Genomic DNA, 72,089 nt, shown 5'->3' on the forward strand with positions numbered 1-72,089 from the left:
CAACATTGATTTCGTTGTAAAAAATAGTAATTTGTATATGACATACGTGTCATGAATAAAATATGAACTATTGAATATATTTTGACATTATTATTTAAATAATACGAATGATTAAAAATAATATACTTTTAAAACATTTTACACATATTTTATAAATACAATAACTTAAATCTATAACTTCTAAATAAATATTACTTAATAGTATGCATGTAAACGAATCGAACGCACACGAACGGAGATATGTTCATGTTCGTTCATTTAATAAATAAACAACATAAACAAACACGAACATAAACAAATAAAATTTTTGTTGTTCATGTTCGTTCATTAAGGAATATAATTTGTTCATGTTCGTTCATGTTCATTCATTAAATGATAAACGAACACAAACGAACGAACATAAACGAATATAATAAATGAACATAAACGAACACAATAAACGAACAACACAAACACAAAAAACAAACTTATTCAAACACAATAAATGAATGTAAAAAAAAGTAAACAACAAGAATAACAACTTAAAATTCATTAATATAACCTGCAACTTTAGAGTTAATTTGTTCAAATACGAAAAAAACATACATAAATCATAAATAAGATATATGAACATAATAAAGTCTTAAAGCTAATTTGTTCAACAAAACAATCTTCTTGAAATCCAAACAACTTCAATAATCTTCGTAACATATTCAACTAGCCCTCTGTTCGAACATAAATGAACGAACATAAACGAACATATAATCGAACGTTCACGAACGTAAATGAACGAACGAGCCCTTTGTTCGTGTTCGTTCATTTAATTAAATGAACACAAAATCTTGTTCATGTTCGTTCATTTAATAAATAAACGAACATAAACGAACTTACCGCTGCACGGTTCATGAACAGTTTTCTAAACGTTCAGTTCATTTACAGGTCTACTTAATAGATTATTTTTTCAAATTATTTTTAAAATAATTATCAATAAGTACTTTTTAAATGAGTGAGTTGGACATAGGGAAATAAAAGGCTTAATGTCCAAATAAGTGTCTAAACTATATTTTTTTTATCAAATAAGTGTTTACATTTTTCTTTGTCCATTTGGGTGCCTAATGTTACAAACGTTAGCATTTTAGGTGCCCGGGTCGTCAACAACGTAAGTTTTTCCCGTTAAGTGTCACGTGTCACAACTGTAATTTCATTAAAAAAATAATTATATATTTTTAAAAAGAAAATACATAAATTTTGAAATAACCTCTAAACTTTGAAAACCTTCATTTCAACCCCTAAACCCACGTTGTCTGCCACCCTTTTCTGTTGAAGAAGCTCCACCCGACCTCCCCTCCCCCGACGACCAAAACCCCTATGAAATCGTGACCGATTGATGACTGATTGACGATAAATCGACGTTTTAAATCCCACGAACCTAGGATGAAAATCTTGATCCCACGCGATTTCAATGGTGAATAGGCAACAACTACAATGGCATATAACAAGGATGATGGCAATGACTACGTCAACGGCTATGGTCATGACCGGAGAGGGCATGGACGGCGGATTAAGGTTAGGATTTTGGATTTTGGATTATTTTATAATATAAGAAAAGTTATTGGGGTTTTTTTTTATAAATATAATAATATTTTTATTAAAATAAATTTCAAAATTACCAGGTTGTGGTACGTGTCACTTAACGGAGAAAACTAACATCGTTAACAACCCATGCACCTAAAGTGCTAACATTTGTAACGTAGGTAAGGCGGATGGGCAAAAACAATGTTGGCACTTATTTAGAAAAAAAAGATTGGGCACTTATTTGGACATTAAGCCAAAATAAAATAAAATAACTCAAATTTGATTGAATTTAAATGAAATTTAGATTATTTTTGAAAAAGGTAATTGGTTGAAATTCTAACATTTTATGTATTTTTATTATTATTTAGTGGTTAGTTTGTATTATTTAGTGATTAGTCTATTATAATTGTCGATGCGTTCTTTTTTCAAGGTGTAGATTAAAATCGGGTTTTCAAAAAAAAGGTAGGTGTCTTGAATAATTTGGGACTCGAATTGAAAAATAATAATATTGATTAATGGAGTCGTCATCAATATTTAATTACAGTGTGATTGAGCAACCAAAAATAAATTTGTTATTTTAATAAAATATAATTTTAATTAAAATAATATTTTTAAGGTTTGTTTTACAAAAAATTCGAGTTCGAAAATCGATTACGTTTGGGGAAGGATTAACACCCCCACAACGTCCTAAATCGATACCTAGTTAAGTAATTAGTTTTCTTTGCAATAAAACTTATGCATTTGAATATTATTTAATTAGAGATCCCTTTTTAACACATACAAATTAATACATATTTCTAATGCATACAATGAAATAAATATAATAAATTAATTATGTTACCAACCTTTAGAGAAAATAAGGATGTTCAATTATTTAAAGACATCGAGACCGGACTTTAGATACACTCTAACAACATTTTCTCGGTGAATTTAATTAAACAAACATGATATTTTTTTCTCATTCCCAAAAGTTTAAGTGAAATCAATTTTAGGATGTCGCTTAATAGGATATACTTTTATTTTAAAGCTATTGGAAGTGACTTTCTTATACATCAAGATAATCACTTGCAATGAACCCAAAATAAAAATGTATTACCTTTCATCCAATTATTTGATTCGAATCGAAGAATGCAAGAATATCATGCATATTAATTAAAATTACAACTTAAATTTATATGTACAAACAATCATGTATATAAACAAAAACGAAAATAATAACACCCAAGGATGCAAACAAAAAGTATAGGGACTAAATTATAAAAAAAATAATAACACCTGGTTAAATCATTTTAAAATAGTTGCAACTTAATATATTACATATAATTCAACATTTCAACTAGAGTTAAACCTATTTTATTAAGTTTATTTTTAAAATTTTCGATCATGCTATTTTTTAGCCTTATATTAATATGTCTTTCCTTATACATTCCCATAAGTTGTGCTCAATGTATCATCTTCAAAATTGAAGAACACTCGATGCTTCAAGCTCTTCTAGGGATGGCAATTTAAATCGAATTCGACAGGTTTCGACTCGATCCGATCCGATAGGGTCGATTTTTCTTTAAAAAATTACGGGTTCGAGTCGGGCCAGGTTCGGGTAGAGGGTGAAAAAATCCAACCCAAGGATAATAATGTAATTTCATTAAAAAAAGTAATTACTATTTTAATTAAATCCTTATTTTATATCGGTTCGGGTCAGGTTGGAGTCCGGTGGAAGATATATATTTTCGAGTCGGTCAAATCGGGTGAAAGATATAAAATATTCAGGTCAGATCGGGTTATGGTGGAATATACATATTTTTGGGTCGGGTCGAGTGTTCACAAAACCGACCCTAACCCTATCGGTTACCATCCCTAATTAGGCTTGTAAACGAATCAAACGAACACGAACGGGAATATTCATGTTCGTTCGTTTAACTTTAACTGAACAAATGAACGAACATGAACATAAACGAACAAAAAATTTCTTGTTCGTGTTCGTTCGTTAAGGAATGTAGTTTGTTCATGTTTGTTCATTTAAATGATAAACGAACACAAATGAACGAACATAAACGAAATGATGTAAACAAACATAAACAAACACAATAAACGAACGTAAATGAACATAAACGAACGAATGTAAACGAACACAATAAATGAACATAAAAGAACGTAAATGAATATAAATGAAAATATTTTTTTTTCTTTTCTAACAATTTTAGGATTATATTTTATTTAATTGTTTTGGGCTTTTTTTTTATTTAAAATTAATTGAATTTTAAAATATTTATGGGCATCATATTAAAATTTATTGGATTTTAACATTTTAAATGGGTCTAGAGAGATTGGGTTAAACATAAATGAATGCTTAAACGAACGAACATAAATGAACGAACATATTACTGAATGTTCACGAACGTAAATGAACAAACGAGCCCTCTGTTCGTGTTTGTTCATTTAATTAAACGAACACAAAATATTGTTCGTGTTCGTTTGTTTAATAAATAAACGAACATAAACGAATTTCCCACCGAACGGTTCGCTAAACGTTCAGTTCGTTTGATGCCTATCCCTAATCTCTTCCGATTTGTAGATTATGTGTCCTAACATTGATTTATCGAACATCAATTTCACCCCACTCAGTCTATAAGAACATACACGTTTGACATGAATTACCAAAACTTCATGGTCAATATAAAATTTTTTGAATCCGATTAAACGCTGTAAGTACAAAATCTGAAACCCTTTCCGATGGATAATTCCTACAGCACAAACCCTAATTTTTCCGACATGATTTTGGGACATCTATGGCTAAGCTTGGGAATCTTATGGGAACCCAGGGACACATTAGAATGAAGTCTGGAGTAGTTTATTAAATGTCGATGCGATTTAAGAGCTTATATTATCTTTATAAAACAAATATTCTCAATTTACGGATAATATTTAGATCCAAATGTTAAAATCATTATTTACTAGAGATTTTGAGTTGATGCAGGTAGATATATTGGTATTTATTATTACTTTTTATTAATCGTATAAGACAATATATGTTTAAAGATAACTCTCAATTATTTGACATTAAATTTCCACACCTCTAGCATTTATAGTACTCGAATCCGGTAACAATAATTCTTTTGCTATCGAAGTTGCTTGATTAGTAGGATATTTATTATTTGAATACACGCTAAGTATGCATGTGATATAAAATTTTTAAATTTAAACTTTCAATTACAATATATATATATATATATATCAAAGGATTCGAAATTTAGTTATCAAAATTTTAGCAGATTTAAATTTGTCTAAATTTATATTATCAAAAAAATTGTAGAAAATTTAAATGATATTAAAATTTTAAATTAATTTTTTACGAATTTAAGGGTCCGTTTGGTTCTAGAAATATTTTATGTTTTTGTTTTTTTGTTTTTCTTTCTAGAAAATAATTTTCATTTTCAGTTTTTTTTAAAATTAGAAAACATGTTTGGTTAATATAAATGAAAACCTAAATTTAAAAATAAAAATTGTGAAAATATATTTGGTATCTAATTTTTTAAAATAGAAATGAAAAAATAGTTATTAAATAATTAAATCAAAATATAATATAATTATTTAAAATTTTCATTACATAAATTTTACATGGAGTTATGCAAAAACAATAAAATTGATAAGAAATTTCATAACACAAAAAATCTATTTAATTTTTTGACCAATTGAATTAAACTGTCAAGACGATTACACGACAGTTCACAAAGTTTACATGATAATCTACAATGTTGATGTGACAATGTATTATGTTGTTGTGACAGTACACGATGAATAATGATGTGGTAAATGGGTTTAATTGATTTTTTACTAACTTTGAGGGTCTAATTAATATTTTAGAAAGTTTGAGGACTTAGTTAATTTTTTTAAAGTTTAGGTGTTATTTAAATTGAAAATATAAAATATAAATAATTATTAGGATATTTAATATATTAAATATAAAAATTAAAAAATTTAAATTATTAAAAAATTAATTTAAGGACCATATTGGCTGTAAAAAAAGTTTAGGGATAATATTGATTTTTTTTAAAGTTTGAGGGTTTTAGATACCATTAAATGACAAAATTATTGTTAGAAGAATTTGAAAACGAGTAAGTTAAGTTTAAAATATAGATTTCATATTTTTCTATTTTTCAAAAAAAATTAAAATAATTATAACGAAAATAGTGGAAACATCTTTTTTATGTTTTCATATTTTCACTTGTTTTTGTTTTTATTTTATAGAAAATCATTTTCTAATTTTATAATCAAACATATTTTCCTCAATATTTTTTATTTTCGAAAAAAATAAAAATAAAAATAGACTATATTTGTTTTTACAAACGGACCATAAGTGTTTTCCTAATTGATGGAGGGACATATTCTTAACGGATTGTTGGGCCGATGAATGAAGATCTTAGTAAATGGGCTAAGGATTATAGATCATTTTCTATTGGTCAAACACGTTGTTTAGTACATGTACTATACACAAGTTTTGAATTTAGTATTTGTATTATAATTTGGTGAATTTTAGTCTTTGTATTTTTCAAAATTTGAAGGCTTAATTACACCATTACCCATTAAATTATGTATTTTGCACCGATTTACTCTCTAAGTATCTTTTGGGATGTTTTGTCCTATAAAATTTAAATCGTTACTTCATTTGTACCAAACTATAAACTCTATTAAAAATAGATAAATTCATTTTTAGTCACTCAAATATTCTCACAATTTCGTGTTGGTCACCCAATTATTGATGGTGCATTTAAGAGATACAATGTTTCAAAGTCTTTTTGATTATCATACGACGAATCTCTCATTCTCGGAACTTGTTTATTATTTATATGATTGTTAAAATTTTATTTAGAATGTGATCCTCGATAGTGATTCGTTGTTCTTTAGTGTGTCTCTTGTAGGTTCATTTGGATTAAATTTTAAAAGACTAAGTTTGGTTTGAGTTTAGATTAAAAATAATAAGCCGAAAGGTATATTTTGTTGAAATAATCACTTAATTAATCGATTGTTAAGAGTTAATTTATATTAATCATTCTCAAACTATGATTTTAATTTTAAGTTAATCCCCAAACCATCAACTATTCTAATTCAGTCCTTAAACTATCAATGTTATACCAATTGTCCTTCGGTTACTAAAGCCCTTAACCTAACTGTTAAATGCCATGCCACCTATTATGTGTATCATGTTATAATCGGAAATGGCATAAATTTAGTAATCATTTATAATCTTTATAAGAATTGAGTCACTCATATTGTATTTTACCCTTTAAAAATACAAATAACAATTTCTGGCTTTTCCCCCAAGAAAAATAAAATAAAGATTTTATTATAATAATTAAATAAATTTATGGGTAGGAGCTCACCAGTGGTTGCAGATTTCAGCCTGTTGAAGCAACATTCTGATATTTTTGTTATTTGTTTTCCCTTTCAAATAAAAACCCTCAAACCTTAGGTTAAGATTTTTTTTTTGCATTAAAAGAAATAAAAAACAATGGAGAGAACAGCAATTCTCCGCTCTCTCTCGTGTTCATCTCTGGCTTGCAACAGATTCCTTTTCTCAGCTCCCAAACACTCTCGCTCGTTTCTATCCAAATCTTCCTCCGCCGCCAGGTATCACCGCGGTGTCCTCTCCAATCGCTCCACTCTCCGCGGCAAGAGCTGGAGGTCACTTCATGTGGCTGCTGCTTCTCATTCTTCATCTCTTCGCTTTGGTTTTAACAAAAAACATTTCAGTTCTTTATCTGCACGCGCCGTTGCGTCTCCTCCTAAAGGTAGTACTTATTCTCCTTTTATTCTTAAAACCTAAATAAATGAAATGAAGCTTGTTTTTATATGTATATTGTTCTCGTATAGATATTACTGGAGCTGGAGATGAAGTCGCGGAGAGGCTTGGATTCGAGAAAGTATCTGAGGAGTTCATTGAAGAGTGTAAATCAAAAGCTGTTCTTTTCAAGCATAAAAAAACCGGCGCGGAGGTTATGTCCATTTCAAACAATGACGAGAACAAGGTTTTCGGTATTGTTTTTCGAACTCCACCGTAAGTTCTTCATTATTTCACTTTAAAAAAATGTTAATTGAGAATATAGTAAAGCTTGAGCTTATTACTTCCGCCGACTACATTAACTGGTGTGTATGATGTTTTTAACTGGGAATTTGAATTGGTAATGGTGGAGTGCTTTGATTTGGTAGTCTGAATAGGGATGCTTGACCGTGATGTTTAGTGAACTATTATGTGATGATTTGAATCAATAAGTTGCACAAGTTCTTATGATATGTGCTATGTGGTTGATGCAGAAAGGATTCCACCGGAATTCCTCACATCTTGGAACACAGTGTATTATGTGGTTCAAGGAAGTATCCACTGAAGGAACCATTTGTTGAATTGTTAAAGGGGAGCTTGAACACTTTTCTGAATGCATTCACCTATCCTGATAGGACTTGTTATCCTGTTGCTTCCACCAATGCAAAGGTAAAAAGCCTCTGCTTTCAATGATATTGAAAAATGGCAAAATGGGGGTAAGTCTAGTCAATACACAGACACACAGTAGAATGCAAGTTATCGCGAATTATGAACTGCAGTGGGGTTGGAGGTTGTGCAAATTTAACTGAAGACCCAGTGCAATTTCCTTTTCTGCAGCTCTAGCAACCATGCAGCCATAAGAAAACTAGAGTCAAATATGAAGTACTATTTTCTTCAATAAAATATGAACTACAGAACCATAATGGGTGTTTTATTCAATAAAATATGAGGTACTCTTTTCTTCATTCCAATGTTCGTAACATACTTCTTAGTATGTAGACAAATACGAAGGGAGTTTTTAATGAAACCTCCAACTTCTATAAAAAAAAATATATGAAAAAAAGGTTTCGAGAATAATACCTTGATGTTAATAAATTTCAATTTTGATTTGGTTTGTATTTTCTGAACAGGATTTCTATAATCTTGTCGATGTGTACCTGGATGCTGTCTTCTTCCCCAAGTGCATTGAGGACTTCCAAACTTTTCAACAGGAGGGTTGGCACTATGAGCTCAATGATCCTTCAGAAGATATAACTTATAAAGGTGTGCGGGTCCGAGTATTTGTGTGTTTATGCACTCTTTAATTCCCTGCTTATGTGACGAACATTCTTTTCCCCAAGTAATGCTTTCCAGTAACCTCATTACTCTTTGTAACATTTACATTTTCCCTTTTTGATTCCTTGTAGGAGTTGTTTTCAACGAAATGAAAGGTGTCTATTCTCAGCCTGATAATTTATTAGGGCGGACAGCTCAGCAGGCATGCTTTCCTTTATTTTCTTTTGTTATGCGTTTTTTTCAATTTGTAATATAATGCTTATGTAGTAATTAGTGTCCTATATCATATTGGAAAATACTGATGGTTTGAGTGTAGAAAATATATAAATTCTCATGGCTAATTTAAGAAGCTCTTCCCTCTCTCTCACACACATGTATGCTCTTTTGTGCTGGATGGTAAAACATCATACATATATTCAAGATGCTTGCTAGGAAATTTTGTACGTCAATGATTTTTCTACTTACAATTGTTCCATACAATGTCTCTTCAGGCTCTCTTTCCGGACAATACTATGGTGTTGACAGTGGAGGTGATCCACTAGTTATTCCCAAATTGACATTTGAGGAGTTTAAGGTATGCTGTATTTGTTTCTTTGGTGGACTTGTTTTGGTTTTTGAATTCTATTGATTGTTGAGAGGCATTTTATCTCGATACAGAGTAGAATTTATTGTGCCCGAGACCTAGAGTACATCAATCTAAACTTCATGCTACCTAGGTTATGGAAAAACTCCTTTCTTTGGGAATTTATTGTTCTCTTTCGCTTGTTTCTTGCTTTTGTTTTCTTTTTCAGCTTCTGCTGATTAGAAGGCAAGACTATTTGTCTCTCATCAACTATGTTGTGCTCAGCTTATCTGTATTCCTCATTTGTACTCAGGCATATAGGGAACTAACAAATGTGTCTATGACTGTTCCTTTATGGTTGTTGTCTTGCTGTTTTTTAGTATGGTTTTCTCTCATCTTCTGAATTGCAACTACAGGAATTCCACCGCAAGTATTACCATCCAAGCAATGCCAGGATATGGTTTTATGGTGATGATGATCCAAATGAACGCTTGCGTATCCTAAGTGGTAATAAATAACGTTGCAGTTATTATTAATGGATGTATATCTGAATATCTGTTTAATAGATGACTCTTCAATCCCTTGAAACATGTCGATGATGTTGTTCAAAACGGAAGTGATGCATTAAATTGTTTTCTCTTCTCCTGTTTGTAGATATATAAATGCTTGTTGACCAGGTTGTCTCGGTCATTTGTCTCACTTGATTATTCTTCTGGTCTTACTGTTTGTAATTTTGTATTGTACCAACAATATTAAACTTTTGTATTTACTATTGCGATCTCTCTCAGAATATCTAGACATGTTCGATGCAAGTACAGCTCCCAATGAATCAAAAGTTGTACCCCAGAGGCTTTTCTCAGAACCAGTCAGGATTGTTGAGAAATATCCAGCTGGTGAAGGTGGTGATCTGAAGAAGAAGCACATGGTATGCCTCAATTGGCTGCTCTCTGATAAGCCGTTGGACTTGCAAACTGAACTTACTCTTGGTTTTTTGGATCACCTTATGCTGGGAACTCCTGCTTCTCCTTTGAGGAAAGTGTTGCTTGAAAGTGGTCTTGGAGATGCCATTATTGGTGGTGGGGTGGAAGATGAACTTCTTCAGCCTCAGTTTAGCATTGGGTTGAAGGGAGTTTCTGAAGAGGATATTCCAAAAGTAGAAGAGTTAATCACGAGTTCTCTTAGAAAGCTTGCCGAAGAAGGTTTTGACATGGAGGCTGTGGAGGCATCTATGAATACAATTGAGTTTTCACTTAGAGAGAATAACACTGGGTCTTTTCCTCGTGGCCTATCTTTAATGCTGCGCTCCATTGTAAGCTTTTCCTGTCCTAAATTTAAATTGTAAAATCTCAGCCATCCCCACCTCTCCTCTTTTTCTTTCTTTGTAAGTTTATTTTGTTGTTTTGCTTATATTTTACAGGGTAAGTGGATATATGATATGGATCCTTTTGAGCCATTGAAATATGAGAAACCTTTAATGGTCCTGAAAGCCAGAATTGCTGAGGAAGGCTCCAAGGCTGTTTTCTCTCCTTTAATAGAGAAGTTTATCTTAAACAATCCCCATTGTGTTACCATCGAGATGCAGGTAACTTCCATTCCAAGGAAATTTAATTCTCTGTTGTAATTAAATTCCATAACAATAAACTTTTGTTTTTTCTGTCAGCCTGATCCGGAGAAAGCTTCTCGTGATGAAGCAGCTGAAAAGGAAAACTTGGACAAAGTTAAAGCCAGCATGACGGAGGAAGATCTAGCTGAGTTAGCTCGTGCTACACGAGAGCTGAAACTTAAACAAGAAACTCCTGATCCTCCTGAAGCCTTGAGATGTGTTCCAAGCCTCTCCTTATATGATATTCCCAAGGAACCAATACGTATCCCAACAGAGGTTAGCAAGGGTCCATTTCTATTCCCTAATGCTTTCTTTCAGCTTTTTTTGTGTGCTAAGTTTCTATAAATCTGACTGAAGGTTGGAGATATCAATGGTGTGAAGGTTTTGCAACATGATCTTTTCACAAATGATGTCCTTTACACTGAAGTTGTTTTTGATATGAGTTCACTGAAGCAAGAACTTCTTCCTTTAGTACCACTGTTTTGGTGAGTTGGATCTTGTCTTGAAAGCTAGCTGTATTTTCTCTTGTTATACGTGTTCTTTCCTCTTTGCTTCTGCTTCAGATATAATGTTGCTTTATGAGAGTAACCTGAGGCAAGAAAGATTAATTTCTCTTCCTATGCATAAAGAGTAGCAGTGCTTTTCTTTAGCATCATACACAAGATGCTGAATCTGTGATTAGTGTGATTTTGCTTTTAGATGTTAGTTTCCTACTTCAATACCCTTTTTCTTCTAATCGTCAAACTTCTCATTCCAATTACTTGGTAACCTGTCACCTTATAAAGCACCTAAACTTCAAGCTGTCATTCTGCCTAGGTTGGTGGAATTTATTGACCTTCATAACTTCATTTCCATAACCAAAAACATCTTTGCAAACTTATTGTTGGAAAGTAACTTTTTTCTGTCAATCTGTAACATTATATTCATCGACCATTTGCTCTATATGTCTATCATTTACGATATGTAAGAACTACAGTGGTCTAGTCCAAACTCATTTTAGAACGTAATTCTTGTAAATTGCAATGTACATTTGTTTTGATGACTGTTCTTATTTTATTTGTTTCAAAGAGCTATCTACAGTATATAACACTTCTGCTCCATGCATGATTTTTGGCAGTCAATCGTTACTGGAGATGGGTACAAAAGACTTGACCTTTGTGCAACTTAATCAGTTGATAGGAAGGAAAACTGGAGGAATATCAGTTTATCCATTTACATCATCTATACAAGGCACGGAAGATCCTTGTAGCCACATAATTGTTCGAGGCAAATCAATGGCCGGGCGTGCTGATGACCTATTTAATCTGGTACATATATATATTTTCCTGATTTTCTCTTTGAATATCTTTTCTTTTAAAAGATTGATTGCTCTAAAGGATTTTCCATGTTATCCAACTGTAGATGAATCGTGTTCTTCAAGAAGTACAGTTTACAGACCAACAAAGGTTCAGGCAGTTTGTGTCCCAAAGCAAAGCAAGAATGGAGGTATACATTTTGCATTTTCAAGTGTATCTGTGAAATACAAGAACTGAACATTTAATCTAATGGCTTGTACTCGTTTTCAGAACCGATTGAGAGGTGGTGGTCACGGAATTGCTGCAGCTAGGATGGATGCAAAGTTAAATGTTGCTGGCTGGATTTCCGAGCAAATGAGTGGAGTCAGGTAGAAATTACAGATTCCGTTATGATTTTTTTCCTTGGGCTAATCTTTCATTTTTTTCGTGCCATGCCATTCTATATTAGTTTGGAAAATTATTTTCCAACAATCTACTGTAGTTGCTTATGATTTCTGATGTCATGTTAACAATGGCTCAAACTCCCAAGGATATTTTTACGAGTGAGATTACTCATTTTGTTTTCGTAGTTACCTGGAATTTCTTCAAGCTTTGGAAGAGAAAGTGGATAATGACTGGGAAGGAATTTCATCATCTCTTGAGGAGATCCGTAAATCCTTACTTTCGAGGGAAGGTTGCTTGGTAAATATGACTGCTGATGGGAAAAATCTCTCGAACACGGAAAAGTTCGTTAGCAAATTCCTTGATTTGCTTCCTAGCAAACCTCTTGTAGAAAGAGCTAGCTGGAATGCTCAACTTCCTTTGAACAATGAAGCCATTGTGATACCGACGCAGGTGGTTTAATTCTCTCTTCTTATGATCATTTGCTTTTTGCTTATTTATGCAACTAATGAATTACAAGCGTTCACCCGTTACAGGTAAATTATGTCGGGAAAGCAGCTAACTTATATGACAAGGGTTACCAGCTTAGTGGGAGTGCTTATGTTATTTCAAAACACATTAGTAACACGTGGTTGTGGGATCGTGTTCGTGTTAGCGGTGGTGCTTATGGGGGTTTTGTAACTTTGATACTCATTCAGGTACGCGCCAAGGGCCATGTTTGCAGGAAAACACTCCTATCTGCCTTTGAGATTCTCACCTTAGGATTTTTTTCTCTGTAGGTGTATTCACCTTCTTATCCTACCGGGACCCTAACTTATTGAAAACACTTGATATATATGACGGAACTGGTGACTTCCTCCGTGAATTGGAAATGGATGATGATACTCTTACCAAGGCTATTATCGGGACCATCGGTGATGTTGATGCCTACCAGCTTCCAGATGCTAAAGGCTATAGTAGGTATGGTGACGATCAGTTGTTTTTCTATCTGCTGAACATCGTTACAGCTTGTATTGACTTACACTATGTTCTGCTAGTTTGGTACGATATTTATTGGGGATTACCGAGGAAGAAAGGCAAAAGAGACGTGGAGAGATGCTATCAACGAGGTAAAAATGATTATTTCGACTATTCTCATAATGGACTGGCACTTCCTGCTTTTAAGAAGAATGATAGTAACTGCTAGTAGTACATAATGCAAAGTTGCATTCGATATCGTTTTAAATCATATTACGTCGAATTCGACTTTTTTATCTGCGGATTAAAGTAAAAGGAACCGAATTATATTGTCATTCATCTTTAAATATTTTGCTTGCAAGGGTTAATTATACTTTTGTTGCACAGTTTGAAGGATTTCAAGGAATTCGCGGATGCCATCGATGCCGTTAAAGACAATGGAGTTGCTGTTGTTGTGGCTTCACCGAATGATGTCGAAACCGCCAACAAGGAGCGGTCGAGCTTTTTTGAAGTGAAGAGAGCCCTCTAAAAATACAGGCATAAGAATTGCTTGGATCCCAAGTCAACCCCAATACCATTTCCCAAATAGAGTGAGAAAGGAAGTCGTTGCGGCATGAACTATTTGCAATATCAAGGTTCGTGGTACGACTTTTCCAATTTGTAAAATAGATGCATTATTTCGATATTTTCATTGAATTGATAATTAGAAATCAATTGAAAAAGGGAATTTTGAATTTTATAATTTTTTTATTTATGGTTTGAATTTATTAGTTATATAATATTTTAATTATCAAAATAGTTGATATATTTAATTATATCTAATAATTTGAATAATGTTATGGGTTAACTACACACATGGTCACTTATCTTTATGTTTTGTCCACTTTTGATCACTGATGAAAAACACATAAGGATATGGTCACTTTCGTTTTTATTTAATTAAGATGTAATCATCCCGAGTTGATTGTCATTAACAACAGTTAAATATTTTGATATAATCACATTTGGTCTCTGTTATTTATATATTCTCAATTTGATCATATTTTTAATAAATTAAAATAAATTATATATATTTTAAATAAAAATATTTTTAAATTATGTTAATAATAAAATATATTTAGTAAGTTAATATAAAAATATTTTAAATTAATATATATAAAATTATATTAAATATAATCTAGGTCACGGATACCTGGTTCATAATTTTTTTTTTATAGAAAATTAATTTTATAGAATTAAATCAGATCAAAATAGGATGCTTAAGCTCATTTCCATCCTTAGTCGGATGCTTAAGCTCGTAATTTACCAATGAGAAAGTCATGGAAAAGAAAAGGAAGTCTATTAGAAAAATAAAAACAAAAAAAAAATCAAATGATTTAATAAAGAAAAATAACTACTTAAAGTGAAAAAAAATTATAATCGGACTAATTTTTCATATAAGTATAAAAGTTATAAACTTTTCCACAATTTATTATTTAAAAAAAACACACACAACATGCATATTAAAACAAACTCTGTGAACATAATGACTAGGTCAACATATATAATCATAACTTAATATAAAAGTATATTTCCAAGGATAACGATATCTTATCTAATATTAAAAATATTTACTAACCTGATAAGAAAAAAAATCAGCTCGTGCCATTGACTTGATTTAGTACTTAATACATACATATTAATGTAATATGTCAAAAATAATTTTTAATCGTTTGATATTAAACATTTATATTCTTGAAATTCATAGTACTCGATTCGAAATCTCAATGAATAATAATAATTTATTTTACCACCGAACTCGTTTGGTTCGTATATATGTAATTTAATTAATTAATTAATTAACTTTGGTTGTTGATAATTGATGAAGGTGTTGTTGAATTCGGGTTAATTTCCACCAATAATAACAAATTCACCTTAAAAACTATTATCTAGGTGACTAGTGTGAAAACGATTGTACTAAAAATCACCCCAAGATAGATTCCCAGGAAAGAGGAGGGGTCACAATGGTCCCTCTTAGAATCCACTTTCCTTAGACAGAACTACCGAGACAAGTAATTTTAATAGGACAATAATTAATAACTATACCCGAAAATAGCTATTAAATATACATAAAGAGAATACCAAAATTTAACGAGGTTAGGCCAAAATTATGCCTACCTCCTCGAACACTACTAAAATAATATTTTACTAATAGAGAAATATTACAAAGAGAGAAAGAGTACAAATAGCCTTTAATAGTGAAGAAGGCTTATATTTGTGGGATGCTAAACTAAGGAGGAGGAAAGCTCTATTTATAACAAAATAATTTCCCCTCCTCCTTATACACAACCAATGTGGGATTTTGCCAAAAAACCAACAAATCTCCACCTTGGCAAATTCCACACACATCTCTAAAAAATCCAATCTTCAGTAGTGTCTGCAAATTCATCTTTCAATTTGTAACAATATTGACCAAGTCTAAACAATGTTTAAACTTGACCGCAGTTACCACTTTTGTCAACATATCAATAGGATTCTCAGTGGTCCGAATCTTCTGGATTATGACTCCATCTTCTTCTAGAATCTCTCGTACAAAGTGATATCGAACATTGATGTGCTTCGTCCTTGCATGGTAAACCTGATTCTTTGCTAAAAGAATAACATTCTGACTGTCACAATGCACTTTGATGTGCTTATGTTTCATTCCCAATTCACCAAGCAACCCATGAAGCCAAATTGCCTCCTTCACAGCCTCTGAAACTGCCATATACTCTGCCTCTGTAGTAGACAAAGCCACTGTTGACTGTAAGGTGGACTTCCAACTAACTGGTGCATTTGCAAATGTAAACACATAACCAATAGTTGATCGACGCTTGTCCAAATCACCTGCATAGTCTGAATCACAATACCCAACTACACACTGACCATCTTGTTTGTCCTGCTGAAAGACCAAACCAACATCTACGGTGTTTAGAATATACCACATAATCCATTTCACAGCTTGCCAATGCTCCTTTCCAAGATCATGCATATACCTGCTCACAACCCCAACTGCCTGTGAAATATCGGGTCTTGTACACACCATTGCATACATCAAGCTACCAACAGCACTTGCATACGGAACCTTTGACATGTATTCCCGTTCTGCATCATCCTTAGGTGACATGGTTGCACCGAGATTGAAATGAGGAGCAAGAGGTGTACTGACTGGTTTTGACTTCTCATTCATGCCAAAACGTTTTAGTACCTTCCTCAGATATTCTTTCTAAGACAAACAAAGCCTCCCCAATTTCTTATCCCTTGATATCTCCATGCTTAGAATCATCTTCGCTTCACCAAGATCCTTCATCTCAAACTCCATATTCAATTGAGTCTTTAGTTTCGTAATTTCTGTCTGACTCCTGGAAGCTATCAGCATATCATCAACATAAAGAAGAAGATATATATAGGATCCGTCTTGTAGTTTGCGTAAATACACACAATGATCATATTTGCTTCTTGTGTACTTCTGCCCTATCATAAACTTGTTAAATCGCTTGTATCACTGCCTTGGAGATTGCTTCAATCCGTACAACGATTTTTCTAATTTGCACACCATCTCTTCTTTTTTAGCAACTTTGAATCCATCTGGCTGAGTCATGTAGATTTCCTCATCCAAGTCTCCATGTAAAAATGCAGTTTTTACATCTATCTGAACTAGTTCCAAATCCAACTGTGCTACCAAAGCCAACAAAATTCTGATTGAGGAATGTTTTACAACTGGAGAAAATACTTCATTATAATCAACTCCCTCCGTTTGAGCGTAGCCTTTAGCCATAAATCTTGCTTTGTAGCGGATGTTATTCTTGTCAGGAAATCCATCTTTCTTTGCATATACCCACTTGCACCCAATTGCCTTCTTTTCCTTCGGAAGACTAGCTAGTTTCCACGTCTCATTCTTTTGAAGGGATTGCATTTCTTCATTCATGGCGATCCTCCACTTTTTATGTTCTGAACTTTGGACTGCTTCATTAAAAGTGACAGGAACGTCATCAATTGCAATTGGTGATGCAAAAGAGGCCATATCAACATAACGAACATGTTGTCTAATGGTCCTCTTTTCCTTTCTGAGTGCAATTGATTCATGTTGCTGTGGAGGTTCTTGGGTCTGAACCTCTTCTTCATCTGACTCTTCTTCTACCATAGGAGAGTCAACATCAGTTTCTTTACTGGCTAGGTCAATTCTGCTTCCTTCAAACTCCACATGTTTGGGAGTTCCATCTGTCTGCTCCAATTTTTCTGAAGTCACCTTTCTTAACATGGTAGATTCATCAAAGGTAACATCCCCGCTGAAGATTATTTTCTTTGTTTCTGGACACCAAAGACGATAGCCTTTCACACCAGAGGTGATCCCCATAAAGATCGCCTTCTTTGCTCTTGGATCCAACTTTGACTCCTTAACATGGTAGTATGCAGTGGAACCAAACACATGTAAGGAATCATAATATGTAGCAGGTTCTCCAAACCATTTCTCTAACGGTGTTCTACCACCAATAGCAGTCGATGGTAAGCGGTTGACAAGGTGACAAGCATAGACCAAAGCCTCAGCCCAAAATTCTTTGCCTAACCCAGCATTAGACAACATACACCGAACCTTCTCCACTAATGTCCGGTTCATACGCTCTGCCACCCCATTCTGTTGTGGTGTAGATCTGCCAGTGAAATGCATGACAATACCTTCTTCTTCACATACTTTCAGAAATGGATCATTTTGTACTCTCCACCATTGTCTGTACGGAGACGTTTGATTTTTCTGCCTGTTTGAGTCTCCACCATCTTTTTCCATTTAAGGAAAAATCCTAGCACCTCATCCTTTGTCTTCATTGTATACACCCAAACTCTCCGTGAAAAATCATCAACAAATGTGACATAATAGTGTGTTTCTCCCAATGAAGTTGTCTTGGAAGGCCCCCATACATCTGAATGAACATAATCCAAAATACCTTTAGTATCATGGATTGCTGTTCCAACTTTCACCCACGTCTTCTTCCATTTGATGCAATGCTCACAAAAAACTAATTTGCAAGCCGAGCACCCCTCAATAATCCTTGATCTATCAGCAATTTCAAGGATTTTTCACCAACATGCCCTAAGCACATATGCCATAACCTGGTTGCTTCTGACTCATGTTCATCAGTAGAAGCTGCCACTGCTGCTGTCCCAATAATTGTACTACCCAAAAAGTAATACACATTGTTTTTTTTTCCGGATTCCCTTCATTATCACCAGTGCACCAGAGATAATCCTCATAATCCCATCTTTTTCCCTCACTTCTAAACCTTTTGACTCTAAGGTTCCCATAGAGATGAGATTTCTCATTAAATCTGGAACATAATGGACACCTGTTAAGGTTCTGTTCGATCCATACTGATTCCTCAAGCAAATTGAACCAATCCCAAGTGTGTCAAGAGGGGAATTATTTGTTGTGTAGGCAATTCCACCTTTTAGTTCTTTAAAATCAAAGAACCATTCTCTATTGGGGGTCATATGGTGGCTACAAGCTGAATCTAATAGCCATGAATTGGAACATCTGGTTGATGGCGTAGCAGCGAATGTGAAATCTGAATCTGTATCATCATACTCGACCACATTTGATTATGAGACAGCCTTTCCCCTTTCAGGTTTGCCTTTATTCTTTAGCCTGGGACATTCTTTCTTCTAGTGCCCTTTTTCTCGACAAAAGGCACATTCATCTTTGCTCAATCTGGACTTTGACTTCGATCTCCCTCTCCTTCCTCTATTCCGACTCTTTGAACGGCCTCTAACAACAAGAGCTTCTGCTTCGACACTTGTATTTTCTTGTTTGTCTTTCTTTCTCAATTCATAACTATACAAGGCAGCAGTTACTTCACTGAGAGACGCATAAACCTTCCCATGAAGTATAGTAGTTTCAAGATACTCAAACTCATTAGGAAGTGATCCCATCAATATCAGAGCTAGATCTTCGTCTTCAAAAGTCACGTCCATATTCATCAGATCAAATCACCAGCTGATTAAAGCTAGTAATATGATCATTTATAGTGGTACCTGGTACATAGTTGAAGCAGAACAATCTCTTTTTTATGTAGAGCTTGTTCTGACCGCTTTTCTTCAAAATTTTCTCCTCCAGTGCCTTCCACAATTTACTTGTAGAAGTTTCCTTAGAAAATGCATACGTTTGCTCTCTAGAAAGACACGATCGAATAGTACCACATGCCAATCTATTGATCATTTTCCATTCTTTCTCCTCAACATCATCTGGTTTCTCTCCTTCAATAGCAATGTCTAGACCCTGCTAAAATAGGGCATCTAGAACCTCACTTTGCCATATGCCAAAATGACCGGTGCCATAAAAAATCTCCACTGCAAATATAAAATTTGTCACAACATTTCTTGCGGATGTTTTTGTGTCATCTGTCATTTCTGCTACAAATTCTATTTAATAGTTGTCAATACGGAATGTCAATTATCCCAAGGAAATTTTTTCTAATGTGGAAGATCAGCCTAAGCCGCAACCACAGAGCATACTAAAATAAACCAAGAGCGCTGATACCAATTGTCGTGGAATTCAGGTTAATTTCCACCAATAATAACATATTCACCTTGAAAACTATTATATAGGTGACTAGTATGAAAACGATTGTACTAAAAAATCACCCCAAGGTAAATTCCCAGGAAAGATGAGGGGTCACAATGGTCCCTCTTAAAATCCACTTTCCTTAGACAGAACTACCAAGACAAGTAATTTTAAGAGGACAATAATTAACAACAACTATACCCGACAATAGCTATTAAATAGACATAAAGAGAACACCAAAATTTAACGAGGTTAGGCCAAAATTATGCCTACCTCCTCGAACACTACTAAAATAATATTTCACTAATAGAGGAAATATTACAAAGAGAGAAAGAGTACAAATAGCCTTTAATAGTGAAGAAGGCTTATATTTGTGGGATGCTAAACTAAGGAGGAGGAGGGCTCTATTTATAACAAAAGAATTTCCCCTCCTCCTTATACATAACCAATATGGGATTTTTCCAACAAAACCAACAGAAGGTTGGGAAGCCAACATGGACAGACAGAAACGAGAAGTTACAATGGCTCCCATCAAGGGTCCCGGGATGGCAAGATAACCCCCTGCCTGTGCTTCTCACGTGTCCCCGTAGTTATCACTGTCGGTTATATCGTATTCTTAAGGTGGTAATGATGATGTTTTCTTTCTCGTCTTGCAGCTGCAGATTCTGCTACTGTTGATGGCTGCATGTGTGTGTGTATGGCATGGTGCTTTGTTTAAGAGCTCATGTTTGATATTTCTGATAGTGTGTATTGCTTAAATAGATTCTTCACATGATAGTTCTTGTGTGACATTTCGAATTGTTCGAGCCAAAGTATAAATACATAAAAAATTATGGCTAAGTTGTGAATATTAAGAAGTTATGGGTTAAAATGTAATTTTATAAAAGTTGAAATCCTTACGCTACAATTTACCCGATGTTCTTGTAATTTTAAAAGATAAAAAAATTTAAAAGAATGTAATAAAAGATGTTATATTCTACAAATATTAATCCTTTTCATGAAAATAATTTAGAGTGAGTCAAATACAATCATAATTAATAATATATTAATTAATTTTGTTTTTTTTATTAATTTAAAATGATTATAAATGATAATATTTATTTTAAAGAATTTCAATTATTATTTATGATATTAGTCTTATTAATCTTATATGGCTCGTACAGTTGGTATAAAATTTTCATAATTTGGGTAAATTACGTAAATGATCACAATGTTTGTGTAAATTTTCATTTTCATTACTGATATTTTAAAAGTTACAAATCAATCATTAACATTATCGTTTGTTACAAATTAATCACTCGAGGTTAATAATCGTTACTAAGTGTAATGGAATAATAAGGTGACAGGTTAAATCGATGATATGACACTGTTTGCAAAACCAGATGGACACATATGTTGGCCATTTGACTTCCTAAACTTTTGACTAAGAAAAGAAGTTTGAAAAGAAAATCTATTCTTCCTCGTTGAAGGAGGGTTGTCTTCCTCCTTCAATCTTTTGCATTGAAATACAAAAATGAAAGATATATCATAGAATGAAATGAAAACAAGGTACCTGGAAATGGAGAGCAAAGAAGGAATGAAGAAGCAAGGGAGACGATGGGCATGAAAAGCAAAAGAGTAGAGCCACAAACCGATAACTCGTCCTCAAAACGCTCATGAGTCATGAGGTGGAAACCCCTGCAATAGAAGAAAAGGAGGCACCGCCGTTTTCACGTAAGCACCATTTTTTCTAAAAACAAACTCTCTCTCCACCTCATTTTCCTCTCCGTTTTCCAATCAGTACACATGCAAGCTTCTGATCAACTCTGAAGAAAAAAAAGGAAACAAGAAGAATCTAAGCAAACCAGAAAATAAAATCTGGAGAGGGTAATGGATTAAGTTATCTTTGTTTATGGTATTTTCAAAGACCAAGAGAGTTGTAACCGAAATCCTTGATTGCAAAAGGCATGAAATCTAAGAAAAGCAGATCAGCAGAGATGGATCCCGGAATCTGGACGTTTTGTAGATGTCGATTGCAAAAAGAAATACGCCGTCTCTTTGTGGTCGGACGTTTTGTAGATGTCGATGGGTTTGCCTTGGAGGATATCTTTAGTGAAAAAGAAACATGCCATGTCGGGTCTTCCCCATGGGCCGTAAACGGTGAAGAATGTAAGTCTAGTGAGAGAGAGTCCGTAGATATGGTTATAAGTGTGAGCGATTTCCTCGCCGGCTTTCTTCGTGGCGGCATAAAGACTCACCGGTTGATCGGTGCAGTCGCATTTGGAGAATGAGTTCTCGGTGTTGAGGATTTGCCGCCTTGAAACTTCGAGCAGATTAATGAACCCCACAATGTTCGATCTCACGTACGACTGTGGGTTTTGCATGGCGTAACGAACGCTGGCCTGCGCCGCCAAGTGAAGGATATGAGTGAACGGAACAAGTCGAAGAGCTTCATCAATAGCGCCTCATCGTTCAAATCTCCTTCGACGATGAAAATCTGGTGCTTGCTTAAAAGATTATGCCTTGCTCGTTTCAAAGAAGGATCGTAATAGTCATTGAAATTATCCAAGCAGAGAAACCCATCACGGCGTTTCTTCAAAGCGATGGAGATGAGAGTCGAGATGGAAGAAAAGTCAAATGGTGCCAAATCAGTAGTTAACAGGCAATGTCAGCTTTTCGTCACCTACCGTAACAAATATCGAGTGACTAATTTATAACAAATTATAATGTTAGTAATCGATTTGTGACTTTTAAAACATTAGTGAAAACAAAAATTTACTCAAATATTAGTGACCATTTGCGTAGTTTACCCTACTTTGAATCAATTTTTAAATTTTTTATCTAATTATTTTTATTTTGCTGTATAATTGTATCTAAGAATAAAGGTATTGTTATTATAAAACATTTTCATTCCAGAATTTATAACCATTCATGTAAGTATTATACATAATTTAAACTCGAAGTAATTTTAGACAATAAGAGGGACACAAAAATCGTAAACTTGTTGATAGAATAGTGCATAGCACTATATCGAACATTAAACACACATAATAAGTACGAATCACGTGATTTTAATAATTAAAAAATAATTTTAAAATTTTAAATTCAAATACGATGTTTGAATAAGTATTTAAATTTTTATTATCAAATAATTAATAATTTTTTAAATAAATATTAAATTATATTAAGAAAAACACATAACAGACATAAAACGCAAGATATGACATTAAGTATCCTGTATATATATGACTTATCACTAATGTCAGTATAGATATTTCATTTTATTTTATAATTAGTTAAATAAACCGACATACCCTTGAATTAAATAATCAAAACTTTATGTTTATTTGCTCTTCGTTAACGTTATTATTATCTAATTTAATTTGATGCAATTTATTTTTAAAGATATTTATTTTATATACACTTAAAGTGAAATTCATAGGATTTTTATTAGTTAATTCCACGTATCCTTACGAATTCAGCCGTCCATAGCAAAAACACTCGACGCAGGATCCATATAATATTGTTGTTCCGACTAAAATATATAAATAGTAATTAAAGCGTTAAAATTTATTATCTAAATATGAGTTGTGTACAATGATTTTTTTAAATTCTATATTTATAAGCATAAGGAGTAGATATCATATAAAACTGTAACTCTAATTGATATTAAAGTCCTAATAATAAAGTAGATAAAAACTCTATCTTATAGCTAGAGATAGACATTCATATAAATAAATATTCATAACACTTCCCCTTAGATGTCTATGAAGATAACGTGCCTCGTTAAAATCTTATAAAGATAAAAACCCGTGGAAAAAAATCTTAATAAAGGAAAAAGAGTACACATATCTTTAATACGTATAACATGTTGGCTCATTAAAAATCTTACCAGGAAAAACCTAATGGGACAAAACTTTGGTTAAGGGGAAAAGAGTACAACGTGTATTTACTCCCCCTCATGATGATATCACATAAGATCTTTGGATATTACAACTCAATCTTCAAGTGTTCAAGTAACAATACATCAATGAATAGATCTTTTCAAATCAACACTTGAACGGATTCGTCAAATATTTACATTACTCTTCTTTTGAAGATCATGAGAGAGGAAACTTTAGAAAAATATGTTTCCGTTGATGTAGCAACTTTTCAATCAATCTAATTTAAGTATTCGATCTACAAGTTGAGACAAAAACTTCATTTCAAGATTCTTTATCTCAAATATTCCTTTAAATGATCAAGATATTTTTGAAACTCTTTAGGAATTCTATTTTAAACCTCTTCAGGAGTTCCAATTCAAAGTATGCAGTAATTATCATAATTTGATCTTGATGTTTGTATAAAGACATATGAGCGAGTAGGCTCTTATCGATTCAGATGTACCATACACACTTAGATCGATTCATTCCATCTAAATATTTAAGCAAATATATTTGTACAAATTTACTAGGAATTTGTAAATACTTCTAACATTTTAATCCTTCAAGGATAAATATCATTATATATGGATCCACAAACTATTAGACGCTCTGTAAATTTCATAGCTGCCAGAGTAATAAAGTATTGTATATCTTACGACTACTCATTTATACCTTACTTGTATTACACCTTTAGGTGTTTGGACTACTTGTCCATGTTATGGAAGTTGATTTAACTTCACTTGAATAGCGTCTTTCCATGTATATCAAATTATTTTCACATCTATACTTTTGGATAGATTTCAATTCAAGATCCTCATTTTATTTATTCACTTTTATAGAAATATTATTTGTAAAATTGTTGTCGACAACTTTTCTTTTTGGTTCCATCCTTTTCTCATAATGACATAACTTATCGAGATCTTTTCATTATTTTCATTTTCATTTTTTTAGGTAGCTGGAACTTTTATAGAGTTGTATTATTAGTTATGTCTTGGGTTTCTTCAGGAATATGCTTGTCTGGTATATGACCATCTTATACTATTTTTCATTTAAGAGAATTTTAACCGTTGGAACTATCATGCTTCAAGCATGGTTTACATTCTTTTGCTCTAACATGTTATCCCTATGGGATTTCGATTCAAATTTAGAGCATTTTCTGCTGGTATATGAGATTTGATTACTCTCATTAGGCCAGTAAATATTTATGGCAATTAACTTATAATGAATTTTCTTATGAACTTCTGGTTCACATCACTATGTGCGAGGATCTAAGTAAAATGATAATTCATGTATATTTTCATCTAGCTGATTATTCTCTCCTCTGACGAAAAAATAATTGAATCTCAAAGCATTCAATAAAGTAAGACTCATATTCAATATATATATATATCCCAATCTACTTTAAATATCAATTTATGTGTATTTGTGGTGGATCAATATAAACATATGATGCACAATTAAAACTTTTATAATGGCTTCTGACCATAAGCCAATTATAAGGAGGAGTATGACTTATTGGCTTGATGCATAGTAGATCTATATGTCAATTACCATATAGATACTAGAACTTTTGTTCTCAGTTTAGCTATTAAAAAGAGGCAGTAACTCAACAATTTTGCTAAACTGCTTATTCATAAACAATAGGCTTTGTAACAATAATTTTAACTAATATACGATATACTCTTTAAAATCCTGAAATATAAACTCGGTATGTTTAGCAAGGTGAATAGTCTTGATTGCATAATCTGACACTTTTCTTTTTCTAATCTCATAAACTACGGGTTGTGAATTGTTATCATATATGTGATTTATCTTATAGATACATCTACTGAAATTAAATAAAAAAATTCACCCTGTGGATAATATGCCTATATTTCAATAAGATATTCAAGACATTCAGTCTTAACTTTAACTAGTGATAGTCTAAATTCCATTTGAGAACAAATAACATAATAACTGCAGGTTCTGTAAATGTAATACCCCGAATCTCAGGTCAGTAGTTAGGGTTAAACTGAGACCTATGAGTTGAGACCATTAGATCTTCTAAACCAGTTTAGACAAGTTTTTTAGAGTATTGGGCTTACGTTAGCCCAAGAGTTAAAGGTTAGTGGTGGTTTTAAGTTGGGTTAAAAAGAGAGGGACCAAATTAGCATTTTACCCATAGATGGTTTTAAAGGATAAAACCACTTAACCATGACTCTTTTTCACGTGAACTTTAACCACAAAAAATATCTTCCTTTCTCTCTTCTTCCTCCTCCCCATGAGTAAGATAAAGGTACAAGCTTCTTGAATTCCAAGCCTAACTTGAAGAAGCCATGGTAAGAATCTTAATCTCTATCCCTTAAACTTCAATTGAAGCCCTAAATCTTAGGTTTTGGTCATGGTTTTCAAAATGAGTTTTTAAGAGATTAAAGAAGATTCAGAGATCTAAGCTTGTTCTAGTAATTTTGAGCTATTTACAGTGTTGTTAACTTTGTTTTAAGCCTTAGATAAGTTAATAATTCCTTTACTTATCTTTGATTAACTAAGGAGATGGGAGAAATTTCAAGGGCTATAGGTAAAGAGAAAGTGAATCCTAGTTGATTCGAGAGGAGTTCTAGTAGCCCAAAATGCCAGGTAACACACTCAAATCTTCCTTATACCAATTGTGGATCATTAGAAATAAGTTTTAGCTAGAAAGTTGAGTTTGAAGCATGTTAAGTAAGCTTTCATGGTAGATTCTTATTAAAGTTATTTAAGCATGTTTTAAGCCTTATTTATGATCCCTCTAAGATCAAATAAGACTTAATAATCATTAGGAAACCTTGAGGTAAAAGAATTGGGGAGTTTGAGTGGCTTTTTTGAGCCCAAGAAGGACATTTTCGAGTAGGAGTATCGATACTATATGAGGTAGTACTGACACTGTTATTCAGAAGTATGAAATTTTGCTTAGATTGAAGAGAGTATTGATACTTTCTTTATTCCACATGAGTAGAAGAAAACATGGTATAAGATGAAGGTCATCCCGAATCTACTCAAATTGATGAAGTAGAAGTAAGAATTATAGCATAAACTAATTAAGTGATATAACATCAAGTTTCGTACTTAGGTTACAATCGTATGGAACTTTACCAGGTGACACAACATGGCACTCTATTAATCAAAAATAAAAACTTAGCAAGTTATTCCAAACCTCAAAATAGTAAAACAGAGGAAGAAAATGGAAGAGGGAAGGAGGGAGCATGGTAGGAGTTTCACAGCTGTTTCACTTGAGACGAGATTTTACAGACCATCATTAGGCTCTAATTCCAATGCCTTTTTAAAGCTATCGACTGCAGCATTAATTTCATTTACTGTCATGTGTGTCTAACATCAGTTAAATACAAAAGCAATTAAAGTAAAAAAATCCCGGATAAAAGTAAAACTAGTCATTTAATAGTTTAAACAACAAGCATTCCAGATAAAACAAGAGCATGCAGTTTATTTTGTTATAAACACACAAGGTTTTTCCCTCAAATCAAATCAATTAGCAAAATAAGAAATGACAGTATTAGTTATGCTTGAAAAAGCACTGACAGTAGTCAGTAAAAAAAGCAAAGGTACAAACTAAATTAGAAACATGACCAGCAAAAAGAAATGGAAAAGAGAACAAACTAGGCAAAGTACGCGGTGCCAATGAAAATAATAAACATGGTTTTGAATGTGTACAAATACTAAGCACTGACCTGGCCTTGGCGAAAGAAAGCTTTCACATTATCTTCTCCATCACGAATTGCAAAGTCAGTATCCAACAATGCACCTTTTAGATCACCCAGTTTCAACTTGCAGGCCTAAAGCAGACAACACAGACATCAGTCATATGAAAGGAACAAACATCAATAACTGGAAAAGGAATATAAGTGATTACAGATACTGACAAAGAGGAACTCCCTATCATAACATGCTTTACTCAATGAATGAAGAACTAAAAATGAGAGAAAGATTGGAACGATCTTGCCATGCTAGATGCCTAAACCTTTGACTTATTGATGATCTAATAATTTCAAGGAAATAAAAAATCTTACAGAACTATTTGTAAATATCTGAGACTTGGTCTTCCGCAAAGATGAGCTCTTCTCTGTGTGATGAAAAATTAGAAATGAAGCAAAAAGGTCAGCAAAATAACTAGAGGATTAATGGCAATAAAATCATGATCATCAAGCAACTAAATTATGTACCTTGATCAATGGCCTCCAGGTCCCAGCAGACATCCAAATAGAGCAAAGCCTTCCAATATTTCCTAAGAGCAATCTTATAGTCTTGTTTCTGTAAGAGGTAACAACTAGGAATATCTACTAACACTGTAGCAGTAAATCAAATTCCAAAGAAAAGTACTAAAGCTATTGGTTCTCGGCAGTCTAATGTATAGTAGAAAATGTGCCATCATTATGCAGCCATAACACAGAGAGTAGAAGGCAAACTCATTCATAATAATGTAAAATGTGTAATATACAAAAAAGGGGAAATGAAGCAAATTATATGAAATACCTCGTATTGCTCATATCTAAAAGCTTTGATAGAGTCAACTGCCATCATCCACCAAGTAATGTCATTCGTTTTTTGTCAAGGTCAGCTGGCCAATCAGGATAAATATCACCATCCTTAAAAAAAATTAGATGCTCCGTCATCTGCCCCCTCAGGAATTTCTCCACAATCTTAAATTATAACATCTTGAGTGGGGTAATCACCATCCTCAGTAGCAACAGCTCGATAGATCGAACAACACCCATTCCTTTTAAAACCTTCCCAAAAACCACATGTTTCCCATCGAAATGAGATGTTCGAGTAGTTATAATGAAGAATTGAGACCCATTGGTGTTAGGCCCCATATTAGCCATGGTTAACATTATTTTTCTTTCATGTTTTAACTCAGCTTTCATCTTCAAATTTCAGGCCATAAATGGATTCTCCCCCTGTTCCGTCACATATCCCCACCTTGTATCATAAAACCTCGGATAATGCGATGAAAGCGCACACCCTGTAAATAATGCGAGATGTGAAATCGAGAAAGCGAAGAAGTAATTAGGGTTTTGGCCGTTCAAGCTGAATGTCAAAGTAAAATAAAAAAAAACGCATGCGTGCGTGAATGGCGAACGAGGAAGGGTTTAATTCGCTTGAGATCACTAGAAACACTCATTGTTTCTCCCGTTGCAACAGAGAAAGAGTTTAACATACAATTCGTAAAACCAGAAACTCAAATTGAATGGTGGAATAGAGAACGAGGAATACCTGTGGAAACCCTTGAATTTTGACTGATCCCTTCGTCTGCGTTGTAATCAAAGATAAAATTATGGGGGAAATTAAAAGACGAATTTTAGAAGCGAGAAAGCATGCGTACGTGATGAAAATTATGGAGAAATTAAAAGACGACTTTGAGAGATGACACACAATGAAAAGTGTACTCCGTGTGTTTGCTAATTTTTTTGGATTATGACTATTAAATATGACACACATTATTGTAAGTCATAAATCGTTCAGATTTTAAAAAACATGACATTTGTTTATGACACACATGTTTTGTAAGTCATAAATTAGCATGTGTCATCGTTCGTGTGTCATTAAAGGTATATTTGTTTGTAGTGACTTGCGATTTTTTTTCTATCAATTGTCATAGAAAAACAAAGATTGCCAATAAAGTTGTCTTCAGCTCTCATTAGTAAACAAGTGAAATAAAGGAAAGAGAATTTACTAATGATAAGGGTTCAAAGCAAGCACAAATGATTCATGTAAAATAACAAGGGACGATTCATAATGAGAAAATCACAGCAACATTTAAGGATAGTGAATTTGACAATCTTTATCTCCATGGCAAACAATTCAATAGAAATCTTGAAAGCAATCTAAACAAAATCAAGGCAATACATGTTCTATGAAAATAGTAATTGCCAGAGACAAATAAATAAATGTAGTTCAATCAAATACTTAAAGAATAGCAACCGCATAAAATATAAATTAAATATTGTACAATATCAACATATTTATAAATTAGACACGCCGTATTTGAAAGAAAAATAACTCATACAAAATAGCAAAATAATTTAAAGAATAAGAATAAAATTACCACAAGAGATAGATGACTTACCTCAAAATAAATAAAGATAAACCTTGAGTAAACTTGTGCTGATAACATATTATGAAATATACGAAACGAAGCAATAATAGGAACAAGAAGAACAAGAATAAATGAGAGAATTGTATTATCATCTCAATATGAGTTGTGTACAATAATTTCTCTGAACTCCATATTTATAAGCATAAGGAGTATATCAGGGATGTGAAAAGCTGACCCGAACTGTAAAACTGACTGAAATCGACTCGAGTCAAAATCGTTTGTAACCTGAGCAATGATGATATGAAATCGACTCGAGTCAAAATCGTTTGTAACCTGAGCAGTGTTGATCTGAAACCAACTAGAGTCTGAACTGGTGTTTACTTGAACCTGAGTTGGACTTGGAAATTGTGGATATGAACCCGACCTGCACCTGATCTGAGAATGACTTAATCTCGAATTGAATTGATAATATGATAATCGAACCCAACCTGCATCCGAATGAAATGAACCTGAACCAGAGATTAACCTTGTAAATAATTGGTATTATCTGACATGTTATCAACTTGACATGTTATCAACTTGACATGTTATGAACTTGGCCTGTAATTAACTTTACATTTAAATGATCTGACTTGTTACTGAAATAATCTAATATTTACATGAATTGATATTTACCTGACTTATAAGTTATAATTGATGAATTGTGGTTTTTTGAATTATAAATAAACTATGATAATTAATATGATTACATTTTAAAAGATAAAACAAATTGTTAGCTATGATAATTAAATTAATAATTTACTTTCTATATTAATTATAATCCTTATATTATAAATCATAATAGTAATAATTATTTAATTTCATTAAATAATTTTTAATTGAACATGATTTTATTAGATTATATAAAATTAATTTAAATATTTATAAGTTTAATTTATTTTTATGTAATAAATAATTAATAATTTAACTTAAAATTTTAAATATACAAAAGACAGTTTATTTGAGATTGAAAATTTAAAATTTTAAAAGAAAAATTAATTTTTGGAGGGAAAATTGATTAAAAGAAATATTGTTTTTTTAGGAAAATTTGATTTTTAGGGTAAATTGGTGGGATTGGTTGTAGTGTCCAATAAAATGTTTTGGGTTAATTAGGCCTGCGCTACTCCAACAATCAATTATTTTCTATTTGGTTTTTGTTTTTTATTTCTTTCACTTCAGTCATGATTTAATTGTAATCTTTTTAAGTTTTAAATTTCTTTCACTTTTGTATATATATATATATATATATATATATATATATATATAGTTTATATACTTATACTTATACTTATACTTTATACATATATATATATGTACACACATATATATATATATATGTACTTGTATATATTATATATTATATACTTTTATATATATATACAAAGTAGATTGTGTATGTATTTTGTAATATAAATGGGCTTATATTAATAAAATTGACTTTATATATGATATATATACTTTAATTGTATTAGGCTTACAAATGAGTTTTATAAGTATTTAATTATGTATTTGTAATACAAATGGGCTTATATTAATAATGAACATGCTTTATTTCAAAATAATATATATTTATATACATATGCATATATATATTTATATACATATGTATTTATATATATATATATATATATATATATATATATATATATATATATATAATATATATATTATATATACATAACGCATAGGTGTAATGTACATTCTATATACATGTATCATAACATTCATTATATATATATATATTATAATATATTAGTTTTTAATTTGATCTTTGAATGTTGTTTAATTTATTTAAATCTTAACTTGTAATTTCATATTCGTTTAATTTAGTCCTTAAAACTATATTTGTATCTAAAATTGACCCATACTTATTTATATTATAAAATTTACTTCAAACCCAATAATCAAATATAAACTCATTTCATCTATAAATTATATCATATCTCCAAACCCTTTAAACTCTTTCACATCTTTTAATGGGTTCAATTTGTCCATTTTTATATTAATATCAACTTAACATTTATAATTATGTCGATTTGACCCGTCATCCTTGTGTGTTATTTAATCTATTTAAATTGTTGTTTATAATTTCATATTTATCAATTTAGTCTTTAAAATTAATTAAATTGATCCTAATTATTTATTTTTTGTAATTTACTCCAAATCATATACAATTACACATTACAATTTATCGTTCTTGAAAGACAAAAAATAATAACCCAAAATGACCCGACCTGAACTCAATCCATACCCGATAAGATCTAACCTAATTTTCTGTCAATGATGTGAATCGATCTGAACAAGATTTGTAATGCCCCAAAAATTTATTTAAGGATTAAATTGAAAAGATTTAAAAACGAGATTTATTATTAAATAATGAAAGATGAGGATGAATAGGATTCATAACTTAGACTAAATTGTAATAGGATGATTAAAAGGATATTTTGGTCATTTGGATTAAATTGAATTAATATTCAATTAGTGGGAATTAAGATAAGAGATAAGATGAGGGGACCTTTAGGTCAAAGGTAAGTTTTCGATTTAATGGTTATTTCCTTTCATTTTTGATGGGGATTGAAGCTTTGTGCACTATGGAAGCTAAAGGAAGGTTTAAATGAGATTAAAACTAAGTTATTGATGAGATATTAGTGATTAAAGATAATGGGTTTTTGAGTGACATGATGAAATATGAAGGTTTATGGATGTTTAATGGTAGATTTGACTTGTCATCAAGTTAATTAAGAAATATTAAGTGTTAGAATTGGATTTAGAACATGTTAAAAATTGGGTATGATTCTTGAATCTCATGTAGAAGATAAGATTTTGAGGTTAAGGATATGGTAATGTGCATAATGAGTTTAAATGAAGGTATTTGAGTTAAGGGTATGAAATGGGTTGAAATATGGAGCATTTAAGATGGAATGAAGTGAATTTCGTGCTCAAAATGTAAATTCTGGGCAAGGTGCATCGATGCATAAGTAGTGCATCAATGCACACCTAAATAAATAAACATCGAATGCACTAAGTGTATCGAGGCACTCCCTTAAGATGAAAATAATGAATGCATATAGTGCATCAATGCGTAGGCTGTGTACCGATGCACCAGTGAGAGGATGCATCGATACACTATAAAATGTATCGATGCATACATCAAATAAATGAATGAAAATAGCCTTTCTTTTAGTTTAAGAAATTAAATATTTCAAATATAATAATAAGTGATATTGAATGTGTCTTTAATGGATGCTTGAATAGATCGAAATCAAGCTCCCGAGTCTAGCAAAACGAAAGGCAAAAACAAAGTAGTTGAGTAATCGGAATTGCGTATTGAAAATAGCAAGGAGAACCAGGTGAGTGCATTTAATTACGTACGTACATTGAGTAGTTAAAATAACATAATCTATTGATGTATGTATAGTGATTACCGAATGGCACTTTGTGTGCTAGAATGATAAGGAAATCATACTGAGTGTATGGATTTCCATATGGAGCACTGGGTGTGCTAAATGATAAGGAAATCATTTTGAAATTATGGATTTCCAGATAGGGCATATTATGTGCTAAAATGGTAAGGAAATCATACTATTGTATGGGTTTCCAGATAAAGCACTAAGGGTGCTAAATGATAAGGAAATCATATTGAAAATATAGATTTCCATATAGGGCATATTATGTGCTAAAATGGTAACAAAATCATACTAATGGTATGGATTTTCGAATAGGGCACTTTGTGTGCTAAAATGAAAAGGGAAGCATACTAAGTGTATGATTTTCCAGATAGAGCACTGATAGTGCTAATATTAAAAGGAAATTACATGAATTGTATGAATTTCCTATGGAATGTATGGATTCCAATAATGATTGATAAATGAGTTATTAGCATCAGTAATGCAGATTATATATTCATTGGAATTAAAGATTCCTTGGAGAGTAAATATTAGAAGATAATTTGTATGTAGAAATGTTATTCATGATTATTTATGCCTCACTAAGTAATCCTTAACGTGTGTTTATTTCACGTGTAGGTTGAATACAACTTGTAAGGAGATATTTGGATATTCAGTCAAGGTCGCCTCATCAGTAACCGTATGACAAATAAACTGTTTAGTTATATTTTAGTCGGCATGTAATAGATTTTTGTAAAAATGTTTCAAATGAATTTAAACGTATTTATGTAAATGGTAGTTGTATAGTGATGCACGGTTAAATTTTTATGAGTTTTATCCATGTTTGTAGAAATTACTATAGCAGTACTGTAGCAGTGTATCGATACAAATTTTTTATTCGAAATTTTGGTGCATCGATGCACTGTTCACGGTACTGTAGTGCATCGGTACAGTCAGTGTTCACTGTATATTGTTCATTATTCACTGTTCACTATTCATTTTAAAAAATATATTTAGTTTTAAATTTGTTATAACGAAGCATAATGCATATGATATGATATTATCATATCATTTACCATTTTAAAGTAAATAATTCTAAATCATTTTTGAAGTGGAGATGGTTTTAGAAATTCAGGTGACATCTATAATCTGCATAGGTATAATTATATGGATTATGGGTATTACAAGATTCAACGGAAGTCCATCTGAACATGAATTAACTTGGTATTCAACTGCTTCAGAGTGAACCATTTTGACCTGAACTGACATCGATCTGAGCTGAAATTAACCCGATCCAAACTTGAACTAAATCTGATGTTAAATCAACCTGAAAAAGATCTGATTTGATTCAAGTAGAGTCGAACCATGAAATTGACCTGACACAACATGTATCGAATTTGAACTGACCTGACAGGATCCGACTGAAACCTAAACGATTATCTGATTTCACATCCTTAGAGTAGATATCATATAGGACTCTAACTCTAATTGATATTAAAGTACTAATAAAGTAGATAAAAAACCTATCTTATAGATAGAAATATATATACATAAATAAATATTCATAATAAATAATTATGATATTAATTTAATAATTATTTTATAAATTCCAAAACATCATTAATCACCATATGTGTACTTTAACGGGTGATTCTGCTATGCGGTGCCTAAAAACGGCTAAAAAATGGCGTGACAGGTTAAAATTTAGACCGGTTATGTTATATCATTTAACCGAAAATATTATCAAACACAATAACATATTAGGTAGCGTTATATAATGTAATAGGTAGCGCTTATATAATAAAATAGGCATTTAACCGGTATATTTATACCAGTAGCATTGCAAATTTACTATTGCATAAATTGGTTTCGTTGTTTTTTGGATCGATACAATTTTAAATGTATCGACACTTTATGCTTGCACTGTTGGGCATTCCTAATTCATTCTGGAAAAAGTATCGACACAAACTATAAAGGTGTCGATACTTATTTAGACATATTTTCTCATAAAACCGATATATTTATACCGGATACATTGTAAATTTACCTATAACATTGTAATTTTCGTTTCGATGTTTTTGGAATCGATATAATTTTAAATGTATCGACACGTTATTCTTGCACCTCGTTGGACATTCATATGGACAAAATGTATCGACACAATTACACAAGTGTAAATACTTTATTCTGACCTATTTCTCATAAAACCATAAATTTAAACCGGTTACATTGTAAATTGACCTATTACATTAATTATCGGTTTCGATGTTTTTGTAATCGATATAATTTTAAATGTATCGACACTTTATGCGTGAACCTGTTTGTGCTTTCTTTTGGAAAAAAAATATCGACACAAACTTAAAAAGTGTCGATACTTTATGTTGACCTGTTTTATAATTAACCAATATATGTATACTGGTTACATTGTTAATTTAAATATTACATTATAATTATTTGTTTTAATGTTTTTGGGGTCGATACTTTTTGAAAATGTATCGACACATATTCTTACATATGTAGCGAAACAAAACTTTGTGTTTACTAATTTTGTCATTAAAAAGGTATATTTTTACCACCTACATTGTAAATTTACCTATTACTTTAAAGTTATTGAATGTTGTAGTTATTGTACATACCTGAATATGTCCTGCAAATTTAATGTTGTACCCACCCTCCAACTACCACTACCAATACCACATCCTATTGAAAGCACCATTGAAAGCATGTTATTCAATGAACCTTTACTTACATCTCCATAAACTCCTGTTGGGACCACTGAAATTGCACAACAAAATTTTTTCCATGGATCATACTGATGCAGACAATGATAAGTCAATCGATGAATGCCATAAAGTACATAATGTTGATGAATCTGACATATTGGTTGGTAAGCTCTTCTCTTCACGTGATCAAGCTTGGTACTTTTACAAGGGATTCGCACAAGAACATAGGTTTAATGCACGTCGGGGAACAACATGGCTTGACATGGAAGGGAATGTGAAGACACAAGAATTTTGTTGTTCGAAAGAAGGGTTTCGAGAATCAAAAGTCAATACCGTTGATCGTCAACGTGCTCATACACCAATCACAAGAACAGGATGCAAGGCTAAAGTCATAGTTACAACAACAAATACAAACGATCAGTGGGTTATAAGTAAGTCTTATCATAAACATAATCATGCATTGTGCACACCTACTATGACACCATTTATATGTTCTAATAGAGCTGTAAGTAAGGTTGATATCTATGAGGCAACAACATTGAAAGAGGTCGGTGTTGGTACGTCACAAGTAATAAACTATTTAACGTAGCAGGCATGGGGTTATCATAATGTTGGATTTACACATAAAGACCTCTACAATGCACTTCAAAGAGGTAAAGCAAAGGAAATCATCGATGGGGATGTGAATGCGCTTATTGCTTACTTTGATTATAAGAAACATGATGATCCCAGGTTTTTTGTGACATACTCGGTAGACGAATCAGAGGCGTTGCATAATCTTATTTGGTCAGATTCTACATCGAGATCAGATTACATATGCTTCGATGATGTAATTGCGTTTGACACAACGTGCAAAGATAATTTGTATGGTCGACCAATTATGTCTATTGTCGGTGTCAATCATCACCATAACATAATTTTGTTTGCTATTGCCATAATCGCTGACAAGACGTCCCAATCTTTCGAGTGGGTGCTACATAATTTTTTAGAAGCATGATGAACAAATCGCCTATTTCAGTTGTCACCGATGGGGATAAGGCAATACAGAGGGCTATCAAATCTGTTATCCCTAATGCTAAGCACATATTATGTTCTTGGCATCTTTCTCGCAATGCACAAGCTAACATTGGTGACCCAAAATTTACAACAGCATTCTCAAAATGCATGGCTTCCTGGTGGACAACCGGCGAATTTGATATTCAATGGCGTTCAGTTGTTTCAGAATTCAACGTCAAAAAGCATCCATGGGTGATTGAGAAGGGAAATACTCGGCACTTATGGGCACAAGCATATCTAACCGGTCATTTCTTTGCTAATATTCGCTCAACACAAAGGTGTGAGTCTATGAATGCTTCACTCGCAATTGCACTGAAACACAAGAAGACTTATTTAGATGTTGTTCGTGTAATTGAAGATGGAATTAGTAGAATGCATCTGAACGAGTTGAAAGCGGATTACTTAAATTCCCAGACGAAGCCCTTCCAGATCACAAAACTGGTTGAATTTGAAAGTCATGCTTCTGAGATTTTTACGCGTAAATCTTTTCATGCGTTCCAAGAAGAACTTCAACGGGAGACATTATATCGGATTCAGGAAGAGATTCAGTCCTTATCAGATGAATGTCAATATTTTTATTTGAAAAGTACAAAGAAAAAAATAGGATTGAAGCACTTGGATTACACATATTTGCCCGGGTCTTTGATTCAAAGTAGGTGGACTAAGGATGCGAAGGCTTCTGCACCTAGTTTTGATGATTTGAATGTGCCTCAAGAAATAATGCAAATGGAAAGGTTTGCTTTTCTACGTGTAACAGCAAGTATGTTATGCTACACTGCATCAAAGACAGACGCGTCTTTCAAAACCGCAAGAGATGAGATGAAAAGACTAACAGAAGAATTTGAGAACTCATTTGGTTTGAATGATTCAGTCAATTGAAGCAGTGTATTAAACAACGATCGCGACCCTTAACGGAAACAATGCAAGCGAAAAGAAGTAACAAAAAACAAGGTCGAGAAGAAGATTAGGCGATGTGGGTTCTGCAATGGTGAGGGACATAACAAACTAACATGTCCTCAAGTCAAGTTGGGTTTAAATACAAGCACGCAGTCTACTTCAACTGATTTTTTTGAAGATGGAATGGAATGGTTATGAACCTCCAGAACATGATGTTAGAGACATTTGGTTGTAATTATGTTTTTTGATGTTTTTGGGATCGACAATTGTTATAAATGTATCGAAACTTTGTTGTGCACTTGGTTTTTAAAATATAGTCTGGACAAAAATGTATCGAAACTTGATGTATTTGTGTCGATACTTCATGTATACCTGTTTTCTCATAAACCGATACATTTAGACTGGTTACATTGTTAATTTACCTATTACATTATAATTATAGTTTTCGATGTTTTTGGGATCGACACTTGTTATAAATGTATCGACACTTTTTAGTGCACTTGGTTTTGAAATACATTCTGGAGAAAAAGTATCGACACTTGTTATATTTGTGTCGATACTTTTTATACACATGTTTTCTCAAAAACCGGTATATTTAGACTGTTTACATGAATAATTTACCTATTACATTATAATTATGTTTTTCGATGTTTTCGGGATCGACACTTGTTTTAAATGTATCGACACTTTTATGTGCACTTGGTTCTGAAATACATTCTGGACCAAAAGTATCGACACTTGTTCGATTTGTGTCAATACTTTTTGTACACCTGTTTTCTCAAAAAACCGGTATATTTAGACCGGTTATATTGCTAATTTACCTATTACATTATAATTATGGTTTTCGATGTTTTTGGGATCGACACTTGTTATAAATGTATCGACACTTTTTAGTGCACTTGGTTTTGAAATACATTCTGGACAAAAAGTATCGACACTTGTTTGATTTGTGTCGATACTTTTTGTACACCTGTTTTCTCAAAAACCGGTATTAATTATGGTTTTCGATGTTTTTTGGATCGACACTTGTTATAAATGTATCGACACTTTTTAGTGCACTTGGTTTTGAAATACATTCTGGACCAAAAGTATCGACACTTGTTTTATTTGTGTCGATACTTGTTTTACACATGTTTTCTCAAAATCCGGTATATTTAGACCGGCTATATTGCTAATTTACCTATTACATTATAATTATGGTTTTCGATGTTTTTGGGATCGACACTTGTTATAAATGTATCGACACATAAGTTTACCTATTCTCTCATTAAACCGGTATATTTTACCTATTAAGTTCCCAAACTTGGACAAAATGTTGGAATCAAATCTTTGTGTTTATTAATTTTGTCGTTATTATATTCTATTTTTGCCACCTACATTGTAAATTTACCTATTACTTTAAAGTTATTTCATTTTGTAGTTATTGAACATACATAAATATGGAATGACCATTCAGTCCCGCACATGATGACAATTATGTTAGTGACATTTGGAATAATGCAGACAAAAAACATGACTCCTACTGTGTATAAGAAACATGTACAAAAAATATTTGGATAACTTTTCCCATCTCATACATAATTACATTCACATAAAAAATTATAAATCGTATACAAAATTAAAAATCTTATACAAATTAACCATGCATTTACATCATCCCTTCTTTTTGTTATTCTTGTGTAGCATGGCAGCTTTTGTCATCTTCTCTCTTAGTTGATTTTGATTGTGGCTTACGAGATCGTTTAATATTCGCATACGATCTCATTCTCCAACAACCTATATTCAAATTGTCAGTACGTTAAGTATTGTAGACCACAACATTCAATCTACGACTTTTAACAATTTAACCGCAAACAAATTTTTAATTCTACTTACAAAATCACAAGTAGCCCCTCTAGAACCAATCGATTCCATCCACATCATCACATAAATACCGCAATCATGTCCATTCGATTGCTCATTCATCTTATGCTCCGCGAATTTGAATCTTTGCAAGGGGAAATTTCCTATAGATCCACATGTTTCTACCCAAATGCGTTTCTTATTATAACTATCTAATATTTTCATCTGCATTAAAAAATATGAAGTTATGATTCAAACAAATTATGCATTATAAATGACATAATTTCCTTTCATACATACCAATCTCTTAGTATCATTCACTCCATGTTTAGCTGCTTCAGATGTAAACAGACTATCATATACAGTTGCAACACGGTCTACCATATCCAACACCAACAGATACCAATGTGAATTATTATGGTTTATTGTGATCATGATATGTAACAAATTTCACACCCAATTTGACAAAATTCAACATTATATATCCAAAAACATCATTTATGTCTATTCGTATGGTGTCTTACCTTTTCACAGTTGGTAAATTTCACATAGTTATGCAACATGGGACCCTAAAAACTCGTAATACTCTCAATACAGACGTTGTCCAACGCTTGTTGTTGCAATTACGTGACAATCATTATTAATTTACCGCCTATAACATTACTTTTCAACATTTATTAATTTAACTCACCGCTAAGTGGTATTGAATGTAGCCAATCGTCCGGCCTGACTTTTTAGAATCGTAGCATACTGTCCAGGAGAGAAAATCAATAACCTAACAAAATTAATTACACAATCAGAATATATTCAATAGCTTTTAACTTTTAATCGATGTCTACTTACCACACCGCCAACCCATTCACTAGGCTTCAACGTTGCAACGTCGGATACACTAGCGTATTGATTTCCCATTGAGATTACAGAACATTTGTATGAATCATTAGGATTAATATATTGTCATGAAATATTTAAATATCACTCAAAAAATAATATATTTAACTTACCCCGATTCTAACCCACCATTCCATAAATAATCACACATTGCAGCTTTGACCGGTTCAATTCCGCTTGGAATAATCGCTTTTTCAACCTACATTTTTGCATACAAATTTTAGTCACAACACCATGATAAAAATCAAATTAAGTTTTCTTTTATTCAACTTACCTTCTGCTTCTTCTTCTGGGGTGCAGGACATTCCGAATCCAAATCTGAATCTATAACACTCTCTGGTGTATAGATGTTAGTGACATCCTTTCTCCTCATTTCCTCCATCTTTTCTTCTTCCTCCATCTTCTCTTCTTCAAAATTTTTCAGTTCATCATATTTTTGCTCTACATAGCTCTTCATCTCTTTTATTTCACCCTTCATTTTCCCCCTTTCATCCAAGTTTTTCTCAACCACCTCCTTCAGCCCCGTAAGTTCACTCCTCAATTCCACAATCTCCTTGACAACTACATCAATTTTTCCACCCGTCAACAGATTAAGTTCCCTCAACACCCCAACTTCATTCACCACTACATCTACCTTTCCTTCCATTTCCCCCTTATGCCTCTCAAGTGTCTCTTCATCTCTTGATTGTCTTTGATGAATATCAAAAAGGATTTTTTTTAACATCAGCCAATTCAGACATCAAAATATCGAATTTACTCTGTTTTCCCTCACAGTAATCCCCCCGACCGTCATCCACCCCTCCAACCATCTCTTCTTCCTTCTCCACTGCCTCCTCTGCTTCATCTACCTCCTCTAACTCCTGACAAACCTTCAAATTAAATTTGTATTAAGACATGATTATATTCTTATATTATTTAATTACATTTATTACCATTTCTAGCTTCCTCGGTCTATCCAACTTCAACTTCGCCATCACTCTAACCACCTCTTCCTTCCCCCATGCCCGGATGCGTGCCACTCCGTTTCTTTCATAAGCCGACAAACTATCACAGCCCGACCAAAAATCGAACAGTGCAACCTGCATTTATAATAAAAGTTATCATTTTATATAATAACTATACTATCATTTTATATAAAAATAAAAACATTCTTCAACGCATTTACCTCTAAGATTGCTATGCACCCTTTGAGGTATCTCTGGCTGCCCTTTTGAAAGGTGATTATTGATTAAATCAATCTCGAATGGACATATTCAGCCCAATTGAATTCACCCTTCAAGTCTTCATCGCAAATGAGCTTCATATCGTCCTTGTTCGTTGTATCACCTGTTAGACAAAGAAATATCCTGACAATGTACAATAGAACTCGGGCCTTCAGGTATCCCCCCCGTAGATCCACTTTTGATATCCTCTTCAACTTCAGCATATGCACCTTCTTATTCAAACCATTTGGAGGCAAGTTCTTTCAGTTCTTACTCCTACAGACTTCTACAACACTTTTGCATTGTTTTGTACCCCCCAAGACGGCAGCAGTCGATACCCCAGAGGGAGAATAATCACCATATTAGCAATACATTGTTTGACATCAAATTGCTCCATCAAGGATCGACACAATTCCCTTCGAATTGGTCGATCCCCTACTCCTACAACGATCCAACTCTATTTCCCTCAGTACATTCAACTGATCCTTCTCTTTAAGGTGTTCAATTAATGAATTCACCCTTTTTATGCTGCACTTTGTCGACACTTCCTACATTTTTAACAATATATGTTATGTTCTTATATATGTATCAACGTATTTACAAGTTTATGAATACCTTCTTTTCATGTGCTTTCATCCGTTCTTTGTATTTTTACTCTCATTCCTTGACTGTGTGATGTAAGGTTCCTTTTCGGCATCACTCATCGAATTCCATTTCGACCTCACATCTTTTGTCACCTAATATTAAGCGTAAATGTTTCTTAATCAATACATTAACGCTAAATAATATTCAATGTCAATTTCATTTTACATACCGAACTGCTGTGTGTGTCATCTTCCTTCATCATTTTGCTTTCGGTCATACTGTCAACATTTAAAATTTGTAATCAATTTAAAGTTTTAATCCAATTATCATTTCAACAATAATAACAAAAAGACTAATACTTACTAGAAGTACATATATTCACCCTTTGGTTGCTTTCCTCCCATTGACTTTATTTTTCCTTCATATGTCAGTTTGCGCAAATCAAATCAAATCAAATACTGCTTACATACACTTTATTCAATATACAAAAATCAATAACCACTCTTTGTGGTAAAACGATTGGTCTTCAAACTTCAAAAGAATTTGAATTGCCACTACAACAAGTGTCGGCACATTTATACAACCTAAAATATCATTTTCTACCTATAATATCATTTTTACCTATAAATATTAACTAAAAGTATCGATTCAGTCCCAAATGCTACTTTACTTTGAAAACCCCTAAACAACTACACATAAAAACCCTATTTCTCATTACTGTAATAATAAAAAATTAGGGTTTCAACAACATACCTTTCGATTCGACTGCAGCAACAACACAAAACTTCACGTAGAAACGCCTTCTGAAATGCAACAACAATTACGCTTCGATTTCAAAAACTCTATCTATTTTTAGAGGATAGTTATGCCTTTATATTTACACCGGATATGTTATTTATATTTAATCGATACAACTACATAAGTGTAGATACTTTTATGTCAAGTGTCGATACTTTCGATAGGATATTTACCTATTTATTTGAAAGTATCGATAATTTATTACGCGTATTTATTAAAGTATCGACACTTTCAACATATCTGGTATCTATTTACCGGTTTGTCATTTTGAGACCGATTTTATCATATTTTACTGTATATTGTTCTGGATCGATACATTTTCATAAAGTGTCGACACTTTTTAAGCGTTATACTTCTTCTCTTTTAAATTCAAAAGTGTCGATACTTATATTAAATTATCAAAACTTTCAACATATCGGGTAACTTTCTCCGGTTTTGTCATTTTTGAGACCTGTTTTATCATATTTTTACATGTTATATTGGTAAGGATCGATACATTTTAATAAAGTGTCGACACTTTTTAAGCGCTATAACTTCTCTTTTAAATTCAGAAAGTGTCGATATTAATATTAAATTATCGACAATTTCAATATATCCGACAACTTTTTTCCGGTTTTGTCATTTTTTAGATTAGTTTTATCATATTTTTACCTGTTATATTGTTATGGATCGATACATTTTCATAAAGTGTCGACACTTTTTAGTTTAATTTCAGAAAGTGTCGATACTTATATTAAATTATCAACTTTCAACATCCGATATCGTTTTACTAGTTTTGACAATTTTGGGACCTGTTTTATCATATTTTTACTTGTTATATTGTTGTGGATCGATATATTTTTTAAAGTATCGACACTTTATAGGCGCTATAACTTTCTCTTTTAAATTCAGAAAGTTTCGATACTTATATTAAATTATCGCACTTTCAATATCCGGTAGCGTTTTACTGGTTTTGTAAATTTTGAGACATGTTTTATCATATTTTTACTGTTATATTGTTATAGATCGATACATTTCATTAAGTGTCGACACTTTTAAGCGCAATAATTTTTTCTCTTTTAAATTCAGAAAGTGTCGATACTATATTAAATTATCGACACTTTTAACATATCCGGTAACTTTTTCCGGTTTTGTCATTTTTAGACCTGTTTATCATATTTTATCTATTATTTGGTAAGGTCGAAACATTTTCATAAAGTGCGACATTTTTTAGGCGTATAACTTCTATCTTTTAAATTCAGAAAGTGTCGATACTAATATTAAATTATCGACACTTTCAATATATCCGATAACTTTTTTCGATTTTGTCATTTTTAGACCAGTTTTATCATATTTTTACCTGTTATATTGTTGTGGATCGATATTTTTTTTAAAGTATCGACACTTTATAGGCGTTATAACTTCTCTTTTAAATTCAGAAAGTTTCGATACTTATATTAAATTATCGACACTCGACACATATCCGGTAGCGTTTTACCGGTTTTGTCATTTTGGGACCGGTTTTGTCTTATTTGTACCTGTAATATTGCTATGGAGCGATCTATTTTTCATTTGTATCGACACAAACCGACAAGCTAAGTTTACCCGTTGCCAAATTTTTTAATATTTCTTCATGATTTAGACCTACTACATTATTATTACTCAACATTTTCGATAGCGTTAAACCGAATATTATAAATATATTATAATATATCCGGTAACACTATATATTAAAATATATTAACCCGTCTTTCCGGAGACAATCTCGTCCTTTAACGTCCTTTAATATTATATTTGGTAAATCTATTTCCGGAAAAAGGAGAAGAAGAAGAAAGCAAATCAAATCCACTTTTGAACAAACCCGGAAATCTAAAAAAAATGGCTGTCCCTTTTTTCCCATATATATGGGGTAAGGGGAGGTAAGATAGTAGGCTACCCCCAACACCAGGTTGAGAGCAGCTTCCGTAAGAGACCTCCGAATTATGAAATGCCCTCCGTGGGACTCGATCCCACGACCTTAAGGTTAAAAACCTTATGCTCTACCAACTGAGCTAGATGGTCATTTCACAAACCCGGAAATCTAATACCATATAAATGCAAAATCCAGTAGCTGTGCGCTACTTGTTATTGAAATTTTCATTATTCTCTTCTGGGATTGAAATAAAGATCCCACTTGTAGTTATTTTTTATTCTTTTTTTCAGTTTTTTTTGGGTTCACACTTTCAGGATCTGAGATATTCAAATAAGGTACCCTTTCTTTTGATTGAATGATTATTGGGTATTTTCTATTTTGTATGTTTGTTGCTTTGAATCATGGGGGAAGATGGGATTTAAATAGATAATTTAAGGGTTTCTTTCTAATCTTTGTTTTAGTTCATCCTAGCTTCGTTTTGTGTTGTTTTAGGGCAATATGATATATTACCTATGGAATTTGAGAACTTCAATGTTTTTTTCTTTATGATATAACCATCTGTATCTGTTCTATTGATCGACTAATCCGGATTAAGTATCGTAGAGATTATCATGAGACAAACCTCTCAACCAAGTTTGCTCCGTCTCTCAACCAAGTTTGTTCCGTGCACAATGACATAATTTGAATCCCTAACCTTGTTTAAGGAAACTAGTTTCGTATTTCATTTGGTTAATGCCATATTTAATGGAAAGTGGAAGCAATTTTCAGTTGTGTTCTTCAGTTGCAAAAGTTAAGATATTGGTTTGGTTTTGGGAGTTCATGGAAACTTCCTTTCTTTCAAATTGTTATATTTGACATCTTTTACCTTAGTTCTTGTATATGGTCATTTGGAGCATTGAAGTGCTGTTTAAAGAATTATATATTAGGTTCTTTTAGAAGAAAATATTTTGTTGCAGCTGACATAGCTGCAGTTGGAGGGTAAGTTTGTTGTATGTTGGCACCAAAGCCTTGGATTCAAGCCATGTTCTGGGTGCTTGATGCTTTTTCGATGTCCAGTCGTATTAATGCTTGTTGCAATTTATCGTGTTCATGCATTGTTAAATGCATAAATCTTGTATAATGCACCATGCAATCGACTTATCGAGGTTAGTTCTAGCACTTGACGAGTTTGTTAATGTTCTTCAGGTATTGGATTGGTCTGGGACGTACCAACAATTTCCTCTCTTTTTTTCTGCCTGAAGGATTACTTTTGGTTGACGTCCTTGTATTTTGTGATATCGGATAAAAGAGGGTGATGGCCAATCTAAATGCATCGATGTCCGTAGTTCCTTCGGAATCCTTGGAACAAAAGGGAAGTCTTATGGTGGATTCAAATGTGAATGTGCTTCAACCTCCTATGAACCAGCCAAAGCGAACCTCGTCGGATGGTCATGTGGCTATCTTTTGGGATATAGAAAACTGCCCTGTCCTGAGTGATGTCCGACCTGAAGATGTAGCCGGGATAAGAATGGCTTTGAGTGCACCCTGTAATTACAGGAGCTGTTTGCGTTCTCTGCATATGGGGATTTTAACGCCTTCCCGAGGAGACTCAGGGAGGGCTGTCAGAGAACTGGTGTCAAACTCATAGATGTACCAAACGGAAGGAAGGATGCTGCTGACAAGGCTATCTTGGTCGACATGTTTTTATTTGCCCTCGATAACCCTCCACCTTCTTCTATCATGCTGATTTCAGGGGATGTTGATTTTGCTCCGGCTCTTCACATACTTGGTCAACGTGGCTATATAGTCATTCTTGTTATTCCTGCAGGGAGTGTTTCGTCTGCACTGTGCAATGCCGGTAAGTACGTTTGGGATTGGCCTAGCGTTGCTCGTGGGGAAGGCTTCGTGCCTCATTCGAAGGCCTTAATGCCTCCTCGAGGAGGACCGGCTGATATTTCCGGGTGCTTCATGGGGTGCAATATTAGACAATCCAGACGGCCCAAACGAGGAAGGGCAATAGTTTATAAGGGCGTTTCACAAAGCTGTTACAACTCGAGAGATTTCACTTGTGTGTTGCGATCGTTGTCTGAATATACAAGTAACCCTTCAGTTGCTGAACCTTCTTTCCCCACAACTTTGAGGTCGCATAGTCTCCCATCTGGTTTGAACGAAGTACCCGGATGTCCTGGCTTTTATGATCAGAACAATATCATGTGGGTTCAGCCCGGAGACATAAATGGCTTGAAGGGACAACTGGTGAAATTGCTCGAACTTTCGGGAGGATGCATACCTCTTATCCGTATTCCTGCCGAGTATAATAAGTTTTTCGGGAGGCCTCTTTACGTGGCAGAGTACGGGGCATGCAAACTTGTTAATCTTTTCAAAAAGATGGGCGACACAGTGGCAATCGAAGGAAAAGGTCATAAGAAATTCGTCTACCTTAGAAATTGGAAAGCGAGCCCTAGTGCACCTCCTTTGGTTCTGACTAGGAAAGATAAGAAGGGCAAGGGCATTCACGAGGAGATCACGGATGTTACTGCCGGGGCTGGTTCTTCTGACGAGATTTCCGATGAGGAAAGAGTGGTAATCGAAGAACATGATGAGAGGAGGAACAACGGAAGAACCAAATTTGGAGCAGCAAGATGTGATGTTGATGACCGTAACCTCACGCAATTTAAATATGAGTTGCAAGAAATTCTCGTGAGCTATTCCTGCCGGATTTTCTTGGGTTACTTCGAAGAAGTGTACCAGCAACGATATAAAGACACTGGACTATCGGAAGCTCGGTGTCGAATGGAGGAGTGTTTGACAAGGTGAGGGATGTTGTGATCTTGCATGAAGAACCAGTAAGTAAGAGGAAGTTTCTTTTTGCGGTAGGTAGCTAGAAAAATCTGACAGATTCGTACTTGTAAACTCGAATAAGATCAGACAATCAAGGTACGTTGATCAATGCTCGCTCTCTGATCTGTCTCTTAGTATTTTCTTTTGCCAAGGTTTCTTCAAGATGTAGATAGATTATAGGAGAGTTGCAGTTCATGCATGGATTTGAGAAAAGCTCATGGCTTGTCATTGTAGCTGATCAACCACTAATGTTGACACACTGTTGTAAATTAACATCCCAGCAATGAATCTTTTGTTCTGCTGGACTTTTAAGTTCGTGTTTCCGGTCGACCTCGTACTAGTTGGGAATCCGTATTTCCCCTATATATCGCTTGTTACAGGTGTTTGATCCGAAGAAATCGGAGTATGGGCTCCGGTAACTAGTACATGAAGATTCAGATGATCTTATTAGAAATTAGGATCATCCTGAACCAAGAATTATGATAGGTTTGCAATGGAAAACATATAATGAACTGTTATAGTCGCTTGTGTCATAAATATTGTTTCAATATGTATATTTGTAATTGTCATGATGTCTTTTTACATGTGATTCCTCAACTCGAATTCTGCAATTCATAGTACTAATGGATGCTCCATCGCCTCGTTACTATCAGGACCTTGTACCTTTTGGAAAACTACGATCCTTTGATATAATCTCTGGCATGATTTATCATAGAAAGTTATTATCTGTTAATTGTCTCTGTTAGACCCTTAATATGAGTAGTCATTATAAACTTTCTGTAACACCAAGTCACTATAAAACCTCACCTCTTACAAGACTAGGGGAGTTGGGAACCATCTCCATTTCTTCCCCCTCTCTCTCCTCATGGAAACGAAAATATGAACACTTGTTAACTATTGTCTAACCATAGTCATAAAGTCATATTTCTTTTTAAATAACTTGAAATGATTGTAAGGCTAATTTATCATAATCTTTAATCACTAACAACAAATATATATATTCTACTGGGGTGACTATTTAAAAATTCTACTGCCACATGAGTTTGAAGAAGTCATATATTGGGAAAGTATACAAATGGTCTCCCGACTATGAGATAATTTTTAATTAGTCCTCGGCTATTAAAAGCTTTAAAATGGTCCTATGATTATAGAGTGTTGCTTTGTTGAGTCCCTCGATTATTAAAAGTTTCAAAATCATTGACTATTATTATGTTCTAACTAGTCATTTTTTTTAAAAATTTGACCGTCATCTGAGTTCTACGTTAACAAAATGGTTGAAATGATAATTGTTTGAGATTTTAGGTTCATATTTTATCATATCTCAGTCAATGGGTTAAAATTCTAATCAAAATGTCGTCAACGATTTACAAAAAATGATGAGTTTGAATATAATAAATAGTCGGAGCATTTTGTAACTTTTAATAGTCTAAAGACTAAACAAAGCAACACTCTAGTAAGAGATTATTTTGAAACTTTAATAGTCGAGGGATTTAATAAAATAATATCTTATAGTTGAGTACCATTTGTATACTTTACCCTATATCATTCTCTATGTAGGTGCTAAATTAAAAGACTGTCACAACTTAGGATTGACTTACTTAATAATACCCCTAGTAGGCTCTTATGAAAGGATTGCAATGGGTGGAGTTAGGGTCAGGTTTTTGTTCAAACCAACCCGAGCCCACTTAATAATACCCAGTAGACTCTTATGTAAGGATTGAATGGGTTGGATTAGGGTCGGATTTTTGATCAAACCGACCTAACCCGAAAATATACATCCTCCACCCGAACCTGATTCTACCCGAAAATTTTAAATCATCCACTCGATTTTACCCCACGTAAAAAATATATATCATCCATCCACCTATGACCCGACCTAAATTTTTAGTGTATAAATCTAACCTGACCCAACCTGATATAAAATAATAACTTAATTAAAAATAATTAAAAAATTAAAAAAATTACATTATTATCCTTGAGTCGGGTCAGATCAATTTTTTTTACCCTGCATCCGAATCCGGCCCAAACTCATCTCTTAAAAAATCTGACTCAAAGTCAGAATTTTTTAAAAAAAATACAACTCTATCAAATCGTCGAATCTCATTGAATTCCGGTTAAATTTATTTTTACTTTTATGATGGTTGGGACTAATCTATTAACAAAGGATAATTTATGTACTAAATATGTGAACTTGAATGGTTGATTTATGTTAATTTATTGCATATAATCGTGAATTATAAACTTTAAGTCAATTTAACGAGAAAATTCAATGATGTCATTTATTGAATTAATATTTTTTTCTCAAATTACTAAATTTTAACAAATTAAAGTAGAGGGACTAATCTATCAACTTTCATAAAGTTGCGAGTGACATTCAAATCTACATTTCTTATCATGATTTCCCACTGCACCAAACTCTTACCAACTCCCCATTTTCCCTACCTTCCAATATTGGTTTTCAGAACCGGATCGGTTAGCGAATCGATCATGCTATCAGTTTACTGGTTCAACCATTCGAACTGATTCGACCGGTCGGAAGAACCGGACGACGTTATAATTATTTAAAAAATTAAATAAAAATACCAAAAATATTTAATAAAAATAATTTTATATCACAAGTTATATTCAAACAAGTCAACATATAAATTAAAAACCATAAAATCAAGTGAAACAAAATGATTCAAATTACTACACTAATTTTTAAGGTAAAACATATTAAATAATAAATATAATTATATAACTATAATTAAAAAATAAATTTGGGGCTAATAAAATCATAACAAAATGATATTGTTTGGTTTATTTTTTTTTAAAAAAACAAAATTTCCGGTTTTTCCGGTTTTAGCCGGTCCGGTTCGAACGGTTCAGCGGTTCTGGCCGGTTCACTAGTAGTGGTTCAACCGGTTTAAATTAAACCGGACTAGGCAACGGTTCTCGGTTAAATCGACCGATCCGGTCCGATTTTCAAAACAGAGCTTCTAAGGAAAACAATGGCATGATAAGTGGGTCCCACTACTAATATTTTATTAATAAAAATATATTTCAAGGATATTTTAAGATAAACTATACAGATGACCATTTAACTATAGTAAAAAATTATTTTGACCATTGATGTTCTAATTTGATCGAACATACCATCAAATTATTTAAAAGGTTCAATCAAACTACTGGCAGTTAACTTTTAATAGTAGAGGTGACGTGGTAGTTAAAATTGAACTGTGAGAATGACTCCTCAGTTAAATTTTGGTATATATATATTTAATCATTGTTACTTACACAATATGTTTTGATCCTAATTTTGTTAAATTAAATAAATTTAATCCTCTAATTAAATATATCTTTTATTTGTTTTAAATTATTAGTATATTTATTTTTATTTAATGTAAAAATATATTCTATCTTATCATCACTTAAAATATATTATTCAAAATATTCAAAAATCATATTTTGAATATTTTAAGTTAAAATATTTAAAAAAGATAAGAATTAAATATATTTTAATTTAAAATAAGAATAAAATATTTTTATGTAAGATAAGAATAAAATATTTTTATATTAAATTAATAATAAAATTTAAACATATTTAAATATTTAAATAATATATTTCAAGTGATAATAAAGATGATATATATATATATATATATCACATTATAATAAAAATAAATTATATTTAATAAATTAAAATAAATATATATATATATATATATATATTTGTTTTCCATTATATGTCCGAATTGCTTCTTTTGCTCAGTGGTTTGGCTGCCGCTATACCAACCAATGGTCTTGGATTGTTCCCCTTATTCACTTTCCTGTGGGTTTATTTTCCTTTAATCAGAGAGTAACATGTGTATTCCTTTGATTGTAGGAAAAGTAATCTATTAAATTAAAAGTAAATTAAAATAAACTTAACTTTACAATTAGAGAATGACATGCGTCACAGTTTAATTAGAAGATTAAATTTATTGAATTTAATTAAAATTAGTCAAATTGACATCTTGTGTAAGTAACAATGACCAAATGTGTATAATTATACTAAAAAATTAAATGATGAGTCATTCTCTCGGTTAAATTTTAACTGTCATATCACATCCATTGTTAAAAGTTAACGGTCGTGGCTTGATTGAATCATTTAAACAGTTGGATGGTATGTTTGATCAAATTGAAACATCAATGGTCAAAATGATTTTTGACCATAGTTAAGTGGTCACCCTTGTAGTTTAACCTTTTTTCTAATATCTTAATTAAAATTAAGTACTAAAATATATATGTACACAATCAATAACCGATTCATTTAATAGATTGAAACATTAATTTTTTAAATAACACCATAGATTTAAGTCTTCACATTATGAATGAAGAAAATTAAAGGCTTAATTAGAAAATAAGTGCCTAAACTATATTGTTCTTCTCAAATAGGTGTCTAGACTTTTTTCGATTAATCCAGATGCCTAACGTTATCACTTTAAGTGTCTCGATTCGTTAAAAAACTTCGTAAAATGACACATATCACATTTTGATAATTTTGAGAATTTTATTTTGTGAAAAATTTAAAAATATTATTATATTTAAAAAATAATCCCAATTTCTCTTAAATTACAAAAAAGGTATCAAATACTTAAAAATCTTAAATCATGAACCCTAACCCATCAACATCATTTTTGTCAGCCATTGCCACTGCTATCGACGTCATCCTTGCCATCTTCATAGTCAGATGTGTCATCTTTGTCGTTAATTGATTGTCGAGATCACGTGTGATCGCGATTTATAACGTTGGGAGTGTTGGGGTACACGTAGATTTGTCGTTGATGGACTCCTGTTACGGTGGCTTTTCATAGGATTGTTAGTTGTTGGGTGGAGACGAGGTCAAGTGGAAGTTCATCAACGGCAAAGGGTGACTGTCGACATTGGTTTAGCGGTTGAAATTAGGATTTTCAAAGTTTTGGGGGTTTTAATTTTTTTTGAAATTTTTGGACTTTCTAAATATAATAATATTTTTAAATTTTTAAACTTAAATAAAATTTTTAAAATTATCAAAAAAGAGACATATATCTTTTATTGATAAAATTTAACGGTCATTACGATAAAAACAGCTAAAATAATAGCGTTTGTAACGTTAAATACATGGATGAACTAAAAAAATTAGACATATTTAAAAACTTGTATAATTTAAACATTTATTTTTTAATTATATCAAAATTAAATTGAAAATATCACCTCCATTATAAGCTTTTACAATACCCAAACTGTAATAGTTGAATAATATATCAAATATGAACTGGTTAAACCAATATATATTAAGAAATAATATATAAACCGAGTCTAATATGATGAACTCATCACCGAGTCATCAATAGTCATGCAATTTGGGGGCTTCACCAACCTCCGACCGGGTGATGGCGGACGGTTCACCAACCAAACCTTCGGTTCAACCGGAATTTTCTACCTCCTTATAACCCCTTGGCATTCATCATGTTTCAACTGAGATTTTCAAACCCAAATTGAATCTCTTGATTTCCACAAAAAAAAAAAAAAAACAGGTGAATCGAAGAAAGAACTCTTTTGCATCAGAGCAATGGCAGCCAACAACCAAGATCAACAATCTCAAGCTGGTAGACACCAGGAAGTTGGCCACAAGAGTCTTCTGCAAAGCGATGCTCTTTACCAGGTATGAACACATCACATGGCTTTCATCCTTCTTCTCAGAAATCATTGTTCGAATCTTTTATTGATTTTTTTAATCGATGTTCTGATTTGGGTTTTTGGTTGGGTTTCTGTTTTTGCAGTATATATTGGAGACTAGTGTGTATCCGAGGGAGCCTGAAGCCATGAAAGAGCTCAGAGAGTTGACTGCCAAGCATCCATGGTTGGTTTCTCAATGAAACCCAGATTTTTCTTTCTTTGTTGATTTGATTTGAATTGGTTTTGGAAACGAAAACAGGAACCTTATGACCACATCAGCTGACGAAGGACAATTCTTGAACATGCTTCTTAAGTTGATCAATGCCAAGAACACCATGGAGATCGGTGTTTACACCGGCTATTCTCTTCTAGCCACCGCCCTTGCTCTCCCAGATAATGGCAAGGTAAATTAATCAATGGTTACACACGGTCGGATTTTAAGGAGGTTGAGGTCGGATATTGTAATAATAATTTCATTTTCTTCTAGAAATTGAAGGATAGTACTCTCTATATATAATTTTTTTTCAATTAGATCTCTATATTACGGATAATAAATATAATATATATTTGTCTGCACGTTATAGATACGATTTTTTACCATAAAAAAATTAGTTAACCCTATTTTCATATGTAATAGGGTAAGGGGAAATAAGGTAGTAGGTTGTCTTAATGCAGCTTCTATGAAAGATATCCGTTATGAATTGAGTTTAATTAGAGAGAACATACTCCTCGAGTCGGATCAGGTTAGAGTGTACACTTTTCAAATGGGGTCAGGTTAGAGTGTATGTTCTTCAGGTTGGATCACCTAAGAGTCGGGTTAAAATGTATGCTCCTCAAATCAAGTTGGATCGGGTCCATATGGAGGGGTCGGGTTGGCCAAACCCAACCTGTTGTGATCTCTATTCTGTGAATATGTTCACTAAATGACATAGGAATTTGAATTGCAGATCTTGGCCATGGATATCAACAGAGAAAACTACGAGCTGGGTTTGCCTGTGATCCAAAAAGCCGGTGTTGCACACAAGATTGACTTCAAAGAAGGCCCTGCTATGCCGGTTCTTGACAAATTAGTCGAAGATGTAAACTCCCCCCCCCCAAATCTGTTTGCTTTTATTCCTCAATCAGAACTTTTCAGTATTGAAAAAATCTCAAACTTTTTTTGTGCAGCAAAAGAATCATGGATCTTATGATTTCATCTTCGTTGATGCTGATAAAGACAACTACATTAACTACCACGAGAGGCTGATAAAACTGGTGAAAGTGGGCGGTTTGATCGGTTACGACAACACGCTGTGGAATGGATCGGTGGTGGCGCCGCCCGATGCTTCTCTTAGGAAGTACGTTAGGTATTATAGAGACTTTGTTCTGGAACTCAACAAGGCTCTTGCTGTTGATTCCAGGATTGAAATTTGCATGCTCCCTGTTGGTGATGGAATCACCCTTTGCCGCCGCATCAAATGAGCCACCAACGTTGCTGCCGCCACCCGAGGATAACAAGCTTATATGTACCTCCAATCTTCATTGTTTTTAATTTAAAAAATGTGGTGTAAATTTAATTTAGCATTGAAAGAAATGCCTATCTTCAATTATCAAACCACGATTAATTTCTCAAAATGCGAAAGATTGGTTTAACCAACGAGTCTAATAATAAAAGCACTTGAGATTCTGAAGAAAAACTAAACACTTAAATCTTAAATGAAAAACATAACAATAACATCCTTTGGGGGTACAGGGAAAGAAACGAACCATGAAATTTCTTCACTGGTTACTCTTTTAAGACCTTGCCCCGGGATGGCGGGACCTCCCTCCTCGATCAGCTGCCGGCAATGTTTGACGGATAGCGTAGATCTGAGAAGTGTGGCCTGCCTTGGTCCCTCCTCGGATCAGCCGCCCAATGATTTGACGGATAGCATAGACCTGAGAAGTGTGGCCTCCGCCTTTGACTTAGATTCTCACATTAACGCAGGCAAAACAGTAGTAGAGGTGGATTGGCTCAACGACCTTGAAATGATCTCCTACTGTGAATTTCAACATCTGAACTCCTATTCCCGAGCCGAGACAATCCTTTACACCAAAGACAAACTAAAACTGGAAAATGTCCCAAAGCTAAGCTTTAAAAATTTGCTCTCTGCTCGAATCCTCTAGGAATCGTTCAATTACCGAAGGCATATATCATTAAAGTGTAGGTGCTACATGGTCCTCGAATTCAATGTGCATTCCAGGACAACGATCTATGATTATCGGGGTCGGATAAAGAAGATGACAAAGGCATAGATCGATTAAAAACTAGCTTCAAATACAATCATCTACATCATGTGATTAGAAACAAATATGAGGAAGCTTGGAGAACCTTGACGTTGGGTTTTAGAATATCAAAATCTCATATTTATTCGTAACCATGCTACTAATTATTGGTGGAAAAATTGCAGTGATAACGACTATTAACGGTTCACTTCTTGTTTGAACAAAGAGTTGCGACTAGTGATTCTAATGAATTGAAAAAAAAATAACGTCCGATATAGAGAAAGAGATCAAGAGAGAGTCCATGTTCTTTATTCCAATCATGCATGATGGCTTATATAGTGACCCTTAGTATTAGTGTCAAGAGAGATTCAAAATTCTGCATTTCATCTTATTCTAATTATACCAAATGATGCTCATCTCCGAAGGAAGCACGGAATTCAGCAGAACTAAATCAAATAAAAACACAATGATCGTAGCCAAAAATCTATAGATTCATGCAACGAGTCTGGATTAAGATCAAAGAGACACAAACATTCAAAATTCTGACAACAGTTGTAGCAAATTCATCTAAATGAACATATTTCATATAAGATCTTGGAAAAACAAACAACAAAACTCAGATTTCTGAAGCAAACCGTAGAGCTTCTTCAACGGTAACTCTTCTGGAACCTCGCCCTGGCACCTCTTCCACCGAACTTCTTGGGCTAGCACCTCCTCGGATCAACAACCAGAAAAGTTCTATCGTACCTAACCAAAATATCCTTAATCTCCTTGCTTGCTCGTAGACATACTTCTGGTAAAACGCGATGATGGATTTGGCAATGCTTTGACGGATAGCGTAGATCTGAGAAGTGTGGCCTCCGCCTTTGACTCGGATCCTCATGTCGAGGCCGGCGAAACGCTGGCGGCCGAGGAGCAAGATTGGCTCGACAGCCTTGAAGCGGAGGATTTCCGTCTCGACAAGCTCGATGGGACAACCGTTGATCTTGATTAAGCCACAACCTCTCTTGCAATAAGACACGACCATAATCGTCTTCTTCCGGCCGAAGCATTGTACGGTGTCATGATCCAGGAGGAAAAATTAGAGACTGATGAGAAGAAAAGGGGAAACAAATTAGAGGATGATGAGGAGAAAGGGGGAAACACGGGGAAATTAGGGATTATGATTGGGAAATTAGACGAGGAGTATATGGATGGGGCAAAGATGTTACTTGATGGGCAAGGACCAAGTGTGGGCTGCTGAAGCAAGAAACCAAGTGCTTATTGGACTAGGAGATGTCAAGCCCAATAATCTGCACCCAACAAAAGAAACAGAAATGGTTAAGGAATCCAAGTTGTTAGAGAAATGTTACAGTTGGCAATTGTTATGACTAATTCCTATATAAATTCAGTTGTAATGAGATGAAAATTATCAATGAAATTATTATGAATTCTGTTTTCTCTATTTTATTCTCTCTATCTTCTTAATCCTTTCTTATTTCGTGAGCATTTCATCATAATTGGTATTCAGAGCAAGGTCATTTTGATCCAAAAATACTAATTTTTTTCAAGCTGGGTAAGACACGAAAACTACAACAGATGGCTCACAATGATCAGCCGCCGGTCATTCCTGCTGATCTAGCAGAGTCTTCTGAAGTGGAGGCAGTTCCAACATGGTGGCTTAATCAACAGAGTGCTTGGGAGTAGAGGATGCAAACACTGGAGGCCATAACAACTAAAACGAAAAGTATACTTCAACAACTATTGGGGTTGATGCAGAAGGCTGGGACTAAATCTGGGCAATCTACTCCTGCAGCACGACCACCAGCACCAATGACTCATACCAAGGACGCAACTAAAATGCCATTACAAGTTACAATCATTGATAATAAGGAGAAATACTCATTTCAGCTAGGACAACCGGGAATCCTAGCATCCAAGCTACTTTGCCACAGGATGTTAATCAAGCAAGTCATGATGTTTTTAAGATGAAATCAACAACAAATACAAAGGAATCAGGGGAGCAATCTATCATTAAAGGTCACCATTCATGGAAAATTTCAGCAATAACAAAATGGTATGTTTCTTCCAAAACCGAAATAGAGCTTCAGGTCTTTGATGGAGCTAATCCTAGGAGTTGGATTAAAGTGTGAGAAATATTTTTCTATTTTTGATGTTCCTGAATTGCAGAAGTTAGAAATAGCTGCTATGTATTTCACTGGCAAGGCTGAAGTGTGGTTGATGGATACATTATGAAGAAAAGTAGAGTTACTTGGCATGAGTTTGTTTCTGATATGTGTCATCGTTTGCTGATAAAGGATATCTTGAGTATTGACGAGTTTAATAAATTGACTCAAATATCTTCTGTAGAAGAGTGTGAAGCTCAGTTTGAGGAACTTCAGCCTTATCTCCTTTAGATTAATCCTGAATTAGGAGAGGAATATTTTGTTTCTAGTTTTTTGAGTGGTCTTAAGGAGGAATTGAAACATAAGGTGAAGGGTTTGGAACCAAAAACTATAGTGAAGCTACTAGAAAAGAAAAACTTATGAGCTTTCAATAGAAGGGAAAGTAAAAGATTTAGAAGTATTTCCAGACCAATGCTGCCAGGAAATTCTACCAGCTCCAGAATATCTAATCCTTTAGTGAGTTCACCTTTGAAAACCAATTCAGGGCTCACTCCAAATAGACAGCAGCTATTGGAATATAGAAGGGCCAACAATTTATGCTATAAATGTGGTGACAAGTTTACTCCAGGCCATTACTGTAAATTGAAACAATTGAATTCTATGGAAGAGGTGGAAGAGCAAGAGGAGCCTGAAGAGTTACAAGCAGCTCAAACTAATATTGATAAAGTACCATCAGAGGAAAAAGATCCTGAGATTTCTATGAATGCAATTACTGACAGTTCAGGAAGTAGTACCTTGAGGATTCAAGGATTCATAAAAGGGAAACCACTCAGTATATTAATTGATATTGGCAGCACCCACAGTTTTGTCACTAATAGGTGGGCTAAAGAAGGGTTGGAATTGGAGGAGACTAATCCCTTAGTTATCACAGTAGCTAATGGTGATAAACTTTATAGTACATCAAAGAGTAAACAATTGAGTTGGGAGATGCAAGATTTTCTTTTTGCACATGATTTTAGGGTTTTACCCCTTGGAGGCAGTGATATGGTGCTAGGAGTTGACTGGATGAAGAAGTACAGTCCAATATTAATGGATTTTAACAACATGACTCTTAGCTTTAAAATGGGTAACCAAGAGATTGTGTTAAAGGGAGGGTTGCACACTACTGCAATGAAGATAATTTCATGCAACAAAATACAAAAATTGATGACTAAAAATCCTGAAGCAGTAGGGGAGATTTATATGTTGAATGCAGAGGTTGGCAATAATGAATTTCCTCCTACAATTCAAGCAGTAATTGCTGATTGCAGAGATGTATTTGAGGAACCTACTGGAATGCCTCCAATAAGAAAGCATGATCATTCTATTATTTTAAAATCAAAAATTGAGGCAGTTAATGTTAGACCTTACAGAATGCCTTATCATAAAAAATCAGAGGTTGAGAAACAGGTGGTTGAAATGTTGGCAGCATCAATTATTCAAACTAGCAAAAGTCCTTTTGCTTCACCTTGTTTGTTAGTTAAAAAGAAAGATGGCAGCTGGAGAATGCGCATTGATTATAGACAGTTAAATGCTTTAACTGTTAAGAACAAATTTCCTATACCTGTGGTGGATGATCTCTTGGATGAACTAGTTGGAGTTAAATTTTTTTCTAAACTGGATTTAAAATCTGGATACTGGCAGATTAGGATCAAGCTTGAAGACATTCCAAAATAGCCTTCAGGACACACCATGGTCATTTTGAATTCAAGATAATGCCCTTTGGCTTAACTAATGCACCAGTTACTTTTCAAGCTTATGAATGATTTATTTGGAGTTTATCTCAGGAAATTTGTCCTAGTTCTTTGATGATATTTTAATCTACAACCCTGATTACATAGTCATGCACAACAGTTGAGAACTGTGTTGGAGATTCTAAGGTAGAAGAAGCTTTTTGCTAAGAGAAATAAATGTTTCTTTGGCCAACCAGAGGTGGAGTACCTTGGTCATACTATTTCTCCACAAGGAGTATCTACAGATTCCTCAAAAATTCAAGTTATTCAGGAATGGTCCATTCCAAGGAATTTGAAATCTTTGAGGGGTTTTTTGGCCTCATTGGCTACTACAAGAAATTATTAGGGTTATGGGTAAATCAGTAAACCCCTTACTACTATGCTAAAAAAGATCAGTTTTTGTGAATGAGGAGGCTAGGGAGGCATTTATCAAACTTAAAGAGACTATGTGTAGAGCTCCTATGCTAGCTTTACCAGATTTTACAAAGCAATTTTGTTTGGAAACTGATGCCAGTTCTAAGGGTATAGGTGCAGTTCTGTCTCAAGATGGTAGAGCAATTGCTTACCTCAGTAAGGCTTTGGGACCAAAGCAGATTGATTTGTCTATCTATGAGAAGGAGTACCTAGCAATTAATGGCTATTTCTAAATGGAGACATTATCTTGAAGGGAGTCCATTTATTAAAACAGATCATGAATCTTTGAAGCATTTGTTAGAACAGAAGATCAATACTGCCATTCAGAAGAAAGGTCTAACAAAATTGCTAAGACTGGATTACTCAATTCAGTTTCGAAAAGACAGACATAACATAGCTGCTAATGCTTTATCTAGACAGTTTGAAGACAAATCAGAATTAAATCAGCTATATTCTATAATTGTTATTCCTGCTTGGGTACAAGAGGTAGAAAATAGTTATGAGCAGGATTCTTTGGCAAATGATTTAATTCCTAAGTTGCTAGTTGACAATAATTGTATAGCAGATTGGTCTTATACTAAGGATGTTCTAAGATAAAAAGGTAAAGTTTATGTTGAGGAGACAAGTGGTTTAAGGAAACAGATCCTTTCTATACTTCATGATACACTACAAGGTGGCCATTCTGGGATATAGGCTACTTATTATATACTGAAATTGTATTTTTATTAGAAAGGAATAAAGGCATTGGTTAAACAGTATGTGCAACAATGTGATGTTTGTCAGAGAATCAAACATGAACATGTTTTACATCCTGGCCTATTACAACCTTTACCTATTCCACAACATGCTTGGGAGTTTATTGCTATGGATTTTATTGAAGAACTACCTACTTCTAATAGATTCAATTCTATTTCAGTGATAATTGATAAATTCACCAAATATGGATTTTTTTTACCTCTGGTTCATCCTTTTACAGCTTCTAAGGTTACTAAAATCTACTTGGACCAGGTCTATAAACTTCATGGTCAGCCTAAAATTGTTCTTTCTGATAGAGACATAATTTTTACTAGTGTTTTCTGGAAGGAATTATTAAAGTTATTGGGCACTAAAACACTATTTACTACTGCCTATCATCCTCAAACGGATGGTCAAACTGAGAGACTTAACCAATGTCTTGAGCAGTATCTACGGGGACTTTGTTTTTTAAAACCAAGTTCCTAGGCTAAATGGTTATCCCACGCAGAATGGTGGTACAACACTAGTTTTCATACATCGTTGGGTACTACACCTTTTCATACCTTATATGGCTATACACCTCCAACTATGACTTAGTCTAATGAGACACGAGTGGCTGATGTACAACAGTTTATGCAGGAGAGGGATAATATCAATAGTATACTTTTGGAACAACTCACTAAGTACAACATCGCATGAAATATTATGCAGATAGACATCGCAGTGACAAAGAATTTAAGGAATGGGAGGAAGTTTACCTTAAGCTTCAGCCTTACAAACAGACTTCCTTAGCTTTATGCAGAAATTTAAAACTGTCTGCTCGATAATATGGTCCCTACAAGATACATAAATGAATTGGTTCAATTTCATATCAATTAGAATTACCAGTTTATTCCAAACTTCCGTGTTCTATTAGCCTTTGAAAAAAAATTGGGGATAAAACGTTGCTTCACGAGACCCACCTAAACTAACTGCTGATTGACAACTTCGAGTTTATCCTGCAATTATTTTGGATAAACGAGCTATCAAGAGAAATAATAAGGCAGTGACTCAATTGTTGATTCAGTAGTTGAATTTAGGGATTGAGAATGCTACATGGGAAGATTTTACGGTGCTGCATTCCCAATTTCCTGATTTTGATCCTTGGGGACAAGCATCATCTGCAGCTGGGGGTATTGTCATGATCCAGGAGGAAAAATTAGAGACTAATAAGAAGAAAAAGGGAAACAAATTAGAGGTTGATGAGGAGAAAGGGGAAAACACGGGGAAATTAGGGATTATGATTGGGAAATTAGACGACGAGTATATGGATGGGGCAGAGATGTTACCTGATGGGCAAGGAGCAAGTGTGGGTTGCTGAAGCAAGAGACCAAGTGCTTATTAGACCAGGAGATGTCAAGCCCAATAATTTTCACCCAACAAAAGAAACAGAAATGGTTAAGGAATCCACATTGTTAGAGAAATGTTACAGCTGGCAATCTGTTATGAACTAATTCCTATATAAAATTCAGTTGTAATGAGATGAAAATTATAAATGAAATTATTATGAATTCAGTTTTCTCTATTCTATTCTCTCTATCTTCTTAATCCTTTCTTATTTCGTGAGCATTTCATCACATACGGACTTTACCGGAGCTCTTTCCGCCATTTTTCTCTCTCAAGGGTTTTGCAGGGAACGAGTCGTTTATACTAGAATGATTGGCGGCGTTAAGATATTAATACTAGGGTTTTCTTTAGGGTTTTTCAAAAGCTCAAAACGGTGAGTTTTGGTAGTACATGACTTGTTTTTGGGCCTCACTAAAAGGCTTAATACTTTATTGTCCGATTAAGAATTATTTAATTATTAACATTTTAACAATTTAATTTTTTTTAAATTAATAACAAAATTTTATTTTGGTAAACTATACCAATTATCATTAATTTTTGCGAAAATTTTATTTTGGTAAACTATACCAATTATCATTAATTTTTGCGAAAATTTTCTTTTTTCCCACTAAAGTTTCAAAAATGACAAATTTGTCACTAAAGTTTAATGATTTGTAACAAATTGTAACAAATGATCACCCTACTATCATTTTCGTTAAAATGATGATGTGACAATGTTAAGAAAATAGTTAATATTTAGTTTTACCTCTAAACTATAGCTAAAACATCAAATAAGTAATTGAACAATGATTTTATATTTAATTTACCCCTAAAACTTTCTAATTTTTTTTTCACAAACCCACTACCTCCGATTTATTCAAACCATCTTCCTTACAAAATAAAAAATGGTAGAGATTTATATTTATGCATATTTTATGTTCTTTTCCTACTTACTCGAGTGATTAACAAGTAACAGGAAATACAACCAGTGGTTTGACAGACAGTTCTGGAACTAGTAGTAGTTTTCATTGAAAACTTTAAACAAACAAGACAACAATGAATTATACAATAAGATAGAAAATACCAACACAAAAATGTCATCACTAAGCACATAAAAATAATTAAATAATTTGACCCAAAATGACCAATAAATAAAAATATTTTGGTTAGTGATTGATATAATGTGTTATTAATTTGCATTATGGTTGTTTACTAACTTAACCATATAACAACTATTAAAAGGAACAAAACGCAAATACTTGGAGTATTACGGCGTCTGTAAACTATTGTCGTTTTTGTCCTTTCTTCATATTGTTGAACTTCAACGTCACACCATGATTTTGCATTGTTGACTCCATTATTGATAGCTACTTGTTATCGTAGTGTTTCCATTGTTTTAAGACATAACTATCACTTTGCTCTTATGCGTCACTTTTTACCATGCATGGTTATCTATCTCCAGCTTCTTGAACAGGTTTTGAGGCTTCATTGTTTTGTTTGTTGTTTTTTGTATCTCTTGATCTCTTTGATTACATAAAATAGATGCATTTGACTCCATTTGTTTTAACAATACTGTAATTTATCGTTTGTTGTGTTCTTGCAGTAACAATCACAACCTTCCATCCTAAAAAATGAAAATGAGAAAGTGTATATATAAAAAATGAAAAAGAAACGATTTTTAGATCTCTACCATTTTTTAGTTTGTAAGGAAGGTGGTTCAAATATATCGATGGTGGTGGGGTATTTGGAAAAAAAATTGAAATTATAAGTTTTGGGGTAAATTAAATATAAAATCATTGTTCAATGACTTATTTGATGTTTTAACTATAGTTTACATGAAAAACTAAATATTAACCATTTTCTTAACATTGCCACCTATTATTTATATATAAAAAATGAAAAAGAAACGATTTTTAGATCTCTACCATTTTTTAGTTTGTAAGGAAGGTGGTTCAAATATATCGATGGTGGTGGGGTATTTGGAAAAAAAATTGAAATTATAAAGTTTTGGGAGTAAATTAAATATAAAATCATTGTTCAATGACTTATTTGATGTTTTAACTATAGTTTACATGAAAAACTAAATATTAACCATTTTCTTAACATTGCCACATCATTATTTTAATTGAGATGACGGTAGAGTGATCATCTTGTTATAAATTGATAATGTTCGTGACTATTTTGTTATAAATCAATAAAGTTAGTGACCAATTTATCACTTTTAAAACTTTAGAGGTGAAAGCAAAAATTTAATTAAAAACTAATCACCATTGGTGTAGTTTACCGTTTTATTTTTCATAAAGGATGTTATTTGAAATACTAACTTGCTTGATCAACAAGTATTTGGTACAGTGGTAGAACATACTATATTTTTAATAAGAAAAACGTATATTTTATCTTTTGGCACGATATTGTTGGAAAAAATAATTATAAATTTTGAATATATATATATTAATATAGTTGAAGAAAGAAATATTAAATTGCGGTATAAATTTATGAAAATGCATTCTTTTTTTTAAGTATTTAAATTATTTTTTTGTCAAAATAAACTCTTAAACTATTATATTTAATTATTTTAAGTCTTATATTTTTTTCAGTTAAAAAATATATTTTTCTACGAATAAGATGTTGACACATCATATAAAATTAGATATTTGTTTTGATCAAAAAAAATAATTAGAGGTTTAAAGAGAGAAAAAGTTATAGTTTAGGGACTTATTTTGACCAAAAATAATTTAGGTACTTAAAGTGGTTACATATAATAATTTAACGACTTTGTTTGAACAAAATATAATTTAGGTACTAAAAGTAAAAATGGCATAGTTTGAGTGCCTCTTTTTAGTTTAAGTCTAATTTTTTTACTAATCAAGGAGATTACATGTGGTAGTATGTGTTCTGAAGACTATCGACCATTTAACAATAAATGTTCAAATACCCTGCAGTGATTACAAAGAAGTATTTGTTCTAAATACTCTTAATCATTTGATAGTAAACGCTCAATCACCCTACTATAGTTGCTAGGGGTATTCAAAACTGAGTACCCGGTTTTGTGGGTACCCGGAATTTTTTTGTACTAAAATGTCAAATCGTGTCCCGGCCCATGACATCCGGGTACCCGTAAAACCCGAGTACATATATTTTCGGATCACGGGTACCCGGTCCATAATTGTTTTGTTTAAATTATATATATAATTCCAAAATTTTAAAAAAATAAAGTTATATAATATATAATTCACACATAAAATTCAAAAATTCAAATTAGGAAAAAATTATTAAATAATAAAATAAAAAATATAATTAAATTTTAGGTGTTTCGAAGTTAAAATAAATATTTTAAAAAAATAATTTAGAATGTTATGGAATCAAAATTTAAGAAATTAGGAATTTAGAATGTTTAAGTGAATTAATTTGAAAATTATAAGTAAACATTTAATATAAAATAAAAAAATACATATAATAAATCGGGCACTGGGTCGGTGGGTACCCGATTAAGTAACATTTTGTGATCTGGACCCGACCCAAAAACCCGAAAAAATTTAACTCCGGCCCGAAAAATTGAGTTTTTTCAAAATAAATATCCGATAATTTTTTATGCGTGTAAGCGGGCATTCAGGTCGGGTTAACTGGGTCAGGTATTTTTGGACACCCCTAGTAGTTGTTGGCGTTCAAACACATAACATCTAGGAATAACAATGATTCTTTTAATCAAGTAAATTGATTTGTGCATCAATATTAATGTTAGAAGAAATAATTACAAACCTTGAATATAAATGATGAAATTAATATAAATTAGGGTAAATTACACAGCTCATCACTAAACTTTACTCTGACTCTTATTTCACTCACTGAACTTTTAGTTTTTTCAATTTGGTCATTGAACTTTATAGATTAAATTTTTTTATAACTCAATCGTTTTCTCCTTAATTATGTTATTTTTAATCAATTACTTAATATTTTATTAATATTATTTAAAATTTTTATTGTCCACCTCTATCCACTTCATCTCTAACCTCAAACCCCAACAAACTCCATCAAAATCATGGTACACCCACAAACCCCCACCCATGCGTTCTTTTGAGAGAACCCAAAAATTGTATCTTATAAAATTTTCCACATTTCTCTTCATTTTCTAGTAACAATTTCGCACCATTTTTTCATCACATTTGAGTTTGTTGAAGCTATAGCTTGGGAAGAAGATGGTGGGTGAGGCCATTGTGAACGTACTACCATATGCGTAATTAGGTCTGACGGCAACAATAGTCACTTTGGGTCATTCTTCTTCTTCTTATTCTTCTTCTTCTACGATCTCTATCTCATATGCATAATTGGTTTCATTCTAGATTTGGTGACCTTCTTTGCTTTAGAAAGTAGGGCCTTGATTAAAGCTTGAAGAAGAACTCAAATTTGGAGCTCCAACTTAAACAATTTCAAAAGACCTTATGTTTCCCATTGTTTTTTATGTGGGTAGTTGTGTCGAAAATGAAAGACTGATTGTCGACAGTCGTTTTCGTCCAAATTCGATTTCAATATAATTATATATTATTATATTATAATTACGTTATCTTTATTTTATTAATTCTTACAATTTTATAGGCCCAAATGTACATTAAGCCCGGAGGTCCGATTAAAATCGATGGTCCAAATGCAAAATAAGTTACAACCCGAAACCCAATTACAACCTATCCCAGTAGACCCAGAGTCAGTTCAGGCCCAAATCCGACCCTAGCAGCAAAGAAGGCCCAAGGAGCAGACCCAAGTTCAGCAAAGGTTTCATCTCATCTCCAGCGCCACGCAGATCCCAGCCGTCCAATCCAGAAGCAGATCAACGGTCACTAGTGCAACCAGCAGGAACCCTAGGGTTCTGATTACACCCTAGGACTATTCCGGCGCCGCCATAGGGGTGATGATGTCTCCACCGTCGAATGCTCCAACCAATAGTAGGCACGTAGCTTCCACGTCCTTGCCGGATTCGCAAGATCTAAGTGCATTAAATGCACTCAACCTCTCCACCGCACAACTCACCACCCCTAGGGTGAGTCATCACCGTAACTCCAGTGACTCTCAAGGGTGCACTCCATTAACCGGTCCAAAGAAAGCATCGAATGCCCTTATAAATAGGGTGAGCCTGCAAACGAACAAGAACAACGAAGAACAAGCCAAGGCAGCAACCCAAATCACAGACAAATCATAAAAGAGAGAAAGAGAGGGAAGTCTTATAGTCGTCAGAGATTTCAAACGCCACTGGAGAAGTCAAGTTTCGAAGGTATAAATCTTATATCTACTTTGATTTAAGGCTTTTTAGAAGGAACGATCGTCGGATTCGGCTTTAGGATGATTAAGGCTTCATTTTAGTGTATTTGGGTAAATTTCAATCACCGTAGGTTGTGGCCGGCGGTGGTTATCGGCGGTGGTGGCCAGTGGTCGATCGTTGAACAGTTTCCCTCTGGTGAGGGAAACCTAGTGAGAAGCGAGAGCTTTCTCTCTAACAGAGAGAAGCAGAGAATGGAAATGAGGCTTAAAGCCTCTTAGACCGATTTAAGACCTATTTATATCCCTCACCGAACGGTGTCGTTTTGGGAGGGACATGCGTGTAATATCTGTTATGGGTAAATTGTACCCGAGGTCCATGAAATTTTCTAATTATTCAATTTAGTCACTGAAAGCATGTTTTAAGCATTTTTATTTTGTGTTTTAATTTATTTATTTATGTTTTGATCACTACTGTATATATATACTTTTGGGTAAAATAACTTATCTAGTCCTTAAATATTAATATTTTAAATTTTAGTCCCAGACTATAATTTAGGTTAAATTACATTATTAATACATATTTTAATAATATTTCGAATTAGGCTAATTAATTTTAATATCTTATATTTTTATCAGTAATTATTATTACATGATTAATTACTATTAATATTTATATTTTAGAATTATTAACCTACATAATTTATAATTTATGTAATTATAATAGGGTTATCAATATTAAATATTAATAAATAGTTATTTATTAAATTATTTATAAATTTAAGTTTAAAGAGCAAATTTGATAAATTATTGCAAAGACATTAATTAATAAATATTGGTACCAATCTTGGGCGTTTTGGGGTGCTAATCCTTCCCCATACGTAACCGACTCCCAAACTCATTTTTATGGTAAGCAGACCCGAGTTGTATTATTTTAATACTATTCTTAGGAATTTTATTAGAATAATATGACATTTTGGTGACTAATCTCACCAAATTAAAAGATTGGTGGCGACTCTACAACTTGGTGTTTCATCTGATTCATGGAGGATAAACATTTACTTTTTTAGACTAGTTACACCATTTGGGGTGTACTATTTGCACTCTTCATCACCAGGCAGAGAAACATCTCGACAGCTTGGCGACTCCGCTGGGGATTTGTTTTAAAAAAAAGAGAGTCCAACCACCAATTTATTAATTATTTGTCTTTACAGTAAATAATAAATTTGTTTTAATTTTGTTTTAATTATTTTTATTATTTTACTAACATTTTGTTTTTATGTATACATATTTAATTTTGGGTTATTAAAATAGGATAATAGGTTGTATATTATTTTATTCCTTGTTATACGTTTCCTCACCCATTGTGCACTGCATTCATGACATGAGGTAAAACCCCGCTCTTATCCTGTTTAAGTGAATGAGAAACTACTCCCTCATGTGGTTTTCACCTCCGTATGGGATAGGGGACCATTCTTTGAGCTCACACCTTATGTTCCTCGTGTGGTTTTCACCTCCATATGGGCATAAGGAAGTGTGTTCCTTCGAATTGAACTTAATCCGAAAGTCTGTAATTGACCAGTATTAAGGGCTTGGCAGTCCAAGGGGACACAACAAAGGACAATTCGTTGACCCTTTTTCCCTTGAGCCAAAACCCAACATATAATAAACTTAGAACTCAAGTCTAGACGGAATCTAACCCGATTAAATCTTTTAAGATGAGCACACAAAGAAAAGCTTGTTAAGTCTATTAATTGTTATTTTGTAAATACATCCGAACTAGAAATCATGCGGTTAGGTTTGTTGTTTTAAATAAAGCATGGAACTAGATGGCATGAAACTAGGATTTAATTATTTTTGATTAACTTTATGTTTTATTTTTATTTTTGTATTTTTCATTTTCATATCATGGTGTTGATTCATGACTGATTTCATATAGAAAGCTGGAAATATGGAACAAAGAGTCCAATATGAAGTAGAAGACAATGCAGTTATTTTAAGATGGTTTGAGAAGTCTCAACTCATCAAGGGAAATAGTCTATCATCTGGATACGTGTCAGATTTGGTCAGATATACACATATCAATGTTCGCCAAAATAACCTAGGTGAGTTGAAAGAAATATGGGAGAAATGGGAAGCACCCTGCCTACAGTTGCTTTACCTTTGGAAAAGTAGACTTGATACCTACTATAGAGGAATATATCAAGCTCTTATTCGCTGTCCAAGAATCTATGAAGGCAGGGTATATATCAAGTCACCTAATACTGCTCCTTTTAAGAAGAAAATGATTTTATTGATTGGGATGAGTGAAGAGTGGGCTACAAGAAATATTAAGAGGAAAAGTGATAGTGAATGCATTACATGAAATGCCTTGAAATAAATAATCTACCACCATCCAGAAAAAAGAAAACATATTGATATGTTGGCTTTAGGAATTTATGGACTAATTATTTTTCCAAAAATTCTTGGGCATGTGGTTATAGCAGCTGTAGACCTGTTTGAAAGATTGAATATCCCGTTCCTGCTATATTAGCTGAAACATTTCGTTCCTTGAATTCCTGCAAACGTGAAGGAGAAGGATGTTTTATAGGTTGTGCACCCCTATTATTGGTCTGGATTCTGAATCATTTTAAACACGAAGAAAGAGCTCCTGGACGGGTATTTCTGGAAGGCTTCTCACTATTACAAGATTTCCTTTCTCGCAAATGGCATGGAGGTTATGATGAAGAAAAATGGATGAACATCTTTCGAAATCTCGAGGATAATGACGTATTATGGCGAGCCTCAAGGAATACTTCTTCAAACATAATGTATAAATGTGGAAAGCACGATTGGGTTCCCTTGCCTGGCATATGGGATTCTATAGGGTATGCTCATTTGATGGTTTCCAGACAATATGGATCAAGGCAGTTTATTCTTGTGACATCTGGTTTATCAGAATCAGAATTTGCATTCAGAAGTGATCAGTAAAAGGAAAAGATCAGAAAGGTTACTGAGGCCTGAAAATGGATTCATCGAGTAAATTTATTTACTTTCAGTCAAGAGCTCTCACCCAAATACGAGCAATAGAGAATAAACCGAGTCAACGAAAACATTCTAATTGTTAATTTCGAGAATGTTCAACCCACCAAAGAACATGTGAGAATTATACCATCTCCATTAGAGCTGGCAAAGCAAGACTTCGAGAGCGAAAGAAAGCAATGGAGAAAGACTCTGCAAAAGTTGGAAGAAAAAGTATACCACAAAGAAATTGAGATAGACATCCATAAAGGGCGAGCAGATTAAGTTATCAAGGTTGAAAAGCAACTCAGGATAGATTTCAATGATCTCCAGTCAACCTATCAGCAGATGGTAAAAACTCAAATTACTGAAGGATCAAGCAAACAAGAGTCCACGGGATTAAAAAGAAAAGCTGAAGAAAATAAAGAAGAGCTTAAACAAAGTAAACACCAGACCAAGATACTTGTCAAAGAAAAAGAGGCATTAAAGCAAAGACTATTGGAAAATCAAGCTCAAAACCAGAGACTAAAAAAGCAAGATTGAAAGATTGGAAACCGCCCTGCGAAGTCAAGAAAGTAACTCAGAAGCTAAAAAACTAAGGAAGCGAGTGAATGAGCTAGAAACAAAAGTCCAAGATCTTCAGAGAAAGGCGAATCAACTCCTTATTGTCCAGTACGAAGGAATTTTGCAATGGCGTTATCGCTGGGAACGTGCTCAATGAAAAGTCAAACAAATAGATGAACTTATTGCAAAGTATCTGGAGTAAGTTCAGGGAGTGGCACAATATTTAGTAGACTTGGAATATGAAGCTGCCACTTTGAGTGAATAATTAGAACCAGGAACCGAAGAAGCTCATAAGGTCTTTGAGTTACTTGAACATATAGAGAAGTAAGGAGAAGCTGCTCAGATGTGTCTGTGATGTTGTACTATGTTTTAAAGCTTTGTAATAAAACTTTGTTTTAATATAAAAGTTGTTATGATGAAATCATCTTGATATCAACACCTTGCATTTACATATTGAGCATGAACATTTTGACATTATATTTTCCATAATTATTCATATACATCCATATTTATTGAAAAGGTTTTTTCTTCTTTTTTGAAGAATAATGGACCCCCTAAGCATCCATATAATACCAGAAAAAAGGCAATGGACGATAAGATCGCTCAAATTGAAATGAATCACTTGAGATGCAAGAGAATTTCAAGAAAATTCAGAAAGAAATGCATGAATAGCTGATGAAATCCCAGAGTGAAATAATGGAAAAATTTGCAAGTATGTTACAAAGGAAAAACATGGATCAAATAAATGCCCCAACTGTTGGTACTTTTACTGAAGAGCCTTTATATCCTCCAGGCTTTACACCAAGAGCGGATCATCTAAAAGCTAAAGTAATTGAGGAGCCTTTA

General features: G+C 33.2%; 2 protein-coding genes, 1 non-coding gene and 3 pseudogenes across 3 annotated transcripts; 3 read left to right on the forward strand and 3 right to left on the reverse strand.

The window, feature by feature from the left end:
• Nucleotides 1–7,019: 7,019 nt before the first annotated feature.
• LOC120142757 (presequence protease 2, chloroplastic/mitochondrial-like) lies at nucleotides 7,020–14,053 on the forward strand. The gene is given in 21 exon segments (XM_039157267.1): nucleotides 7,020–7,340; nucleotides 7,423–7,606; nucleotides 7,864–8,038; nucleotides 8,500–8,632; nucleotides 8,776–8,846; nucleotides 9,136–9,151; nucleotides 9,154–9,218; nucleotides 9,623–9,713; nucleotides 9,995–10,515; nucleotides 10,624–10,788; nucleotides 10,867–11,085; nucleotides 11,167–11,294; nucleotides 11,927–12,116; nucleotides 12,211–12,294; nucleotides 12,375–12,472; nucleotides 12,674–12,938; nucleotides 13,022–13,157; nucleotides 13,160–13,183; nucleotides 13,265–13,445; nucleotides 13,523–13,594; nucleotides 13,830–14,053. Coding segments are annotated over 21 exon segments (3,240 nt in total). The 5' UTR covers nucleotides 7,020–7,060; the 3' UTR covers nucleotides 13,972–14,053.
• A 13,126-nt stretch (nucleotides 14,054–27,179) lies between these two features.
• On the reverse strand, nucleotides 27,180–28,962 carry LOC120142815 (annotated as a pseudogene).
• A 16,412-nt stretch (nucleotides 28,963–45,374) lies between these two features.
• On the reverse strand, nucleotides 45,375–45,447 carry TRNAK-UUU. Its single transcript has one exon. It is a non-coding gene; the product is annotated as a tRNA-Lys (tRNA).
• Nucleotides 45,448–46,335: 888 nt separating this feature from the next.
• Nucleotides 46,336–48,461, forward strand: LOC120142826 (annotated as a pseudogene).
• Nucleotides 48,462–53,690: 5,229 nt separating this feature from the next.
• LOC120142828 (caffeoyl-CoA O-methyltransferase-like) lies at nucleotides 53,691–55,258 on the forward strand. The gene is made up of 5 exons (XM_039157316.1): nucleotides 53,691–53,783; nucleotides 53,902–53,981; nucleotides 54,057–54,201; nucleotides 54,745–54,876; nucleotides 54,965–55,258. Exons 1-5 carry the CDS (start codon nucleotides 53,691–53,693, stop codon nucleotides 55,256–55,258), a joined length of 744 nt encoding a protein of 247 aa, XP_039013247.1.
• A 1,242-nt stretch (nucleotides 55,259–56,500) lies between these two features.
• LOC120142816 lies at nucleotides 56,501–57,119 on the reverse strand (annotated as a pseudogene).
• Between the last annotated feature and the right edge of the window lie 14,970 nt (nucleotides 57,120–72,089).

Source organism: Hibiscus syriacus, unplaced genomic scaffold, assembly GCF_006381635.1.
Source record: "Hibiscus syriacus cultivar Baekdansim isolate YM2019G1 unplaced genomic scaffold, ASM638163v2 tig00110831_pilon, whole genome shotgun sequence".
Taxonomy (NCBI): Eukaryota; Viridiplantae; Streptophyta; class Magnoliopsida; order Malvales; family Malvaceae; genus Hibiscus; species Hibiscus syriacus.

Coding starts and splice junctions, on each gene's coding strand:
- LOC120142828 (XM_039157316.1), top strand. CDS start 53,691: ATGGCAGCCAACAACCAAGATCAACAATCTCAAGCTGGTAGACACCAG. Junction 53,982..54,056: donor TTGACTGCCAAGCATCCATG/GTTGGTTTCTCA, acceptor AAACGAAAACAG/GAACCTTATGACCACATCAG. Junction 54,877..54,964: donor TTGACAAATTAGTCGAAGAT/GTAAACTCCCCC, acceptor TTTTTTGTGCAG/CAAAAGAATCATGGATCTTA.